The 72,089-nt window shown below is 44.4% G+C and overlaps 2 protein-coding genes across 3 annotated transcripts; one reads left to right on the top strand and one right to left on the bottom strand.

The window, feature by feature from the left end:
- Positions 1-12,346: 12,346 nt before the first annotated feature.
- On the top strand, positions 12,347-47,741 carry klf12b (Kruppel like factor 12b; the record flags this gene model as incomplete). The annotated part of the gene is given in 7 exon segments (XM_079277345.1): positions 12,347-12,378; positions 12,380-12,441; positions 27,335-27,417; positions 34,363-34,897; positions 37,835-37,970; positions 44,754-44,911; positions 47,149-47,741. Coding segments are annotated over 7 exon segments (1,188 nt in total). The 3' UTR covers positions 47,331-47,741.
- A 5,215-nt stretch (positions 47,742-52,956) lies between these two features.
- klf5b (Kruppel like factor 5b) lies at positions 52,957-58,717 on the bottom strand (the record flags this gene model as incomplete). Of its 2 annotated transcripts, none has more annotated exons than XM_079276873.1 (4): positions 52,957-54,649; positions 54,971-55,030; positions 55,115-55,994; positions 58,612-58,717. In XM_079276873.1, 4 exons carry the CDS (start codon positions 58,636-58,638, stop codon positions 54,471-54,473), a joined length of 1,146 nt encoding a protein of 381 aa, XP_079132999.1. In that variant the 3' UTR covers positions 52,957-54,470. The 2 variants fall into 2 exon arrangements, with proteins under 2 accessions (XP_079132999.1, XP_079132998.1); XM_079276872.1 differs by lacking the exon at positions 58,612-58,717 and adding an exon at positions 56,731-56,904.
- Between the last annotated feature and the right edge of the window lie 13,372 nt (positions 58,718-72,089).

The following is a 72,089-nucleotide window of genomic DNA, read 5'->3' on the forward strand; positions in this document are numbered from 1 at the left end:
GCAACACTGTGGGCTCTGGTGGCTGATCAGCCTCTGCTCCACACACACCAGTGTCGATGACAGGTGTGACAGCAATGGGGGGGGGGGGGGGGGGCTGATCTCTCATCCACTGCTCGCTGAGTTCCGGTTGAAACTCGGAGCGACACAGAGTAAAGCAGAAGATTTGATCTATGTCAGGTTTCGCTTCAAGTTGCCGCCACCGTTGCCGCGGCAACCCCTCCCCTGCACACGTGTCAAGGTGTTGGATTTTTTTTCCCGCGCTGATATGTTAATTTGCAACCTTTTTTGCGGTATTCCCTACGACGCTTCCTGTGTGTGTACATAAGTGACTCGGGTATTTCAGCGAGGCAGGCTCCACCCTGGGTCTAGCCACCCGGTAAGCTGATCTACGTAACGGATAGCTACGGAATGGACATAATACGGAGCTAGCAGTTTTTAAAAACACACAGGTCTCCTTGTTACTTCCCTAGCTACCCTTTCATCCTCTTAAGCCCAGGAGCTGTAGTTACTTTGTCAGCGAATCCAAAGAATTTCCGTCAGTTTTTTAAAATCTTATTTGCAGAGTAAAGGCTTGCTGCATGCATGCTATTGCTATGTCCATCAGCGCTTGCTAGTTTGCGACTTATTGCGTGTGTCTGTAGCAGTGTTAAAGTTCATTCTGGGAGTGTGCGTGCGCGTGTTTGTGTGTGTGTGCGTGTGTGGTTGCTATTAGACACAGCGTGCTGCTGAGGCCCCGGTGGTCATGCTGAAGCGTCGCCCTCCCCCGCCCCCGCTCCCCCCCTGGCAGGAGGCTGACCTTGGCAGGGCCTGACAGAGAACTGGCCTGGAGGGGGATCCACGGAGCTCCACGCCAGCCCACTGAGCCAACCCACTCAGTCTGTGCAGGTGTACCGACGCCTGGACAAACACACACGCACACACACACATGCATGCATGCATAGCCACTAGACCAGGGGAGGCCCCTTGAGCGAGCAGATGTCCTAACGCTCCATTTCTCTCTGTACATTTCTTCTGGATTTCTCAAGATCGCTCCGTTTTATTGTCCGTTACAATTTTTTACTCATGGCTGGTTCTCCTTCCTTCTTCTATCTCTCTTTCATTTGTCACTTCTGTTTTCTTGGCTCCTGCTTGCAGCGCCGTCTTCACTTCTTGCAATGGTACAAAGTAGGAAATCGAAGGCAATAGAAACGTGGCTAAATCACACTTTTATTAGTGTGTTTTCTTTTTACGCATACAAGTTATTTTCAGTTTAACGAACCAGCCGATGTCACAGATTACACAGCGCCGCATGCCTGGAATCCAGTTGATGGCAGATGCCCATGAATAAATAGATGTATAAATGTACGTATGAATCAATAATTTACTTCACCAATGTTTATTTCTATACCATCCATGTATCAGAATACTGGAAGACCCAGGAGATGCCCATGCATCTGGGAATGTGGATGCACCTACGAAAACTAAGAAGAGCCACACACTGATGTGGCACAGTAGAGTTATAATGTACGCACTGCATCCACTTCCACATCCGAAACCTTCATTCGCTGTGTCAACCCACAATCAGTCGAAAAATAAATCGTAACGATTACATTGAATTACTTCAAAGTCACCAGAGCATTGCGTCATATAGGAGACGAGGTCCCTCTGAATCAGCTGCAGCATCGGAGAAAACACGACATGAAACACGAATAAAAGGAAGAAGGCAATCCTAATGTTCAATTGAATAAAAGCCATATGCTTGGATTGTGCAACTTTATCAGCATATCAATTCTCAGTGATAGAAAGTATGCTATATACACTGTTTATACAGTCCATTTCCTGCTAATCAAGCTTTGAATACACATTATGAATTGATAGGAAGGTATACGGTCACGGCAATTTCGGGTCAAACAAGAATAATATGGAGGATATGAATGTTTGACGGGAGGTAACAATACAGACTATTAGGCATTGAGTATTATAATGCAACTGACTGATATAAATAATAATACTAACTATTAAAGAATGAAGGCATTTTAGATTGTTTTGCTATGAGTTGTCTAGTGTTGGAGATATCGGCTGAAGAGAGATCTCTCCAGAACTGAGGTCTGTGGATTATCTTGAGAAACATGTTCATGATTTCTGGAAAAATAACATTGCTGTTGAGTTTTTCAAATGTATATTTTTGTCGCTTTGCACACCACAAGCCGAGTACCTTATATTCCCCATTATGTTTGATGATTTTGCGGTGACCTTTCCTTTTAAAAAAGAGTTTTAAGACGCTTTTGTGGATTTTATGACAACACAAATTATTTTTCTTTTTTAGTAAAACAATTCTGTAGGGGATATTTAGAAAATAAATTAGTTAAAAAAAAACCATTATTCCGAAATTAATATCAAGCAATGAACTGGCCATGTAATAAAGACCAGTCCAGGTAAAGCAAAAATAAATATGTTGTATTAACCACCCAGCCAATGACGAAAGCACGCGTTCAACTGCTGCGAGCTCCCATGCGCACACAGAGAGGGCCCGTCAATGACAGACGGGATAAGTAAGTGTTGGTACTCGCAATTGAACTGCAAAACCAAAGCTGCTGTGCGCTCTAGGTGTTATATAGTGTTAAGGGTTAAGCATGGCTCCAGTGCATCATCGAGCCATGATTTCAGCTCAAAATCAAAAACGGTGAACAAAGTCTTTTCACATGTTTTCAGCAATTATTTTCGAACATGTATAATGTCTTTCGGAACAAATCTCAGATTTCCCTTTAACTTTTAGGAGTTGCCTGAGGGAATTGTTGTATATTTTAGAAATAATCCCTTCAACAATCACACCGTTACCTCAAGAAAGCTTTCTTACACGATAACTATCAAGGTTGCTGAACATTTCTGACTGTATTATGTGGCTTTCTTGAGGAACACTGACATGTTTCCATACTGAGTGACCTGTGCTCCAAAAAAAAAAAAAAAAAATTATTTTCTGCTTGAGCAAAGCAGCAGCAAACATAACACCTTGTTGTGAATCAAATGTGTATTGCGAATGGGATTGTACGCAGCTGCGAGATGCGGCATTGGCTAATTTTTCTCAGAATTCAAACAACACTGAGATTCTAAAATTCTGCCCATCCTTAAAAAAAGCAAGTCAAGAACACAAATGTCAGTGCAATTGTACAAAATGCCAGAATAGAGCCTTGCATAAAACATGTGTCATGTGCATGTCCCTTCCTTTGGCAGACCTGTGTCATGACATGCATCATTCCACGAAGTTTTGTCACAAATCGACAAAGATATTGAGCGTGAGAGGAGGGCAGACAGGAGAACGGGCCGGGCCCGATCCATTGTACTTCTCGGATTTCATTCTTGAGGGCAAAAACAACCTTGACTTGTGAAGCTGAGAGCAAGCGCTTCTCATTCTTCTGTGTGCTGCCTTATTATTGTGCTGGCCATTCACAGTGGGAACAGAGTGGGGCTGCGGGGAATAAAGAGAAGCTCCAGAGGTGAGCATTTCATAGAAACCAGGGCTGACAGTGTGAATGCATTCTTGTCCGTCCTACTTTCAAGGTTTCACATTGATTCTTCTTCAGGTGTTCTAGCCGACAATTCACTTTTTTATTTTTTTATTCAAATCCTGTCAATTTCCGTACTCTTTCGTTATTCTATTCAAAGCCTGTGTGCAAAATATTTCAAAGTGAGGTATAAATCACATTCCTCTTCAAAATGGAAAGGAAAGCATGTGTAGTGGCTATGTATTGATTACAGTGACATCCTCCACCTCAAGAGAATGTCCTCCATTTCTTGAGTGTCCCCCCCCCGTTCCCACTCCCTCCCTCCCTCCCTCCCGGCCTAAGCAGTAACAGGTTGTGGTTAGCTTCTCTGCTCCCTCCTCGTCTGGCGTGTCTGTTCTTTCTGTCCACAGTGTAAAGTTCAGCCAGAGACAACAAGAAAGAAGCATCACATCGCTCACGTGCAGCATTTCCCGACACATACACGTATACACACACACACTTTTATTTATTTTTTACACTCTTTACGAAGACACATTTAGGTTTCCTTTGCACAGTATGGATACTCGCCCCCTCGGTGTAGAAATGTAGCGTGTGACCAAACGATGAACGGTGTTACAATCATTTGATGAGATTGGGTTCAGATGATGCAAGGGAGAAGTGTGTGGTGATAATGCTCTTGATGGTGTCTCGCGGCTTATCGTGGTGCTCCACAAATGATGCCCCCAGACACCCACGCCCGTCTTTGAACCGCTCCCACCCCTGGGTGACGCATTAGCAAACCTATGTGCGGAGTGGGCGTAGCCTCGAGAGAGGGTGATTGTGTCTCTAATAAGCCCCACTAGGTGCACCAGGAGCAAGCTCGGAGTCCAGCACCGTGACACCCCCTTCCGGATCCCTCCCCCTATGTCCCTCAGACTGCCTCCCGTCATCCTCTCACCTCAACAGTTCCTCTCTGTAGCTTTCTTCCCCTCTTTTTCCGCTCCTCACTCCACCCTCGGAGTGCCTGTTTGCGCTCCGATGTGCCTGCCTTCCTTCAACACATGCCAGGACTCCCGGTGCACCAGTTACACAGTGAAGGTTTCTTCTTAAAAGAGCTCCTCAGGACGTCATTATAGATCATCAGCGGGCCCTGCGGCTGATGTTACATTCGTGTTCCATCACACACAGGGCCTTCAAAGCGCCTGTTAACTAGCCAGCCCTCTCATCACGCAAATCTGAATTTTTCTCCGAGATTGGTAATGCCGTATTAATATACAATTGACTGTTCTCGTGTATCAGCGCACTCGAGATGAGTGACCTGTAAAACAAATTGTGCGCAGCATTGTGTGGAATCACTGATTGCTTGAAACAACCTGATATTGGATATGTCCGATTATGAAGAGAAGAGACAGACAGTGGAGAAAGTTTTGCAACTGAAACAGCACGATGCATTGGCTTCAATTGCCTTGACTTGATATTCTCACGCAGCTTCAGATGAATGTCCCCTTCTGTTGGTCAGCAAAATGAAGCTTTTTTTCACTATACATCCCAGTGAGTACTAACCCGGATTTCAACGTTGATATCTAGTTGAAAAAGCGTTGAAATGGAGCCTGAACGTCTAAGACCTGTTTTCAACGAGTTTTAAACCGTCTAAATTCTGGTTACAATATCAACGTGTCACAAAACACCAATTTCTTTGAAAATATTGATGGTTTGTTCAGCTGTAGGTTGAAAGAGACGCGATTTTGGTTACTTTAAACGTATTTCTCCAAAATCATATTCCGCTGTCTGTTCATATGTGGTCTACACTGAGACGTGATTTCAACGCATTCAATGTCTCATATAAAACGTCGTAAATATGGAACTATAGACTGTGTGCTGTCAACAAGAAGCTCCCAGGACATCATAATGAGAGCAGAGCACATTATGTCTGTATATGTTCACTAAAATACAACTCTGTGTTTACTGCTGGAATACGCATGCGCACGGACTCTGCATTGTTCTAAGTTAGAGGCTGGAAACACGACATGGTTTGAGCTAGCTAGCTCTTACTGAGTGATGAGGAAGTGAACGAGCTGATGGAATAAACGAGGCTTCACGCTAATGACCTACTCTGTAAGTACTTGAACTACTTTATTCCAGTGTTGCAAACCGAAATATTATTACCATACCATTAATATCATGTTACTCATCATGCGGGCGAGGCTGCTAGCTTGTTAGCATGTAGCGTTAGCAGTTTACGAACAGTAAACAGCAGACATGTGTGTTAGTTAATGTACTGTACTAACGTGAATAGATCATGGTCAAAACATTGTTGTTTGGGTTATGGCAATATATAAACAATATTGTGTAATATCCAGGTCTGCATCGTTCTGTTGAAGACACGTCTATGGTCTCCGGTGTAGAGACGTTCAAAACTGGTCTAACGGAATTGTACCCCAAACCGGACAGTTTTTAGCTAATGTTTCAATACAATTCACTTACAATGTTGATAAAAATGATCGTGTAATGTTTTCAGTTGATTTAATGGTGTTAAACTGAAGTTAAACTTCGTACCTTTCAAACGAAATATTGTTGTAATTATTACAGTTAGCTTTGCCTTTACCAGAGTCGTTAAAACGATGCTAACACGGGTGAATTAGCCGTGCACTGCTCTTGGCCTAATCCGTACAAACACGTTGTAAACACTGGCTGCTGCTGGTTTTTCGGGGATATTCGCTTGTTCCACGGTTGCAAAAATGACCATCAATGCTGTCAACACATCCGGGACCGTAGTTCTGTCCTTCACAATAAGATATCACGCTTCAACAACTCCAAATGATGCAATAAAAGCTCCTTAATTTCCGTTCGAGCTGTTTAAGCGTCGCCCGAGCGTTCTTTCTGCTTTCTCTCATCAAAGTCCATATATATTCATGAAATTTGACACATAGATTATTTGATATGTATGAATTAATATTATTTACGTTTGGTTGGCGATCGCCGAAGAAAATGACAGCGTAATGACCGGAAAGGGCGTCACGACGGAATCGTTCGAGACAGGCCAAGAGCAGCTAGCGCTGACCGAGGCAGGCCATCGTTACGTTAAGTCAATATGTTTTTCTAATACTTGTTTTATTTACAGATGTCCAGCTTGAAAATATGGCAGATCTCCTGAAACAGGCTCCTGTGTGGCTTTGAAAACAACATTTAAAGAAGGAAAAGGAGATTATGTTTTTATATAAAGAACATTGTTATATTTATATTGTGCTTTAATAAATACAAATGAACTGTTGCTGTGTCACTTGGTCTTTTGTCCTGTAAGTGGAAACTGTTGATGTGTTCTATACCCAGAAGCACTGTAAGCATTTCGGCGTTGAATACACGGTTAAAACACGGTGAGGTTGAATACACGGTTAAAACACGGTGAGGTTGAATACACGGTTAAAACACGGTGAGGTTGAATACACGGGTAAAACACGGTGAGGTTGAATACACGGTTAAAACACGGTGAGGTTGAATACACGGTTAAAACACGGTGAGGTTGAATACACGGTTAAAACACGGTGAGGTTGAATACACGGTTAAAACACGGTGAGGTTGAATACACGGTTAAAACACGGTGAGGCTGAATACACGGTTAAAACACGGTGAAAAGTGAAAGGTTTTTAGCCGACTATTTGTAGACGTTGATTCAACGCTCACGTTTAGACCAGATATCACCGTGATGTCCAATACTGGCTTTCAACTGATAAATGTGGATGTGGTTTCTTAGTAAGCCTCTAAATCATGATATATTAGTATTAGCACAATGTAGAGGACGAAAAATTATAGTATTGCAAATCACGCTGGTCTAAGCGTGAACGGCTTTTCAACGTCGGGCATAGACGTCTTTTAAACGTCTTTTGAACCAAAAAATGCTCACTGGGATGTTGGCTGGTCACCTCTTTTTGAGTATCACCTTGCTATGAAAGGATTTGTGTACTGACCATTGAAGCACATCGACTAAAACAAACACACAAAAAATGCAGCAGTTCAATTCTGTGCAAGCTTTTGTGTAATGGGTATTTTTTCCACCCTAAGAGCTGTTCCTATTGTGTGATTGGTCGGTAGGTGGCTGTGCTTATGGGTATTGGAGTGGGTGTCATGGAAACAGACACACATAAAAAAGCCTTTTGGAGGTTTGCTGACAGTAGAAGTTGTAAAAGCCCTATTTCACCGAAATCAATAATACAAAGAAAATATTCAATAAAAATAGGGGTGGAACTGATGTAAAAACATTTGTACTGGTATCAGCTAAAATATAGCTTTTCAAACATATAGTCTTTAGATAATGATATCTAACCACTGGCCATCATAAAACTCCAAATGCACTCGCACACATCTTTATCAAAATGCTTAAAAACAACAACATTTAATTGTAGATCCTCATCATTCTGTCCATCTGTTCATTCAATCAGCCTCTTGTCACGAAGAGTGGAGCAGGTCGACCCAAACGCAGTAGATAGGATCGTAACAGAACAAAACCCAGGACCCAACAGAGACGACTGAAAACCAGGACTTAAGTACAAACTCACAAGAAACACTTGAGGCTCAGGTGATAGGGAATGAGATGATTGGCAGGGGAAAACCTCCTGCGGAGCAAGTGGCCTGGGGCCTGAGCAGGGGTGGAGCAAGAGGCGTGAGGTGGATGGCCGATGGGTGTTACTGACTTGGAGGAATAAACACAGCAATCCAACATGTTGACACTCCCAACTTGTCAAATAGTGATGCTTGGTCAGTGGCCCTAAACCTCAAACTATGACGCCCTAGGTACGCCTCTAGCGTCAGCTTTGGACGTGTCAGGGCCAGTGTGTCAGTTCAAAATAAACAAAACCACTTAGTTAGGTTTAGGCTACATCCACACCAATGCGTTTCCGTTTAAAACCCGGGTTATAAAACTAAAACGATCTACGTCCACACGGGCGTTTCAGCATTGTTTTAGAAATGATTTCCATACATACCAGCAAACCTGAAAACGCATGCTATTCACATAAACTGGGCATGTGGGTGCCAGTGTAAACAGGAAGTAAATGGTTGCTTAGTTACAGACAGAGTATTATCGAACTCTTTAATAATAAAAGGCCGTGCCTGATACTTAAGAGCTTCCTCTATAATCGTCTTTTATAATCTTCCTCTATACTCAAACAGACAAATTAAATTTTTCAAACTTAGTTACAACGCTGCAGGCTCTATCTCTCTCTCTCACACACACACACACACACACACACACAAACAAACAAACAAACAAACAAACAAACAAACACATACATTAAATGTAATTTAAAATGAACACTTAAAATTTAAAGTTTACTAAATTATGGGTCAATAAATTTGGTTAACACACGTCTCTCACTCATTTACCCGGTTTTGTTATTCATAGCTCTGCTGGTGGCTGAAGTCCCTGTCGTACTGGTGAACATTTATGCTTTTGTTCATTTACAGTTTCTTTGTGAACTTCACAATAGTTGTGCAGAACAAAGTAAGCATTAATATGAAAAGGATAGTCCTCCGTTCTGTGTCGATCGCCCTCCTCAAAGCCGAAAACCGTGTCTTCAAACGTCCGGGCTGTCTACGTCCTCGTTTTTCAAAGGTCTATGTTTCCGCCTGTCCAAACTACAAGGTAACCCTCATGGAGTTTTCAAACTAAATTAGTGACAGTCATCATTTCCCTTTATGCCTCTTGGTATGTAGGGCAGCAACAAAAGTCTTCCACTCCTGTCTGTCCTTGGCGAGTCGCTGGATGGTGCCCCATGAGTGGTTTAGGCTCTGCATCTCCTTCTCCACAGTTCTTCTCCATGTGTTTCTTGGTCGGCCTCTTTTTCTTTTCCCTTCTGGTGTCCAATGTAAGGCTGTTCTTGTGATATCAGCAAGATCTTTTCTCAACACATGTCCTATCCATCCCCATCTTCTTCTCATTAGGATGGTCTCCATGCTTTCGTGTTGGCATTTGTCATACAGTTCTTTATTTGAGATGGTGTTTGGCCAGAAAATGTGCAGTATTCGTCTTAAACTCTTGGTATGGAAGGTTGATAGTCTGTCTTACTCCTAGTATGTGTATGTTGTATCTTCTCATCTCATTTGTCACTTGCGCAAGTTTCCCTGACTCATACATTGTACGCACATTCCAATAGCCTATCCTTGTCTTGTGCTTGATATGAAGAACTTCCAACTTCCCATCACATCTAGTTGTTTTTGATACTTTTGTTGCTGTTTCCGTAACAATACTTATTTTACAGGACAGAGCTGTTAACCCTGAGCCCAACCCCCCAGACCAGGTGCCGCCTTTTGTCAGACCCCTCACCCGTAACCTGCCCGGCATGGTTAAACCTGCCAGGGACCTAAGCCCCCGTCGGTATAGCTCACAGGGTCATTGAGGCACGCAAGCCTCCACACCACATCAAGGTAGCAGCAAGGGGGGAGGAAATTAGTGACAGTAGCGTTGCCAAACCCCTCCGTTTTCGGGGGGGGGGGGGGGGCTAAAACTCCGGAGTAGTGTGGACGCTAGGTGTTAACGTAGCAAAAGATATGCGTTTTAAAATGGAAATGTAGTACTCACTATCAAGTGACAAAGGAGTCACGTGACCAGCAAACTGAGATGACAAAATGTCGGCGTCTACTTTTAGTTTCGCACTGGACACGAACGGCGGTCTCCTGGATGAAAGTCCTGTGTTGTCCTTGTTTAACCCGTCCACCTCGTGTCCTGCACCCCCAACCCACACTCTGTGGACTATCCTTCTTTTTATACTAATGCCAAGACCAAGGAGCACTGACCAAGGAGCACTGACCAAGGAGCACTGACCAAGGAGCACTGACCAAGGAGCACTGACCAAGGAGCACTGACCAAGGAGCACTGACCAAGGAGCACTGACCAAGTGACGGTATTTGACGAGCTGGGAATGACAACGGTTGGGCTGTGTGAGTTTGAACCGGTGTTAAAACAAAGACTACATGCAACTTAAATTTATATGATGCCAGATCAGTCTTTTAAAGACTCAGTCCAGTCTTCACAAAAAATCGGAAGCATGCGAACACAGAGCCAGACTGTGACCCTTCTTACTGTCGGACACCCAGAGCCCTTACTATCCAGGCAGCCACAAAATACACTTCTCAATTCTCCGTCATATCAGTCAACCATCCCTTTATCCTGCCCGTCCAACCTCATTAATCTAGTCTTCTATCCCTTTCGTTCCATCCCTTCGTCTCCACCCAACCATTTTATCCTCCATTCATTGCGAACAGAAGACATACATTATCTGAAGTGAAACAGAATGAATAAATAAGTGGGGGGCAGTTGGACCAGGCTCAGTGTACTACTGTAGTGTTTAATTCCACTCTCTCCCTCACTATCATCTCTGGCTTCTCCAGCTCCACAGATAAAGCACCATGTAGAGTGGTAAGAGCTCAATCAGCCATGCAGATGAGCCCCGCTTCCTTTACCTTAATTAGAGCTCCCGGGGGACTGGCTGTGGGCGCCGAGCAGCATCAGCCTCTCAAGCCACAGAGATATACCTTTCATCAATCCGGAGAACACCAGAAGGGAAAACTGACATGGGTACAGCAGCACAGGCACCACACAAAAGAGGTTTTAAAAGCAGTCATTATTGGGAAATGTTCCAGCATGTTATTCAAGGCTGGTCATTTGAACAGCAGGCAGAAATGTGGCTTTTCACTGTCGGAACAGAGACTATAATCTAACCAAGAGGAGAGAAAAATGGCTCTAGCATTCATGCAAACGTATACATCGACATATCTTTGAGAATTTTTGGAGTTCAGCCAGTTGGAGCTGTAACAATTAGTTAATGAACTGATTAGTTGATGAGCAGAAAAGGAATCTGCAACAATTTCAATCATCAATTAAATAGTTTGGGTCATTTCTTTATGCAAAAATTTCCCAAATCCACAGCTTCCAGTTTCTAAAACATGGATATTCGCTGCTTTTCATAGACTTCTATAAAAGCGAATTGAATATCTTAATTTCAATATCTATCTTTTAACTGACTGAAGAATCATCACTGTCAATATTAAGACAAAGAACAATATTTGTACTATTTTCTGACATTTTATTGAGCAAGCGATGAATCAATTATTTTGACTATGAAGTAAATACATAAATAATTGATAGTATGCATAGTGCATTCTTTTTAGTCAATTGTATTTTTCTCAAGGTTTAAAGCTGTGATGTTTCGAAACACAGGTGTAAGAAAAAGAATGAGACCTATTAATGATTAAAAGATAGATATTTGAAAATTAAATTATTTTTCTCCATCAATCAAAATCTCTCTTCTGTGAATATCTGAATTATAAAAAGAAAACCGCGCTGCTTTCACCATCGAATAATCGGCCACATATTTTCAAATGAATCATTTAGTCTATTAAACATAAGTTCAACAGACGTACGTCAATAAATTACTTTTTGGTCCAACTGTCTAAAATACAAAAACAATCAGTTTACGTGAATCACATTTGGAGCATTTTTTATTGATTATCAAACTAATCCAACTAACTTTCTGATCTACAGTTAGACCAACTGTTCAAATATTTACATTCAAATATTTAATACAATTGTATTTCATTTACGACTATCATAACATTTGCAAATTCGCAAAGAAAGAAAAGAAAAGAAAACTGTCACATGACTAAACTTGTAGTCTATAAACCAAACTGTCCCCCCACCCTTTTCTTTCACGTCCGCCTACACCTTCCTCTCCGTCCCCTTTAAACGGGGAGGTGCTCCGGCCGGTGCCCCCCCCCCCCCGGCCCGGGGCTCTCCGCTGCGCTCCGGTAGGGGTAGAGAGTGAAGAACACGGGCTGGCAGAGAGCGGACGCGTCGGAAACCTCCCCGGAGGGGCCCCTGTGTAATTCGATGCATGCTGTTAAAGCTTAGAGTATATTGTCTTCCCCTTCGCTTATGAAGCCTCCACCCACCGGCCCACCCTACATTTAGCGGATCATGTGACTCGGGGTAAGTCGTTTGCAAGTACAACAGTTCTCTGTGCGCTCCCATTCATTTCCTGAGAACTGCCTGAGCCGAGCAGCTGAGAGGCAGAAGGGGAGGGAGCTGCTCACTCACATGCACTCACACTCACTCACTCACTGTCACACACACACACACACACACACGCCTACACACACACACACACACACACACACGCCTACACACCAAGCGGAGTGAGAGGAGAGAAGAGAGGAGAGGGAGAGGAGGAGAGGAGACAGAGGATTGTAGGAAGGGAAAAACTGTCTCCACCGGCTCTGCAGCTTCTGACAAGGTCTGTGCATTTCTTTTCCGTGCTGTTCCTCTGCTGCCTGGCTGTGTGCTGCGTTTGTCACGTCGGCTGGGCTTTGTGCTTGTTGTTCAGTGTGTCTCGTTCAGCTGTCATTTCCCTGTCAAAGCAGACGTGACAGCTCAGATCACCTATGACATTGTGCTTGGTGACATTGTGTCAGTGTGTGTGTGTGTGTGTGTGGGGGGGGGGGGGGGGGTGAGGAAACAAGAGACCCTGCATGGTGCTGGACTGGACCTGAAACACACATTTTTTCCCAACGTAAATGCACAAGCTGTCATGACACAAAAGTGAATACACAGCATCCTGACTTTCTACAGTGTGGGCACACCCGGTTTCGAAACCCTAACCCGTCTCACTTATTTTAGCTCGAGAGAAACTTCTGAACATATCAGGCCGAGCAGTGTAGCAGCGGTGTAGAGCGGTACTGACTGTGGGGGTGGGGGGCTACAAGAGGAGTGCAGTGAGACGGCACCAAAATTCTCAACACTTCTCGCTGGGAAAACAAAAAAAGAAAAGTTTGCTGCTTGTCAGAGTTCCGTGCATGCCTTGAGAAAGTTGTGTGTGTGTGTGAGTGTGTGAGTGTGTGTGTGTGTGAGTGTGTGTGTGTGTGTGTGTGTGTGTGTGTGAAAGAGAGAGAGGCAGGCTTGTTTGCCCACCGTTTCTTACTGTAGCAGCTTAGAGACAGAAACGAGGCTGTTAGCAACGGGTTAAACATTAGGAGGCTCGGGTAGCGGAGGAAGGACACTGGAGGGGTGGGGGGGTGGGGTGTGTGTGTGTGTGTGTGTGTGGGAGTGTTGCAGGGGTGGTGTCTTGGATGTCATCGGCAGCGCTCTCACTTCCAGGGTAATAGTCATTGGTATTGATGGGTGGCTGTCAGAGAGGCAGGGGGGCCACCAGGTTGGGGAGAGTGGCCGGGGGCTGGCCCTTGGCTGTTATTTTCAATTGCAGGGGACCAGGGCAGAGCTGACAGCAAAGGCATTTGTACATGCAGCACGGGGGGGTGGGGGGGGGGGAGTGAGACTCTGGCCTCTGCTCCTGGGTTTGATGTGGAAACTGAGCACTGACCTCTGTGACTTTACCCCCGCGTTGCGGAGAGGCCCAACCTTGCCTTTATCTGTGTGACAGAGGTGTGTTTGTGTGTATGTGTTTCTGTGCATTTAAGTGGGGGTCTCATCCACGCAAAAAAAAAAAATGGAAAAAAAGGAGGGGGCTTGGTCATGTGTGTGTGTGGAAGAGACCCCCTGCAGCTCACGGATGTTCAGCGAGTAAGATTAGAGCCCATTCAAACCCTCACTTAAATCCATTTACAAAGGGCCCTTCTCCCTGTGCATGAATAAGCAGGCTGATATTACCACACATGCGAGCATGAGTGGCGAGGGAGAGTCGTGAGACAGGGTGGTGTCACCTGAAGAAGTAGCATAATTCTGCGGGTATTGGGATTGCGGTACTTACCACGATAAGGTGAAATGCACTTTTATGTTAGTGCTGCGACATTGAACTACGTGGCCGCTGTGTTGAGGTGTCACGGTCACAATTAGATGGTGTAGCTGCCACTAGTGGCGTTCCGTACTTGTACGAAAAAATCGGAACCACCATTGTCACTTAACGAATCGGTGGCTTTTTAGCAGTGGAGCTCCTCTCACTGCAGACTGTCAGCAGCCCAGTCGGGATGCGCAGTATTATTTAAAGCATATCGGAAGACCACAAAAGCCATGGAAACAATCTTTATGTCATAACACACAAATAGAACATATATGAACATATGAATATATGAACATAAACGCTTGAACCGTGGACTGTATATAAGAAGTGGACGAAGTCACCATGTTGACATTTTTATGGCAACCAAAATGTTATAATGAACCCTTATGAAATAAAAACACTGTGAAGGGTTCAAGTTATAGGACAAAAACACAAACAACTCCCAGACGAGACAATGCTTTGGCAGCGACCTGTCAATCACAAAGTAGCCCCGCCCGCCCTAAAGCATACTTCGCTTTATGGTCTATTTGACTCTAAATGGACCATAATTTACTAAACGAACATCATGTTGTATTGAAGAAGACATGAAACTTGAGATTGAGACCATAAACTCATGTTTACAATGTTTACTGAGGTAATAAATCAAGAGAGAAGTAGAGTCACTTTCTCATAGACTTCTATACAACCAGACTTCTGTTTGCCCCCTGATGGCCATTTGAGAGAACGCAAGTTTAGCTTCACTTTTGTGACGTTTCGGAAGTTGCAGCCTTTTCCTGTTGACTTTGGTGATGTTCTGACTTTTTTGCCTAGCACTATATCACGAGGCTCACGTTTGTGGTTTTAAGGGAAACGTCTCAACAGTTTTGAATTGAATGACATGAAACTGGGTAGGCTATAGACTTTGTACTTAATTAACAAAAATGTATGAATTAACAAATGCTAACGCTCTAAACTGAGATTATGAACAAGGTGAACACGATTCCAGCCAAACATCAGTGTGTTAGCATCGTCACTGCGAGCCTGCTATTGTGCTGGCTTTAGCATGTAGCTCAAAGTTTACTGAGGTAATAAATCAAGAGAGAAGTAGAGTAATTTTCCCATAGTGTTCCATACAACCAGAGGAGTCTCCCCCTGATGGCCATTAGAGAGAATGCAGGTTTAAGTCACTTCTCCATTGGCTTTACTTTTCAGCCGTGGAGGTTGCCACCTTGCTCGAACTAGCAACAGCCTGTATGTATCAGTGCGCTGAAAGCTGCAGCGGCATGAACTGTGATGCGTTCACTTACTGATACCTTTACTAAAATTCAGCTGAAGAATGATGTGATTGGTTAGCTTAGAGAAAAAGTCACTACGAATCTTTGAATGAACCGATTTGAATCAGTGATTTGTAATTTCCATGTTTAGCTGCTGTCTTCTCACAGAATTTTCCGCAGAGTTGTGTCCTTTTCAAATTGGTATTGGCTTCCATTGGCATCTTTAGCAACAAAAAAAAAGAATCACTTTGGCAATTTACTTTTTCTGTCTTGTCATTTTGAGTACACTTGGTCAATACTTCAAAACAAAAAAAGATTTTTGTCCATGCTCTCTAGAACAAAAACATATGTATTTTTTTGATCTGACGCCCTGATTGGCATGACTATATCAAGACAATCTTAACGCTATGATTCAGATTTGGTTAGGTTCTGACTTGGTTTGGAATTGGCGAAAGTTCTCGAGTATTAGCTGACTTCTTGTTGGGATGGAGCGATGTCGTTTGTCTGTTTGTTTGGCGCTCTCTGTGTGTTTCCCCCCCCCCCCCCACAGCAGCAGCATCAAGCTGCTATACTGTCACTCTGACTCCTTCATTGAATCAACCCCCCACCTCCACCCCAGCCACGGTCCAAGAGCTTACGATAGAGATCGGTGCAGGTGGGGGGGGGGACTCAATTAAAAAGCCAATCCCCCAACAGATAGACTCTATCTGTCCATCATCACCGCTGTGCCCGGCACACTTAATTGCACGGCGGGATTGCCCCCCACTAAATGCATCATCTGTCCGCCACAGATCACAAACGCACAAATTGGACTCGCGTCGACAGACGGACTCTTTCAGGAGGAAGCGCTGTGCTCTAGTATGTGCGGTCCGAGAACAGAACACGTACGCTCACTGTCTCATCCGGGGAGATGTGACATTCCCGCTATCGCCCCCCCCGAATCAGCCGGGTTAACCGCTGCCATATTGACCGACTGCTGTATCATTGATCCATGTGGGTGTTATGGAGTGTATCGCCATTGATTGTGGATAGACTGCAGTGCGCTGTACAGCTGGACGCCTCATTCGGGGGTCTGCAAAGCCACAAAAGGAGGGAGGCAGGTCATGGAGGTTGGTTGTGCTCAAGGTCCATTCTGGGATATCCTGTGCCCCCCCCCCCCCCCAAATAGTTCAGTAATCAACTTTGTTTATGGATAGATGTACCTGCCCCAAAACATCGACAGCACAAAAACGGTTGAGAGGGTTAAACATCCAAAAGGTTTGCAGGTATTTTTGCTGTTTCCTCCTGAATGGCGAGACGTGCGTCGGTAGTTCCATACGTCGGACTTTCTGCATTCATAGGCAACGACTGTTAGCTGGCCTCCTCCGGGGGCGGGGGGAGGGGGGGGGGGGGCTGTTATTTCACTGTGTCAAGAAGATGACAAAATGTTCTCTCCCTCTGCTATCTCTCTTGTGGATTCAACCTTCGGCCCCGGTGTCCAGCCCACGTTTGTTGACCAAAATTTCAGTTAAGGTTGTACATGGAGTGCCGGAGTGTGTGTGTGTGTGTGTGTGTGTGTGTGTGTGCGTGTGTTTTGTGACAGAGAGAGAGAGAGAGAGAGAGCGAGAGAGAGTACGGAAAGTGTTGTGCAACAGCCAGTGAATCTGAGGTTGACAGTCCAAAAAGTGAACACAGACAGAGAGAACTACAATGTAAAACGGGCGATTTCAGCTTGTCAAACGTCACCGTGAGTATTTTGAATTTCTACTGCGTTGCTCTGTGTAATTCTTTTCACAGTTGGAACCCTCTCTAGAGCGACCCAGCTTATCTTTTGACAGAAAGAAAAACTGCCAACAAAGGAAGGGCAGAATGTAAGATGATGTTGCCTGACCAGCTCAGCGATCCAAGTCTTTTTCCCTCCAGTAATGACACCATCTCTAGAGCAGCACACTCAGTGCTGACTGGAAGTGACTAATTTAGCAGAGCTTTCCCCCCAGACTCTGATTTTAAGTTTGCTCCACATGTTTCCACGGCGCGGATGGAAAGGTATGTCAATGGAAGGGCCAAGTGTGTGTTTCCCCCTTTAGCCTGACACGGCTGGTGGACGGCAGGAAAGAGAAATGGAAGGAAGCCAAGAAAAGAGGATGGAAGAGCGTTCAAAGTCAGCATTGTCAGAGTGTTGGACCCTTCTTTTTTTTTCTTCTTTTTTTTTAGCTGGTTTTAAATTTAGAGTTTCCCCCTTTGCAGAATCTTTGGGGAGCTGCAACCTCTCCAGCCTCAGCACAGATGGTTTCAGCAGACCTGCGTAAAGGATGCTGCAGCAAACGTTGTTTCCAGTTGTGCTGCAAGTCAAGGACATTTTGCAAACAACATGTGGAATCCATTTCGGTAGGGGGGTGCCTGTGGCATTCCACAGACCCTTTTGGCCGTAACTCAACCGAAATGTAGGCTCGAGCCGTGGACCATAACTCCTCTCAATTAGCTGCCGCGACCAGGTATCAGCACAGCACGGATATCTGTCCAACAAGGGAGGGGAAAAACGATGACGGTGAAGGCGTGAGCGCATGAGTAATGGAGGTAAACACAGCTGCCGGCTTTTATTGAGTGCGACCAAGAGAGCTGGAATGGGTCAAACCGAGGGGGGAAAACACGGTGAGCGAGAATAACCGCTCACCGAATAAAAAAGTGTCAGCGCGTTAGGATGTTTTGGTCGGTCCGTTATTGGCCGTTCGGTTGTGTCAGCACAAAGGTTGGGTAGGGGGGGCACATCGAGCCGCTGCACCAAGAGGACCCCTGCAGGACTGTTAAAAGTGGAACGCATGTGCGTTTGTTTGTGTATGCATATAGCTTTGTTTGTATCGCAGGAGATAGTGAGAGAAAAAAGGGCACAGGGAGAAAGGCAGAGAGAGATGTGGGTGGGTGGTGGTTTGGAAGGATGCAGGTTATTGTGAGGACGGATAATCGAATGCATCCCACTTCTCCCTGTTAGGGCCAGAGATAGAGAGAGCAGGGTTCCCCTCTGACCCTCTGCTGCAGCACACTGAATGGCAGCTATAACTTTCGAGAAAGGAGCAACGACTGGGATTCACTGCGTTCCGCTTTCATCTTCGACGTGTTCCTCGTGGGGTTTTATTCTTAATGCCGGCTACAAAATTTGGTATTTCTACTTTTTTTTGGTGTGGTTTCCTCACATAAGACAGTATTCACCGTTTCTTGAAAAAAAAAATTGATTCACTGCGAATTCTGTCCAGGACCGTGCCCACAATGCACCTCTGTCGGTTTCAGATGATCATTAAGCGCTGCAGCGTGGTCAGCTCAACCGAGAACCTGTGCACTGAGAGTAAATAAGGGACTAGAACAGAGTCACAGAGTGCTTTTTTTCCCATTTTGTTTTTATTGATTCACCCGAGACCAGCCTCATTCTCTCTACCTCCCGACGGTTTGTACTGTCATCTTCACCATAAACATGCAGAGAATATCGCAGTGTCTCCCTGAAAAGCCCTGCGTCGACTAACGCGCGTTGATCCTGCTTCACTCGGCTCCACCTCCCCCTCCTTTGGTACAAGTGAGGTTTTTGTGTCAGAGGCTATTTTAGACGCACAGCCACTGACCATACTGCATTTACCAAGGTGTGTGTGTGTGTGAAGGGTGTTCCAGAGAGGTCACCCGGTTACGTTGAAGCGAGACGACCTCGTGGCGTATCGGCTCTTTAAGGAGCTGTTTTGTGCCATTTGTTTGTGGTTTCTTCACCCCCGAAACCAAATCCAGCTCCCTCTTTCTGATCGAGAATGATCTTCAATTGGCCATAAACCGGTCTAGGATTGTGTCACAAATTGCTTTGACTTCTAAGTGGAAGCTCGCTTGCGTAATGCCACCTCCCTTTAGAGCCGTCACGGTCACAGCTTGTTTAGCTGTTTCTCTGCTGCATTTGAGGCAACATGATGCAAGAGGATGTGAGACTCTTCTGTTTACCTCTCTCCGGAGCACTGTGGAGGAGGGTGTATGTATGTGTGTGTGTGTGTGTGATTGTGTGTGTGTGTGTCTTGTTAGCACAGTTTGTGCGCACACTGTAGGTGTGTGTGGGTGGCTGTTTGTGTTGAATGGGCATCTATATTCTTCTTCCACGGGCAGAGCTGAAATATTGAGAGACAGAGTTTGTGTGTGTGTGTGTGCGAGCGCGTGCATGTGTGTGTGCGTCTGTCTCTTAATCGAAGATAAATATGATTTACTGCGGTTGCAGGCAGAGGTCACAAGGTGTGTGTGTGTGTGTGTGTGTGTGCGTGTGTGTGTGTGGGTAGCCAGGTTGTCGAAGGCAGCAGGGACTCAGGAAGTCAGCTCTGTAAGAAGTTGGTTTGTCACACAGACGGAGACAGACAAACCAGACAGTCTGACTCTTCTTTTTCGCTTTGAGTGTTTCCTCTCAGAATAAGCAGCTTCTTCATTTCCCACAGTTTCACAAGGCCTGAGAAGGGACGGAGGTGGTGTTGGCGGAGGTGGGGGAGCTTTTTTTTCTTAGAAGAAAAACAAATCACAAAAGATTTCCCCTTGACCTATTGAGAAAAAAGATTTTTATATACAGGCTAATAGAGAAATTCAAGGTGAGTTTTTTTATCCTAACATTTGACATTTTAAAGAGACACTAGAGACATATCTGGTTGTAAGTGTTATTACGGACACAACTTATATTTAACTGTCATCTGCCTGGTTCATATAAGTGTGTTAGGGCTGATTTTAAAGTGTGTGACAGTGTATGTGAGATTGTTGTCCAGCATGTTTAGCTGCGTTTCTGCCCACTGTTTGAGCACCTTTTATTAAAAAATGGTGGTAAACACACTGACACAGTAGAGATGCTGTATGTAGTGTCCACTCAGACTCCTACAGTTTATTTCCATGTGTATACGTGTGTGTGTGTGTGTGGTAGTGAAGGCAGTGGATTTGAGCTGCATCCGGCGACCTCATCCTGACAGGATTACTGACACAGGATCCCCGTGCCCCTGGCAGAAATAGCAAGGACCCAAGGGCAATCCACCAGAATATGGGAACTTCGGCGGGCCTTGCTGGTGTGGTTTGCTTATGTATGTGTGTGTGTGTGTGTGTGTGTGTGTGTTTTCTGTGCATTTGCATGGTTATCAACTGGTTTGGGCTCAGTTCACTGCTCTTTATCAAACACAGATTTACTTTTTACTAGACTGTGTACCGTAAATGAAGGAACATTTGTTTTGCATGAGCTGTGTTACAGGACCTCACATAATGAGGTCATTGTGCTGGGATAAGAACAAATGTGGCACTCCACCTTGTTGCTGAGCCCATATTTCCACACACAGATACTGCATCAAATCCCTCTGAACACAGGATCTTTGGCTTTACATGGCACCCGATGACTTGCTGTCCACTATGAAATAGATTATCCAAAGCTATGAAAGCAAAGGTGTGTGGTCTTCGGAGACTTCCACACTCTGCCGTTTTTTTTCTAAACTCGGTCACAAATGTGACATTTTTTTCCCCCTCAAAGCTAGTTTTCACCACAATGGAGCTTGATTTGTATTCTGACGTACGGATCAATACTCACCCTTTGCCTTCTCCGTTCAGCCTGCATGTGCATAATGGTTTAGTGTGCATCTTTTGGTCTGTCTCCGTCTGTGTCTTTAGTTTTATTAACACTTACTTCTGTTTTTTAAATCTGTGCATGGCATTTTTTGACAATCATTTTTGCCAATAACATATCCGTACAGTGATGAGTCTTAGCATGCTTTGGTGACGGGCTCTTTAAATACAATCACCCTCTATTATGTGTGTAATCGTGCTTCCCAGCTTTGTGATGTAAAGAGAGGGAACCGTTACATGGTCTTGAATTGCAGGCCGCACGTCTGAGTGCAGTCATTGATGTGCGCCACATCAAATCGGACGACAAGCGAAGCCCGTAAGGCGTCAGGCAGATAGAGGACGACATCCCGTCTAAATTGATGGGACCTGATAAGCTCCCCAAGTTTGGCAGTATGTCCTAGAGATGAAAACATCCAGTACACGAGCAGTGTGCTCTGTCTAATAATAACTGTTTTCGTGAAGAAAGCTGTTCCCAGGGAAAAGGGCAGGGTGTTTTGAGGTAAAGTGCATGAGCTGAGTGCATCTCTAAGGGATTTTTAACCCTAAACAGGTAGTGCATATGAACTACATTTGGTGCCATTGTGCTTGTCGGGGGTTTAGTGAAGTCCACACTTCTATGAGCGGCGGAGGGAGCAGCACTCTGCTCTCTTGAGCCCTATTCAAAAATGTCCCAGAAGCATCCACAAGACTCCGCTCGCTGCTCCTGCCAAGGAAAATACGGCTTATGAAATGGAAATTCTGAGACCATTCACAGAGTGCCAGGAATGACTAGAAGAAAAAATATATATAAATAGATATATATCTACTGTATATACAGACCATGTCCATCACAGTACATCCAGGAGTTGAAGTCTGAGGGAGAAAACACGCACCTTGCTCACACAGACACACACATAAAAACGTCGTCGTCACTGTTTAATCGGTCCGACGAAGGACAAGCGGCTATTTCTCTGGGGTTCCGGTGTGGCCAGGCGATATCCGGGCCAAGACTTCCTTTTCTGTGCACTGATCCTCGTTTACAGTCCGATTAGCAACCTGAGATGTAAGATTTGAGTTTGTATTTGAGAGACGACGTGTGCCACCGGATTGTTTCAGAAGTAGCCGGTTGAAAAGCTCATTTTAAACCAATAAAAAGCAATACATCGACATACGATAGCCGGCAGTTTCCTCGGATTACATTTCGGCCAATGGGTTCTGCCTCTTTCGCTCTCCTTCCGGACTATTTACCTGCAAATCAAAGCCTACCGGAACGTGATTGGCCAAAACTACACAGACAAGAAACCAGAACGCTTACGATGGCAAAATCTTGTCCCGTTGCCTACAGAGTCTACATAAATCTGCAGAATCTGTCGACAGAGATTATGTCTTCCTTGGCTCTGCAGGGAGTTTTGTGTAAAGTAAATGTCCGTGTTTCAAATGTGGTACATCTGAGACGGTCTAATGGGGGGAAAAAAGCATTTGTTGCATTATGGGAAATGTAGGGTCCTGTGTGTTTTTGTTTCGAGAGACTTTGAGCCGTCTCTTGTGAGTGCACAACTCTATATTCTACAACACTAAATTGCTGTTCTACACATTTACACGAAATAAGCTCTCCCATTTAGGTAATTTGAGAGTTCACCTCAAGCTTTGGTGTGAACAGAGGAAGAGAACACAGCGTGGGAGCTTCTTCACTTTGAGCTTTCCACTTGCTCATCTTAAAGAGGGACTCTGCGTTAGATCTCGTGTGGAGGAAAAGCATTGCAGCACTCTGCAGACAGCGGTGACATTTAGAAGGAAGGGTTTGAAGTTTCAAGGCTACTTCGCCAAAGTGTATTATGATGATGACGATGATGACGAAGATGACCATCACCCCCCTGATGTTAGGACAATCTATATTTGGGCAATCCAAATGGCATCTAAGCTTTGTAGCTTTTTCTTTCTTCTGATTACATCCAGCCTCTTATTAATGCGGTGTAAAAAACTAAATTACAAATGTTGAATTTTCAAAATAGATTTTTTTTCCATTCCAGGAAACAAAAATAGTTATATTAGCTTTTGCTGGGCTAGGTAGTTTGTCTTTTTTTACCTCTATTTATACTACACATTTCCATGATGTCTTATCTTTTACACAGTGAAACAGATGTCAAAAAGTCTGATTGTTACTGTTCCTAAATAGGTTCTTTTTGCGTTCTGGCTTCGTAGGGCAGCACTGAACTCTGGGTTTTTAAGGTTCAAGTCTCTTCGACTCTTTCGACCACTCAAACCGCCGTTATTTGCCGAGGTGCAGTTACTCTTTAAGCGTTAGCTCGGCAGGGAGCCGTGTGAATGGGCTCTCAAGACCGGAATGCGGCCAACGAGATGAGGTCATGAGCAGGCACAGCTTAACGTGAAGCAGACTGACGTTAGAAAATCAGCTGGGATTCAGCTGTGGCTCTATTGTGTCTACGCTGCTTGCAAACTAAATTCATCTTTCATTACCAAACATATATTTTATGTTATTTTCAAAACCCTGCAAATAATTATTTTCTCTTAGCATGTCGTGAACATGGTCGTTCCTTTTCTTAAAAGTTGCTGCACTGGGAGAGGAAGTGGAGGAGTGTGCTGGTGGAGCTCGCGGTCGTGGGGCTGCTTATCAGGCCAGTGTGTCACATTGGGGTGTCCAGGGGGCACAGAAGAGGGAAGTGAGCTGCAGCAAAGAGGCCAGTGGCGCACACAGTGAGGGCAAAACACAGGAATTGCTCATCTCAAATCACCTAACAGCTCCGCCCCTTTTCGTGCATTTACACTTGAAGCACAAGTTAATCATTTGTTCTGTGATTTGCAACATTTTTTCCTCTCTGTTTCCTTCCCTTGCGTTCCCTTTTTTTCTTTCCTTCCTCTCCTCTCTTTGGTGGAGGACCGGGTGGGGGTGGGGGGAGGGGGTCTGTTGGCATTCTTGCACCGTGTGCTTTGCGCTCGACCGGGCCTTGGCTCGGGTCCATATCCCCTCTCTACCCTCTCTCGCCTCTCTGACTCCCGCCCCTCCTCCCCGTTAACCCCCTCCCCCCCACCCCTCCCCAACCTCCTCAACTCCCCCCGCTCGCTTCCCTAACCACTGCTCCCTGCCAGCGACTCCAACCAGCCCCCACCCTCACCCACTTCTCTTGCTATCACCTTCCTTAACACTTCCTCATGTTTCTCCCATAATTCACTGAACCCCTTCCTCTTTCTCCTCAACTCTTCCATCACCCTCTCTCCCGACATTGGGAACAAAGCATCGGCGGGGGGGGGGGGGGGTAACCGGCTGTTACACTGCGTTTTCAGGGGCGTGTGTGGCGTTGGAGTGCGTGCAAGAGGGTAGATGAGGGGGAAAGCGGAGATGGTACAAGCAGCCAGATACTAAATCTGGTTTTGCGAGTTTGTTTAAGCTTAACTTTCACTCTAACAGAACATGTCTTCGTCGCGCAGAGCGAACACCCAGAGACGGCGTTAAGCAGGATCCGTCTTCACAGCTCGCGTGTGCTGAGAGAACAAGAACTCACAGCACAAGCGAGATGAAGCCGAACGCGCTCACGCAGATTGGTGTTGTAGGTTTGTTCCACACGTTTCCTGTTGAAATGTGTTCATGGGTTTATACAGCTGCACATGTAGGCATGAATGATGTCACCGGTGTACGAGGTCATCATTCGGTCTCAGCGTTGCAGTCGTTTGCCACCTCTCATTGATCCAGCTAGTCTGTTCAGGGTTGGCCTTTATCCTTCCACTCCAGCTCGTCGCTAACGCCTCCATCAGCACGAGGCCATCGGCCAACTTGTAAATAGCTGGACCTGAGGTCATGGATGCGGCTATGCGGTGGGAGTTTCAGTTCAACCTTTGAAATGCAGCAGACGCACAAACAAGCACAAACAGAAAAAAAGCGAAGAGAGCAGCAGACCCTGAAATATGAATGTATATATCCGAGTCCGAGCAGCAGAAAAAAAAAATATATCAATATATATATATATATATATATATATATTTTTCCTGCTGCTCGGACTGGCCTCAATCTTCACCTGCTCCCTTTACCTTTTTTTTTCATTGGAGGGATTTCGATGGGGACGGGAGGGCGCGTATAGGAGAGAGAGAGAGAGAAATGAGATGCCTCAACACTCCACTGCCCTCCTCCTCTCCGTCTAACTCCCCCACACACCTGGGAAGGCCATTTCATTTCAGCAAATGGAAAGGTGATCTTAATCTACCCTGTTTCCCTCTAACCCCCCCTCGCTCTCTCCATCTCCCACACACAGAGCCTCATACCGCTGATGGACAGCACACTGCTGGTTGCCTAAGCCGTCCGCACAGCAGACCAAATGTAGTGACAGAGAACACGAGATGCACTTCGGTTTATTACCGCGAACAAATTCTCCTCATTTCAAGCTCAATCACTGTTTAAAAAAAAAAAAAATCTCTTTTGGTTTGTGATCCTGAGGCGCTGGCCCACGCGCTCCTTCCACGGGAGCGAAAGCAGTTGACTTCGGTCAAAGTGTTCTTCAATGACCAGAGCCCCCCCTGTTAGCTCATTACTCAGTGTTGGGCTCTCTCCCACCGCTGTTAGCTCTTTGGTCATTACAGTCACGAGCAGACGTATGCAACGGCCATTGATTTTCCTATGAACAGCCCGCTGCAGGCCAGTTCATTAGGCAGGTGATCTCACACACCACTGGATTAGCTGGGCTGTGGGCACATTGGAGAAAAAAAAAGGTGGTTGCTCTCGAGAAATGTGCAACTTTGACTGTGCAAAGGTGTTTTTTTTATTTTTTTTTACTCACAGTAACAGGAGTGCATGCTTTAAGCATAGAGAACAAATAAGTTTGGATGAGGTAAAACTTTTTTGAGGCTCAGAAAAAGAACCTGTTGAAAAAGTGAAATGCGCCCCCTGAGAAAATCTCCTTCCTCAAAACATATCGAGTTATTTTCTCTGGGAAGGAGAAAAAGCCTCTACCACAATGGTGGTCATCTTTGAGGAGAAACAAAACCTCCCTTTCTGCCTCCTCTCTCTTCCTCTCCTCACATGGCTCGAGGCTGGACCGAGGCTGCACCCGCCCGGCCGTTGCCATGGCAACGCTATCTGGGCCTACCAAGACCTGAAGCCGAAGGACATCCTGGACAACAATACAATAGCAGCATAGCCAGGGTACCTGGGGGACTTAGACCTGAGAGGCGAGATTTGGGGGGGGGGGGGGGGGGTGTTGCAGATTGAGAGAGCAAATCCTCCTTCTTTGGAAAAGCTCCCTTGCACACGAACGCAGTCAGGATGAGCCTTTCGCTTCAGAGTCTAGGAGCTGCTGGAACAATACCTGGCTTTAAATGATCTATTTCTTTTGCAGTTCTTATTGAAATCAGTAAAAAGACATGTTTTTCATAACTATCTTGAGTGGATCTTCTGGTGAGTAAAAAAAAACATTAAATCTTGATTACTGGACGAGCCACATGGATGTTAGAGCTGAGGTGGTCAGAATAGTTTGCAAGGACCGGGCCACACATCCTGCTGCCGCTGCCAGCCGTGGAGAGCAATAGAGATGTTTGGAGTCGATTTGCCTTGCTTGCATTCCTCCATGCACTGCTGCTAAAATAATAAGAGGAAGGGTTACCTCAGGTCGGCCCCGACTGGGGGGGGATACGGAACATGCATTGTTGTCATTGGCTCGGTCTGAGTATCCCCTCTTAAAGCCACAGCACGGAGCTGAGGAGCCGACACCACTGCCCGCTTTGCAGAGGCACAGTGCTCCGAGGCAGTGAAGGGGGGGGGGGGGGGGGGGATACGTACAAGTGTGTGTGTTTGCATGTGTGCCAGTGCGATCATATTAATATCACACGTATTATCATAAGTATGAAATATTGTTGTTCTATTTCCGAGTATCGGTTATTTAACTTGTTGTCAGTGGTTGGAGAGGACACGTTGTGTGGCTGACTAACAGTACATCAAAGCAAGTATTTGTATTCCATTGAAGCCTTAAGAGGATTTTTAGTCAGTGTTATTACAGCGTAGTAGCCCTGCAGCAGCCCACCAGGCAATTGAAAATCGTCATCACGGAGAGGAGGGAGTCACGCTGTGCACTGGCTGAGTTCACACAGTTCGTGTGCACCTTTTGTCTGTCAGCTTCTGATGGCTTTTACATGAATTTGTGTCTATTTAAAGTGTGTTTATCTCCCAGTGGGTGCAGGTACAGCACCGTGGATGTCCATGTGTGAACAACAAGACCTGCTTAGTCATGCTAAAACACCCGTCTTACACCTCCTCTGTTTCCTTTTGCAGACAGCCTAAGAAACAGGATGTTAATGCTTGACGGAATGCCTGCAGTCCGAGTCAAAGCTGAGCCCCTGGAATCGGAACAAGGGGTAAGAGAGCAGTTGTTTTCCAGACAATTCTCCTTTTTCTTTCTTTTTTCCTGCTTTCCTTTCCGCCTTTCCTCCTCCTGGCAATGGGCTTCGTAATTACTCCCAGGCCTACACGAGTGAGTGAGTGAGAGAGTGAGTGTTGGGGGGACTAAGAGGAGTGGTCGGAGAGCATGATGGTAGTAAGCAGGAAGGGGAGAGGGACCGAGGAGAAGAGGAGAGCCACAGCTGGAGCAGGAATGCATCGGGGGGGAGGGGGGGTCTGTTCTGGCTGGGGGGATGATTGCGCAGATGTAGCCTCTGCTCCGGGGAGGAGGGTCACACGGGAAAATCTAAATCTTATCTATCGCAGTCCGTCCCTGCCCCTTCACGTCCCTCAACTTCCCTTCGTCCTCCCCATACCCTTCTTCTTCTTCTTCTTCTTCTTCTTCTTCTTCTTCTTCTTCTTCTTCTTCTTCTTCTTCTTCTTCTTCTTCTTCTTCACAAACACCTGAGGAATCTCTCTCTCTCTCTCTCTCTCTCTCTCTCTCTTGTGTGCACGGAGAAACACAACTGTGCTCTTCCTCCGCAAAACGCTTATCACAGCTCCATCTCTTCCTCCGCCGTTTCTCTCGCAGTGCTCTCTGTCACCTCTGTGTCGGCTCTGTCACTCAACATGAATTTATCACACAGAAGAAGTTAATTATCCCTACAAGGGATTCTGAGTTTTTAAATTTGCGTTGGCTTTGCTGAAAACGCACAATTCTATTTTTGAGTTTTCTGTTGAAATGGACTGTGCTTGTGTTGACCATGTTGGGAGTAATGGAGGTTTTTCACGGCCCACGTACAGTATCGGTGCTCTCTGGTGACATACCTAGAAATAAAGTGGTCTTGTTATGGAGAAGCTGTTGCTAGGCTACAAGGGCTTTTTGTGTGGCTGCCACAGCTGTGTGTGCAGCGGGTGCCGGCCACTTAATATTTGTAATCTTGATGAATTAGTGTTCGGTTATCATTGATTTCCATTCATAGCATATCAATAATATCCCGGCCCCTAACACATCAGCGAGGGCACTCCGTGGGAGAGCAGCTAAATAGTTTCCGTCGAGACGGAGAAACCGAGAGCATTAGCTTGTGATGAATGATGAAAATAGCAGCCGCTGATAACCCATCGGGCAGCGTCAGTCGTAGGTGCTTAGTATTGAAAAGAATCAAATCTGTCTCTCCACATCTGAGGGCTCGACAGAGAGGCAGCAGGTGGCCGGCCTTGTGGGTGTCCTCGCACTCGGCTGCGGCTCAAGTGTTTGAGTGCCGTGCTCCCGAGCTGCTACCTGTTACCTGGGGTTTTGAAGCCATCCTCCATGTGTTGCAGTGATGTCAGTCACAGACAGGATGTGAGCACTGCAGCCCACACAGCTCTTTCTGAAGTGCGCCGAGATCCAAATCTTCGCTCCTAAACAGACTGTGCTTCCCTTTCTAGACGGCAGATGCAGACAGACAGTTTAGCGCTGCTTCAGAAATGTGGTCTTCATTTGGGTGGCGGGGGGCCAAGGGCTTGCTGGAAATGGTCTGCCTTGATAGACCATTCGCCCGCAAGGGGCTGGAAAATCTGCCCCGCTCCTCAGTATCCCCTAATAAAGACAATGGCATGAGGACAGATGCAGGCAGGCTGGTCGAGCATATCGCTGTGTGTGTGTGTGTGTGTGTGTCGGAGAGTGTGAGTATGTGTAGGATTGGGCGCATACATGTGTTTATAACTGTCAAAATGAGAGCAGTGGGTGGCTTAAGTTTTTTTCCATTTGTGCAGGTTGAGATGCGTCTGAGAACCTAACCTGTTTTCACTTTAGTGTAACACTACGCGCTCTGTTGTTTTGACCTTTTCGCACAGGAGCCACAGCAGGATTGGCCAATTTTTGAACAGGTTGTCAGTAACAGACTGTATTCCCAACCGTCTTGATCACTCCTCCAACAAACAAGAGAGGCTAAAATGAAAGTGAGTCAGAGAGCACATTCCCTTTCTTTAAATACAGATGAAAAGTGGAATCCATCATACTTGGTCGGATATTGGGGCTGTCACTTTTCACAAATAACAAATTTGAACGAGGCTACTAACTTCAAATTCACATAAAAAGACTTTGCTTGAAATGAACTAAAATGTTGAGAATAAACATTTCGATGAGCCTCCGCTGCATCACTTGATTGACAAGCTAGCGTTATGGTAACGTTAGTTGCATTTGCGTTAGCTAAAAGAACAGCCGTAACCTACATTATTGAAATGGCAGCAGGACATGCAGCGAGTACAGTAAGAGGAATTTTTGAATTTGAGCCGACAATTTGAGCTCAAACATAACAAATTTCCCCCAAATTAGAATGGTTGAAAAGTTAGCTAATGTTAGCTTGCTGGATGTTGTTGTTTAACAGTTAGTTAGCTGAGGAGTCCTCTTATACCTTTAATCAAATCACAGGTAAAGATTTTCGTGATTTAATCACAAGTAACACTGCATTACTTACAGTAAGGACACATTTGATGTCGTGTGCTCGACTAAGGTCTCGTCAGGTCTGCTGAAGATAACATCCGGAGAACAATGTTGGGAAATTCAATATGCTATGATTTTGTTCGTCGCTAAGCTAAAAATGTAGCGTTTGTCGTGTCAGGTAGTACAATCACATGCTGCACGTAACATTTCTGTGTGGCTCGTTGCTGTTATGAAAGTTCTAGACACAAAAGACACCTACATTCAGCAAATCATAGATGTTCAGAGTGTTCCAAATACTATGTCGGTATTAGACTGCTAACCAAATTTAGACTGTAACTTATATATTTGAGATATTTGAGAGTGTAAAAAAAAATCTGATAACTCTAGGCCAGTATTTCCAGATTAAAACAACAGACTTAAAGATAGATTAAAGAACTTTGTGTTTTTGAGGAAAACATGTCTACAGTTAAAAAATATTCAATTGCATGAACGGATGTGTGTAGTTTTGCCACAACAGCTTTGAACGTGGCGCAGCCAATCAGAACAACTGTTTTGTTCATCACAAAATATTACTGAACAGCATTCCGATTCCACTCGTGGTTGGCACAAATACATTATCTTCAGCTTCCTCCCTTCCCTCTGACTCCTTTCAGACGTAGGGAGAGCTGGCGATACTGCGGAACTTCCGCAGCCAACTAGACACTCTCTGAGAGCACTCACTGAGAAAGACAAGATTTCTACACAGAGATCAGCCTCAATGGGTCTAATGACTTCAAAGCCTCGAGGCAGTATAGCTCCAGGCGGTCCGTGACACTCGCATCCTATACAGAACATGCAAACACGGAGAGATCCCGCGCAAAAGCAGCTGGATGCCTGAGGGTCTGTCAAGAAAGGCTGCATGGAGCTGATGTGGGAGTTGATGCAAGAGAAGCACTGAGGACATTTGACACCACAAACATGCATATTATACACCAAGTGATATTTCATTGGAAATGTTTCTGAAGGTAAAGCCGTGGAGTGGCACATTGGATAGATAGTTAAATGGCAGGTTTACTAGCTGGAATAAAATCAAATGAAAACTTAGATAGCCCACGGGAGGGATCCTTTGGTGGAGAGAGACTAAACTTCGAGCGTTTTACATTACATGCCGTATAACCGCAGTGTCCTAGGTTTGATTCCGTCCATGGGGCCTTTGTTGCGTGCCACACCTCTCTCCCCCTTTTCTACATTCTCGTCCCTCAAATGAAGGAGAAAATAGCAACAAAGAGAGAGAGACTAGACTAGACAAGATAACTTTGCTGTGACACGTTACTTTATATTTATTTATTGGTTGATTTGTTTATACGGGACAGTGCACATTAATAAAAACATTTCTGCAAATGCGCCAGAGTTAGCCAAAAGGCTATTTTTAATCTGTAGTCCCGAAAAATGTTTTATAATGGTTATAAATCATTCAATAAAGGTGCAGTGTGTAAGATTTGGCAGCATCTAGCGGGGAGGTTCAACTTCAACTCCTCCCGTGTGCCAAGCGTGTAGGAGGACTGAGGTGGCCCACGTTTCTAGAGCCAGTGTTAGGTTTGTCCGGTTTGGGCTACTGTAGAAACATGGCCAACGGCCCCATGAAGAGGTCCTGTTTCGTATGTAGATATAAACCGCTCATTCTAAGGCAAAGAACATTTTCAGGTGGATATATGCAAAAGAAATATACTTATTAATATCATATTCCATTTCTGCCAATAGTTTCCCCTCAATGCTACACACTGTTCCTTTAAATGCTGCTGTACTTCTCATAGATGCTAAATAGAGGAGCTTAAAGTGAAGTGTTCTCTGCTGACGAGGGTCAGCTGTGACTGAAATGTTTGTGTTTTTGAGCTGATGAATATTGTAAGCATAACAACAATGAGCACAACTAATTCTTTCTCTGCAAACTCAGTCACCTGATTCTCCACCCATCAGAGTGATAACTTCACAATCCCCCCAGGAATATATGAGCATTATGAGTGGGCAAAACAACCCCACAGCCGACATTTGCAACTGGAATGTGGAGCATGGCGTTAGGAATAATAAAGAAGAGCTTGCATCAGCTGATTGGCATCATCTACTTCATTCCTGCTTCACCATCAGTGGCGCATTCATTAGCTCCACGACAGCAGCTTTTAGTGTTCTGATTTACAAATACTATAGTGTTGTCTTTATACAAGGAGGTTAGGTCTCCCAGAAGAAATCTCATTCTATTTTTTTCAGCCAACTATAACTATTGAACTATTAGTTATACATTGTTTTAAAGGAATTGTACTGCTCGAAGTTTTTGCAAAGCAAGCATGATGATTTCAACTCATTCAATTTGTCCAGCTGGTGTCATCCAGTGTTCTTAGCAATACCTCCAAAAAATATGCAGATATCCCACAGAAATAGTTTGTGATCCACGTAATCAGGATTGCAGAAGTATAAAGACCGCAAAAGAAACCCATGCGGGGTGGCAGGGAGTGGAGGTGGATGGGTCCAATAGACACCGATCATTCACCCAGGAGACCGCTGTTCGCTCCCTGTCGGCAATGAGAAGTATTTATCACGTAGGTAATATGTTTCAGTAACCGCACTTCCGTAGTAATTAACCAAAACAACAATCTTTTACTTGACGAAGTAGCTTTGTTGCCTCAACCTAACCAAGTATTTCATGATATTGTCCTAAACCTAACCGAGTAGTATTGTTGCCTAAACCCTGCTGAGTTGTTTCCTGTGAAGACGTAAGTTTACGCATGCATGTAACAAGCGTAAAGTGACACGCGTTGCTGTCTTTCGTGGGAAAACGCATAAAAAATGAGCGTTAACTTTTCATGAGAAATCATACAAACTGCTGTAAACACTTGGTAATAAGCGTATTTCAGTTGTCATGCCTATGGCTGTTTATATTCACATGATATGTCAAAAAAAGCCTCAATATAATGCCCCCCCCCCCCCCCCCCCCAAAAGAAAACCCCAGAAACATATTTTTTTTATTGTAAAAACACAGTAAATGGCTTGGTGGGTGGTATTATGATGCGGGCCATAATGTGCTGTGAACCCTGACCTTGACAGCACTGACCCTGAGCTGAACCCCTACAGGGTCCAGAGGTCATCAGAGGTCATCAGAGGCCATTCATGGGGTGGGCTTTGTTTTCCAACTGAGGAGGAGTTACACAGGGAGAAGTGCTTCTTAATTCATGGGGTCGTAACACCGACTGTAGGCCGAAGACGAGTATACAAGTCTGGAGTAAAAATAGCAGGCTACTACATAAAGGAACACACACACACACACACACACACACACACACCACTCAGAAGAATTCATAATTCACCACACATCCACTCTCAGCCAGCATTACATAAGGGGAAAGAAATGTCAGTCTCCAAAACAAAAGTGAGGATGAGAATCCACAGCACAGAGTGTTTTTCATATCTGCGGCAGCTGCGATTGGAGCTCGAGTTTCTAAGTTTTCCCCTCTACTTCAACGAGCTTTTTCCTGTATGATTAGTAAAACAATCCTGAATGTACTCACTCCCTGATGGCCCTAAATGTGACTCATCCTCTGAAAGGCCCCAGTTTGAGGATCAACACCACACGCTCGAGCACCCCTCCCACACTCGAACACAGCGAGTCTACATTCTGCTACATCACATTTTAACAAAAGACGCGAGGAGCCCGGAGAAACTAATAACCTTCAGCAAAGTGAGTGTCTCCCTCTCCACCGCACATCTTCGTCATTGTCTTTTTTTCTCAAAGTAAACAGGTTCCCTACAACTCGCCCGGACAGACAGAGCGCTCGTGTTACAGTCTGCTCCGGTGTTAGGTGAGCGATGTGGATGCGCTGAGCCACCAGCGTTTGGCCTTAGAAGGCCGATCGCTGAGAGACGGAGACAGAGAGACGGTCAGGAAATTGAGCCCATATGAATGTTTTTCCACCGTCACAAAGGAGATTTAGGAGAGATACGATGGGAGCCAAGAGAGCTGCTTTTCTGTGGGAGTGATGGAAAACAGGAGGAAGAGAGAGAGAGGGGGAGAGAGACAGAGAGACAGAGGGAGAGGCGCCCACACCAAGAGAGAAGAAAGACAGAGAAGTAGAGGAGGTGAGTGTGAGAGACACTATCTGCTCCTGCGTTTCATCTGTCTATGACATCATGTCAACCAAGGAGGAGTTGAATGCTTGAATGAACAGGAGGAAATGAATCGCTCCTTTCCCAGTAACTGTCACTGCGTATACCTTGCTGACACGTCTCCATCATGCTGTGTTGTTGCTGAGCACAGAAACAATCACCTGAACTCATTTTGTGGCTCGGCCGATTGTAGACGGAATAATAATGACGGGAGTAGTGATATGAAATGTGGTGCCATGAGTACATTAATTGATGACAGATTGTTTCACGTCTTTCTTTCTTCATGGTTGTGTGTGTGGCATTAAAAATACCAGGAATGAATCAAAACAATCTAACATCCCTGCTTCTTCTGCTCCCACAGTCACCGAAAGTGCGGCCGTACTCTGCGATGGACGGCGTGCCCTTCTTCCTCAGCAGAGTCAAAGCGGAGCCGCCAGAAGACCTGCTCGCCCACGACCTGCACTTCCACACGCAGACCGAGCCCGTCGACCTGTCTATCAACAAGCCCCGCCCCTCCTCTTTGTCCACCACCCCTACCACCGCCTCGTCATCCTCCCCCCTCCGATACGCCTTCTCGCCGTCATCTTTATCGTCGTCATCCTCCTCCTCCTCCTCTTCGCCATCGGTCATCACCTCAGCCTCATCGGTGCTCACGCCGGGCCCCGGAGGCGGGGTGAGAGGTCAGCCGTATTTGCACATCCTGCACTCTGTGCCGCCGCCTCTGTCCAGCCCCATGAGCCTGCATGGAGCAGGGAAGCTGGGCAGCCATGTCCACCGCATCCCGGTCGTGGTGCAGTCGCTGCCCCTCATGTACACCACCGCCGTTCGATCACCCTCCAGCCTCAACAACGCCATCATGCTACCTCTGCTGGACGAGGTGAAAAGCCAGGGCAAAGGTGAGGGAGACCACGCTCTCGGAATTTACTCCATATTCATACGGCTGACTGTGGTCGTTTGGGATTTCGATGAAACCTCTTTACTCATCCAGTTAAATGCTGTAATGTCATAGGTGCCTCAGCAACTGCAAGGAAATGATGCATTAGGATCGAGGCTTTGAGCTTTTTGCCTCGTGATTATATTAGTTTCACATAGTAAGTCTCCAACTTTAATGGACAAGTTTTTCTCCACCAACTGAGAAATTAGACAAATATTATTCACCTAAATCAATACGGTTGAATACTTATAATGCTCAATTATCAACCTTTGCAATACACTTCAACTATATTCTTGCTACGGGTAAATTAACATCCTCCCAAGGTCATGAAACACCCCCGAAAATACACTGGAAACCGTTTTAAAGGTGGAATAAAACATAGGCCAGCTCAAAAACAAGGGAGGACAAAGACAGCATGCTGGCATCAGGCTTGTAAAGAAGCGGTGATGTGATGGAAGCCTAAGATTTCCCAATGACAGGAGTTTTACATTTGTCTGCCCAGACCTCCTTAGTCAAAGAACTTGCACACACACCTCTGTGAAGCAGACTGTGTGTACATTCTTTGAGAGGCGGCCCCTCAGGCGCTGATGTAGGTTTACAGGCTGAGAAGACTCTCCCATCTTTATCTTTGTGCCTCTGGTGCAGGTAACCAGGGCCACGCCGGCCGGTTGCCTTTCTTTCATTCTGTCGATCGAAACGCAAACATCCTACAGATTGAGCCTGACCGTAGACCCACGCCGGCCTGGCCTCGACCGTGTTATTGCTTTTCTCTCTGGGTGTGGTTTTACTGCCAACCACTGGGAGTGAGCCCACAGTGGGTGTTTCTGTCCAACTCTGAGCTGCACACAGGCCAACTGTTGGTTGTAAAGCAAAAAAGAGGTCGCTTCATGTCACTCCCTGCAGGATGGACGGACACACTCGGACTCAGACTTGTGTGTGTGTGTGTGTGTGTGTACTGTACGTACAAGCAGCAAACATGTGTAATTAGAGCGTGAAGTCAGAGAGACACTTGGTTGGACTGGGTGGGGTGGTCCCCTTAGAGACGAGGCGTTTCGTGTCTGCTCCCGAGGAGAGAAGAGGGAAGAAGGACGGACAGGAAAAACAAGGCTTGCATAAGAGGGTGTGGATGGATATTGAAGATGGGTGGCACCTACGCAAACACACGCAAACACACGCACACACACAGTCCGACATCAGCTCTGCCCGCCTCTGAAAGCTCAAAGCACGGAGGAAACGGGCTGAACACTCCGTTTGAATGATGGGTGTGGTGGATACAGTCACTTTTAATGAGATCGCAACCAGTAGACAAACAGAGCATTTGGCTATTTATTGCACTTAATCGGACTTAATGAGACCATAGGAATTCCCACAGCCATGAGTCAATGCAGTCCAATGAAAAATGTGCCACGAGACATCATATTCTGGTTTGTATGTGAGTGGATTTTTTTTGTGGGGGGTCTGGAGTTTTCTTTTTTAGGTTTCACTATTGTTTGGTGGCTTGGAGGGGAAAATGAGTTGTTGACATCAGGAGGGTCTCTATCTAAAGCCCACTCCCCCTCCATATGAAGTCAGACGTGAGGGTCAAGAGCCCATCTTGTTCACCTTGATACAAACTGAACAATCATGTGCACTGAAGCAAGTCTCAATCATGAAGCTTTCAACATGGATACTAAAACACTCGCACACACACACACACACTCCCACTCACCCACATGCACACACAGGTTTGGCCATCCTCTTTAAGAGAGGGCGGGTACCCTTCCTTTCACTGCTGTCTCCGGCAGGAGGTTGCCATGGAAACAGGGCTTGACTGGATACAACAGGAGAGAAAGAAAGAAATCCGGTGCTCTGCCCACCTCTCCTCCTTTGTGTCCCTCGCTCAAAATACCCCCCTTTTCCATCGCACGATGCATTTCTGACTAATTACAGGTTTTCCATAGAGCAGGCGAGTCTGGGGTGACCGCTCTGCATGTCTTAGTCAACACCCCCCCCACACACACACACACACCCACCCCCACACCCCCAGTAATAACACCGTGTCTGCACCAAACTCTAGACCCTCATTATGGGCCATTATGGCCCCAGTCTCGGCTGAGAGGGCAGGGGAGGTGAAGTCCTGATAGCTTTTATAAAAGCGCTGGGCTTACAGTGAGCGGGGATGTTGGAAAAAGGTATCACAATGTATATTCAGCGTTTGTGAGGATGACAGCAAGAATAGTTATTAGTAACATCTTGCAGTTGCAGTTCCCAAATTTAATCTAGTGGATTTCCAGCAACTTTTCCTTGACTTTCTGCGACAGGTTTTTGTTTTTTTACATTCATCTCTTGAGTTCTCCTGTGTCCATGGAGACGGAGAGGACAGTGGCCCGCGGGCTCTGGCAATATATCCACTGAGTTGTCCAGGGGAGAAGTTGTCACAATTTGCGGAATAGATGTTACTTTGTCATGCGGCTCAAGAGATAGACACCCCCAGCGCTCAGAGGCTCACGGCTAATAGCATGCTAGCCAGTCAAATGTTGCATGTTTTTTTCTTTATTTTTCCCTCCGTGGTCACTGCGCAAAAGAGAAGAATCAGAGCTCGCTAATCAGCAGGATGTTCTGTGAAGAAGGGTGCAGCAGCCAACGGGTGCATTCAGACTTGTGTCGTCTCCGGGCCTTTTATGTGAAAGTTTGTCATTAACACGAATACCATTCTCTTGTCAGTCGCACATGTAGGGGGAACAGAGAGCGGAGTGGCACTCACACAACCACACACACACACACACACACACGTGGCACTCACACAACCACACACACACACACACACACACACACACACACACACACACACACACACACACACACACTCAATAACACATGTAGAGCTGTACCCACTGACTCCTGTGTCCCGTCCTCGCAGCATACACGGACCACAGCGGCCTGTCGCCAAGGCAGATCAAGAGCGACAGCGACGATGACGACCTGCCAAACGTGACCTTGGACAGTGTTAATGAGACCGGCTCCACTGCGCTGTCTATAGCCCGCGCCGTACAAGAGTGAGTATCAGGACCTGTGCACCTGTGTGTGTGTGTGTGTTTTTGTGACATGTCGAGTCACTGTGCTGACCTTTCTCCTCTACTGACCCTCACAGCTCTAGAAATCCTCATGTCTCTGTTATTTCTGTTCTGTGTTGTCATGGGAACATGTTTGGGAAGTATAGTCTTGATCCCAACACTCCTTACAGTTGGCAGCTGTTTGGTGGGAGTTTGAATTTGGTCGACTGTTACTGTTTTGTTAGTGCTGTTAGTGTTGTTTCCTACACACTATCACTTACCCAAGTCGTAAAAAAAACTTGTTTGAACTTAACAATCTGAAGGTTTTAGAAAGTTTGTATAAAATGTGAGGATTGAACGAGTACAATGGTCATTTAGTTAAAGGTTGCAGATTGCATCCAACTCAACACCCCTCCGCTCACCCCTCCCTTTCCAAGCATGTAGAGAACTATGGTGGCCTTCAGGTAACATAAAAACAAGTCTCTCTCTAGAGCCAGTGATTGGTTTGTCCCGACTGTAGAAACATGACGGTGCAACATGGCAGATATTAGGGGTTCATTTTAAGCCAACAAAAACTCTAATCTTTTTATATTCCATTTCTGCCAAGATCGCCCCCCAATCCCACACACTGGCCCTTTAAATAGTCAGAGTTCAGAGTACAGAGGTTTAAAATGGTTTCCTTTACATTTCCCACGATTAGTCACCGTGGATGACAGCATCGTGTGCATACAGACCCAGTATGAAACCTGGCGTTATGCATTTCTGTGTGCACCAATGTTTTGGGTGTGTATCTGTGCGTGGGAGTGCATCTATATGCCTGAATGCATATGGCTCAGACACACTTAATGCCCAGACATCGCAACTCCTGCGGTGCCAGTCCATCTGTGTCCTCTCCAGTGGACGGCAGCTTAAACTATCCTGATGAGGAACAGGATATCTGACGCGTGGAGAAGCGCTTGGCTTGGTCCTGTGCCCTCCTCCTTCCCCTGCCGCCCATAAAACCCGCAACAGTCACTGCCATTAGCCTGGCCAGACTCAAGTTAATGCCCGTAGGACTGATATTTAGACTAACTCGCGAGGAAAGTCTTCCAGGACTCCCGGAGGATCCTGCTAATGATGCAGCAACATTAACAAGGCCGAGGCCCCAACCGGTCCAACTCACGAGGCTTAACGTTGTGTACAAGACGTTGCATTGTTTGTTTGTGTATTGCTGGCCGTGTGAACAGCTACAGTAATGAAACTAAATGAGCTATTGTGGTTTCACTGTGCAACACACTGTGGTGAAGACTCTTGTCTCAGGCTGCGCTTGTTCAGTGGAAGTACAAGTAGAAGTTGCTGTGTTCCAGGGAAGACACACACACACACACACAGTAAGAGGGACTCAGTGGAGGATTCGGGTTTCAGTGCAGGTTATTGAAAGGGACAGGCATGCCCCTGAGTGCCACACGTGGGCAACGGGTGGTCAGAGGAGAACAGAGGTTGGCAGGGCCCAACCTTTCACTGCCCAAGCTTTCACCAGCCGGGGCTTCAGCAATGCCCTGCCAGGGCCTGCCCCACGCACTCACCTCTCCGTGTGCAAAAGTGCAGACTTTGCTGGGTGGTAACTGCTCTCGTGTGCGTGTGAAAAACAACAAAAAAGCATGTGTGCACGTCAGTGAGTATTAATCCTTCCGCCGCGTGTTTGTTCTGTATGCACGCACGTGTTTTCTGCACAGTGGACAGAACAGCTGGTTCCAGAAGGGAGGGTCGGGCCATTGTCAACAGGAACACAGACTTGCATGTTTGTCTGTGAAAAACAAAGACAGTCTGTAGTCTTCTTGAGTTACACGCCGGGTTTTTTGGCCGCGTTCAGGAAGAATGTGCATTCTGTATTGGCACAACACACACACGCTCGCTGTGTGGACATCTGCAGCGCAACAGAAGCCGGCGACGCTGCTCCGAAACATATCAGTCCATTGTGTCGCCCCCCGTGTTTTGTTTTTTTTGCTTTTTCTTTTGCTCTCCAACGTGTGGCGAGGTTTGCTTTGCGTAATTTAGTGTCCACATTTGCACAAGCAGTCATCCAGAGAGCATCGGAGGACAGGAGTGTAAGGGGGCGGAGGATGGGAGTGCCGGCAGCCTCCAATCCAGGTATCCATGTATAAATAAATGAGTGAAAGGGGAGAGTGAGATATAGAGTGTGTGTGTGTGTGTGTGTGTGCGTGTGAGTGTGTGTCATGTGCTTCTTGGGCAGCCTCCTCCATATTCATGCGTTTCCCTGGGGACGGGTGGATAGGCTATTGTGGGAGAGCGAGAGTGAAAGGGAGGAAGACAGTTAGAGAGGAGAAGGTGTGTGTGTGTGTGTGTGTGTGTGTGTGTTGAGGTTTAGGGGCTTGTGTTGGAAGGGGTTGTCTTTGTCGAAGTCTGGCCGGTCCCCAAGGACCCGGGGGCCACGGAGCAGAGCAGGTGGAGGGAGGATAGGGGGAGGGGTGGCGGCAAGGGGTTGTATCCTCAGACAGGTACAGGAATGCCCAGTGAGCACACACACACACACACACAGGGGCGCAGACACACGCTCTCTTTCCTGTTTTCTCGATACATACACCATTACCGTGGGTCTGTTTGAGAACCGTTGTCGTGACCTTGTTTCCTGTGAGAAGTTCGGAAAAAACTCATGTATTGTGTTTGCATTGTGGGAAACCCCTGTTGCAGGTGACAAACATACTCTCTCTCCAACGCAGTTACAGAGAGCAGCGGATGAAGACGAGGAGGGGGGGAGGGGGGGGGACAAAGGAAGTGAAAACAGAGGTCGGCTCTGTTTCAAATCGTTCTCAGCTGTACTTCCTATTTCTCTCTGCTGCCTCGGGAGACACAAGCAGACGCATTCACGCGGCCGTGATGCTGTGGTGACACGCGGAGTTCAAGGCAGTGTGAGCTTGCCCCCCTGGGCTCACATGAGAACATACAACCAATCAATTTCTCACTGAACAGCCATGGCCGGAAATGTGCTGTTGAAGACATAAAGATGTGTTGTTTAGAACAATACATACGCCCCACTCGCTACTTTGAGTTATTCAGCCGGGCCCGAGATTAAAAGATAACCTCTGAACATAACTTCTCCATGTTATAATTACACATACGAATACCTTTCACTTGAAATGTGAACCAGTCGATCTCGAGTCGCTGGTTTTAAACGCACCAGTTGAACCAGTGTGAGCACATTGATTTTGACGATATTCTTACACATGCAGTAAGCCTGCTGGTAAAAACAGCAACTGAAACACCACAGCAGTATCTTTCAGAAGCAGTGGAGTATAGTGGCGGAAGTTTCTCAACACACGGTATGAAAATCCTTCAGCTGCAGTTAAATCACGCTGAACAATGAGGTTTCTTATTGTTTACATGACAAGAGCAACACGGTAAATCTTGAAATTGATGTTTGCATTTAAGGCAAAAATATTATTTCCGCTGCGGATGATAGAGGGAATTATCTTTTCCATTATTCGTTTGGTAAGAAATGTACATGGCAGTTTCCCAGGGTCAAAAAAACGATGTCTTTACATTTCAAATTTTATCACACCAACCATTTAAAACCAGGCAGTAACCTCCTGGTCTGAAAAGTGAAGCCAATTAATAAGTCCTTTAAAATCTGCATTCTCTCTAATGGCCATTCAGGAGCGACTCCTCTGGTTGGTAAAATAAGTCTGATTGTATAGAAGTCGATGAGAAAATGACTCTACTTCTCTCTTGATTTATTACCTCAGTAAACATGAGTTTATGGTCTCAATCTCCAGTTTCAAATCTTCTTCAATACAGCATGATGTTCATTTAGTACATGATGGTCCATTTAGAGTCAAACAGACCATAAAGCAGGGGATGTCATGAAAAAACATTCGTCAGTGTTCAGTAGTACTTGGCTCCATCCTCTCATGTCACTTCTGGTTGCAAAATACCAAGATAGATGTGGAACTAGAGGCTTCAAACAGCAGTATTGAGACCACTGTGACTACATCCACTTCTTATATACAGTCTATTTTGAAAACCCAGAATTTCAGTTGACTTTTTTTAATGCTGACGTTTTATTTTCTCTCACTGAATTCTGGTACTTTTCTGCCCTGACTTGACTTCCTCACAAGGATCGTTAAATCTGGTCGAAGCGGATTTGGAAGTTTGGTTACCTCTGTTTTGTTGGCGAGCGCTTGTAACGTCTGTGTTTCTGTGAGTGATGAAGATCACTAATCAGCAGCATGTGCCACAGTGGGGAATTTCAACAATGACCCAAAATGGATTAAACCAGAAATCTGTCACCGAGCTCTGGGAATGGAGCAGTGCTGATGACAGAATTATCACCAGCAGCAGAGAAACAGTTGTTGCACATCAAATGAATTAGCAATGAGTCGTTGCTTGTTCTTTGTTTTGGAACCTGTTGGACTTCCCAAATTATATCATCATCCGGGAATCACTTCATGGATGAAGTCAGAATGTAAACATCTGCCTCATCTGCTAGATGTCTGAGCTCAGAGTGTTTCCACTGTAAATCCTGTCTCTGTCCACACACACACACACACACACACACACACACACACACACACAGTACCTCATATTCCAGTCTGGAAAACAGCAACACTTTGTCACGCCTCTCTGCGTCTGATATCGACGCACAAAGCATCCATTAGCGTCTGTGCGAGACGAACCGGGCCTTCAAGTAACTACAATGTAAACCCATCCGCGTCATTATTAGAGAGGCTCAGAAGAAATGCTCTGGGAGTGTGATGATGTACTGTAAAGACTGAAAAAACCCACTCAGGGCTTGTGTGTCAAACAAACACAGGACTTTCAATCAGGAGACCGGTGTTCGTGTCCCAAAGTTATGTTAGACGATCTCATGAGACGTGTTTGCTGTACTTATGTTACTTTCTTTACGTCTTACTTTCGGTAGTTATTCTAAGACAAATCTTGATGATTCACTTGATGTGTGTGGTGGATATACTGATATAGGTTCGATACTTACCCAAATAATCGGGCATCGCTGATCAGACACCATGATTTTTATAGGTAACAATTCAGTACATTTCTATCTGTGTATCCATTTGTTACATTTCGTTTTGCAAAGTTAGAAAAGTAACGTGTCAAGATTGATTGTTTCCTTACACATAAAATAATGATTCCACACAGTGAGACACACAGCTTACTAATGAAACACTGTTATCAGATCAGTGTTGGGTATCGGCCGATACCCTAAGATCAGGTATCGCTATGGGGACTGAAAAAGTTTGATCGGTGCATCCCTGGTCGGCATGCGACACGTTCCAATGAGAACACGTTGGTCTCAGATGCTTGTCTACATTTCTCTGTTGGATCAGGGCATGATAATGATGATAATCTCATCAATCATTTCTATTAGAGAGAGAGAGAGAGAGAGAGAGAGAGAGAGAGAGAGAGAGAGAGAGAGAGAGAGAGAGAGAGAGAGAGAGAGAGAGAGAGAGAGAGAGAGAGAGAGAGAGAGAGAGAGATTCATATCTGACCCGTGTGCTCATTTCCTGTACAGCTTCAGATTGGCCGTATGCCAAGAGCAACAGGTGATCTGTGTGTGTGTGAGTTTTTTTCTGTGAAGCATAAGCGCGCATCTCAATCGCATGCACACACATTCAGAATCGGCATTTGACGAATCGGGCTTCGGTGGGACAGGAAGTGGGTTGTGTGTGTGTGCATTGGAGACGGTTCACTGGAGGGCCTGCCTGGAGCCCCCCCCTCCTCTTTCTTGTCCATCCGTAGTGTGTGTGTGTGTGTGTGTGTGTGTGCAGCAGTCATGTGTTTACCGCTGTGTTGAAGGACATGAACTACTCACCATCTACCACAACCCTACTTTCCTTTTTGTGCGTGCATGTTCAACATTGTATTCTGAGAAGTGGCGCACATTTCAGATGTGCCTCAGATATGACACTGCACTCCACTGCATGTGCTCAAAGGTCCACGTGCACGCCTTGCTACAGGGGCTTCACAGTTGGAAGTGACAAACGACACAATCCCCGGTGATACGGAGTGGTTGGTTAATGGAGAGGAAACGTTGCGGGGAAAGGTATCGATGACAGGAATAACTCAGGAGTCATTAAACTCCTCCATCCCTCCGTCTATGACTGATGAAAGTGGAAGAGCAGCGAGAATACCAGCCTTCTTACCTCATCCGTTCCCTCGCAGTTACTGACCGGCGGTGCTGCACTGCCACCTGCTGGTTACGCTGCTGCTCCACAACCTTTTATTGTGTTACATACACTTAGTGTACAGGAAGTGTTGAACGTACTTGACTTATTTTATACCAATAAAAAAATAAACTCTTACCACAACACTGACATTTGTGTTCCAACCAAAAAATCAAACCCATTTGTTTAAATTTTAAGTACAGTATCGCTTTTGTCTTTGAAGTACTTTGTGTATTGTATTCTTTGCATATTGTTGCCTTGTTATGCCTTGCAGTATATGTCACAAAACAATATGTTTCATCGCTTTATTGCCCTAAACAGTGATTCTTAAAGGAACCCTGCCGACTAAACTTCACAAAGACAAAACGTAACAGTCTCTGAGCTGTTCCATCACATCCACAAGTACTTTTATTTCTGCAGCGTTGTGCAGCTCATTCCCTCTTTTGCATTACAATGTGGGAGAGTAGTGTCCATCAACGGCAGTCTGCTTTTATTCATTTCCTGTATGAATACACTACTTACTCCAAACCCGATTGGGATCAGTACGACATGTCATCTTCACGGTCTGACGGTGCTTTCCTGTCGACCCTTTGCTCTCCCGTTGCAGCTCCATGTCCCCGTTCAGCATCGACAGCATACGGCGCCCCCGGAGGTCAGAGTCACCCGATTCCAAAAAGAGGAGGATTCACAGATGTGACTTCGAGGGCTGCAATAAGGTGTACACCAAAAGCTCCCATTTAAAAGCACACCGGAGGACGCACACAGGTCAGTAGGTCTCAGTGTGAACGCTTTGACGCTGTGATTATCCAACAGCAATGACATTTAAATGTTCAGACGGTCACTCTGGTATTTGAGTCAGTGCCTTTAGGACCATGGAACACGACATCGTGCTGAGGTTGCACTGAAAACCATTTTGGAGTATATGTCGTTTTGAAGGACTGATAAAGTTCCATTTGAATCTGGAACGGGTCAAAGGGCATAATTCATTCTAAATGTAGGAATGAATAATTAAACATCTAATTTATCATACGGTAGGCGTGAACCTATATTGTAAATGTTCTATGCCTACATCCATCAGCATTCTGCTAATCAGTAGCTGTGAAATGGCTGATCTGTGCATGTAAACATTTTCACACATTGGTTTGAACAGGACCAAACATATATTCATTATAAAATGCCATTGATTGCATGCAGCTTGAGTGAAAGACAAAGGGGCAATCATGAAAATAAAAAAACAACAACAAATAGCCAGACCTGCATCCAAATAGGCACATCAACCTAAACAAGTCCACGGTATCCATGAAGCTTTTGTCAGGCTCAGATCTGAGACCGTGATCATGAGAAACCCATGACAGTGGCCCGACCTACGCTGAGCTCCTTTTTGTTTTTGACACTCCGATTCGCACATCGGAACATTTTGATGCCATGTTGGAAGGAAGGAAGAATTGTGCTTTGTTGTTTGTCAGGAATGCTTAAAAAATAAATCGTCATTAGTTCCCTCACGCTTGGCTTCCTCAAAGTTTCTGTGTGATGCAATGTGCAGCCTCACCACTAGATGTCACCAAATCCTACACGCTGGCCCTTTAAGTCTGTGTGTGTAGTCCTTAGCTACAGTATAAAACACATTAAAACACACATACGACGCTGCATTAGTGTTGCTGAGCAGATCAAATAATGCATCGTGATGTCTTATAACAGCAGACATAAGGCAGTCGGTGTGGTCATGATACTTTCAAAAGTTTCTGGTAATCACTTCCTGTCTTATGGAGGGACTCTAAAGAGATTAACGCTTGACATTATAGTAGTTTATCGGTCTACCCATATTATACAAAAACATGTCTATCTGCTGCTCTTCAATGTTATTCAAATGAATTCAATACTTTAAAATTCGAATGCAGCGCATGGGTCAAAGTGTCCACTCAAAAAGATTAGGATGTTTTGTGTAAATCTGTAAATGAGTTCAAACACGCAGAAGTTGATTTCTGCTCATGACCCTCAGCTCCCACTTTAAAAGTTACGATGCGAATGTCAACGCAACATGTAAATCTCATATTAAGATGTAACAATCTTGATGTTATATCTTAATATGAGATGTAACAAACACAACAGATAGAAATGATAGAAATGGTCAAATATTGGTTTGAGTGCCAAGAGGTGGAGACAGAAATATTACACTAACTTTAGTCATCCAGTGTTTTAACCGGGATTCAATGCAATGTACAATTAACGCAATTCATTAGAAATATGCTCAAGACATATTCCACTTAATTTCCAAAAATTCACCGCGGGCCATTTAAAAATTGAGCAGCTTAGCCAGCCCAGATGTAGACAATACAGCTAACCCAGATGTGAACTGATTTTCAAACAATTTAAAAATCTACGAGCTTTAGTCTCTTGAAACTTGCCTGAGTTGTGTGATCCATAAGAGTGAACATCAATCTGACTGGAAAGAACGAGGACTTGATGTTCACTGTGATGGATTACACAACTCAGGCAAGTTTCTACACCGCATAAGAATGATAAGAAAGCGAATTGAATTTTTTTGTTTATTTTTAAATGGATGGAAACTACTGGATACCTAAAAAAATGCATCTAAAATAAAATAAAAAAACAATCTGTAGCATGAATTTAATAAATGCCCGCAAAATAATGTTGGAGTTTCAGCTCCAAGCTTTCCTAACGAGTGTGGAAATAAGGAGGGAAAAACTTGCACACACACTGGTGTGGTCTTTAAGCGAACAATGGGAAAACACCACAATGTTCACAAGCAATGATTTCTGTGCAAACAATTGTGATTATTTGACCTCGTGAATTATTCAGACCATGCAACACCTTTATGATTGTTCAATGAGATATTATGACGTCATAGATAGAAAGTTACCAGCTTTCTGGGAGACACGTCATCATTAATAAAGCATCGGGCGTGGCCACCAGCTTAGTAACAGTACTGAACATGTGACGTACCAGCTCCTGAGCGCTGCGTTTCCTGTCTCCCTCTGCAGGGGAAAAGCCATACAAATGCACCTGGGACGGCTGCACGTGGAAGTTCGCCCGCTCCGACGAGCTGACGAGGCATTACAGGAAACACACGGGGGTGAAGCCCTTCAAGTGCGCAGACTGTGACCGCAGCTTCTCCAGATCCGACCACTTGGCCTTGCACCGACGGAGACACATGCTGGTGTGAATCGGGAACGGACAGAGAGAGAAATCAAGAAAGAGAGACGGAGAGAAAGAAAGAGAGAGATCAATGAAACACACACACACACACACACACACAGACACACAGGCAGTCGAGGGAGCGGGATCTCCCTATGAATGTTTTTCAGCTGGCCTGGACGCACACACCTACATACACACACATACACACACATGCACACACACGCACACACACTCTCATCCGTCATGAGGAAAGGAGATGGACGTGTGCACAGGGCTTGTGGAGCACAAAACAGGGTCACTTCTGGATCCCCTTTGGGTTGGAAGGAATGGACGGCAGGTTATTGTTATTCTTTGGAGTATAATAGGGAACTGTCTTTTACAGCACTGTTTTTAAATGTTTCACCTTGATTTTTAAAGATGAACTCGCACTCTTTATTCGGACAAAAAAAAAAATATATATATATATATATATATATATATATATATAAATATATACATATATATATATATATAATGCAATGGCAACGGTCTCTTTTTTTTTGTTCTTTTCTTTATTGCTGCTTTTTCCAGCACTCATAATGTGAAAGACCCCAAAGTGTGGACTGGATTTCCTGCGAGAGCAGAAAGAAGAGAGGCCCGGCCTGGATCACAGGGGAGGACTCGGGCCTGGTTGGAGTTACAGGCAGTATTGTTGCGTTGTTACCAGCAGAGGGCGCCATTTCACCATGGATGGTTTTCCTTTGCCTGCTGGAGCCTTCTGTTTCTCTCGAGGCGTCCCCTGTATAGAAGCTCAAAGAGGGCCAGCAAACGGCCATCACAGCTACAATCTGAACCGATCAACCTCATCAACCACTTTTACAGACATTCATTGCTTTATTTCCAAAATGATGGAAACCGGACACGCGTATCATCGCACCAGCAATGGCCCCGCTGACAGGGCCGGGCAACTCCCCAAATCTCATCAGTGCTATTCTTTATGTTGAGCCTCTTGAAAGCATTTCCTTAACAAAAAAAAAAAAGAACAAAAAAAATCTTTGGTGGAATTTGTGCTGTGATTAGCAATCAGTTAAGTGCAATCTAAAAGGATAAATATACTTTCAGTATGACAACGTTCCATTTATTGAATCTTGCTTTTTTAGTTTTTTAAATGCCTGCTTATTGCTTATGTTCGACTGAGAAAAAACACAACCCCTCATGTACAGTGAACTTTGAAAACAATCAGAGGAGATTTACAGTATGTGAAGAAAAGAAAATAGAGGCACCTTACTCTCTTTCATCCTGTCCCGATCGATCACTTTCTTATCCTTCAGCTTTGTTTTCTCTGCCGGGTTTGACAGCGAAAGGAACTTTGCGTTGTGGTTTTTGCACAGCGGCTCTTGACCGGTAAGCTGAAACCGAAATCGGCAGCGGTGTTACAGGGAACGTTCGCTACCTGATGTACAATACAGAAGAGCAATACATACCTAGCAAAGTGACCAGAACGAACCTCCACCACTTTGCCCTGTTTGCTGATGTCAAAATCGCAGGAGACGTTTCTAACTCGGGCCGACCTCCTCACTCTATGATTGGTTTTCATAGCTCCAGCACGAGGTTTTAATCTGATCTTTTCATTTTTTTGTTTTATTTAGTTTGTCCTAAATACAGAAAGTCACTTGAAATGTTCTCACCTCAGACCAGAATTGTGTTATCTGATTCACCTGAGATTTGGCTGCAGAAAATGCTGGAAAATGCAGGAATAGCATATGCATACATGCATAATACATACACACATACATATATATATATATATATATATATTAAAATGCACATGCAGGAATACATTATGTATGGCCATTAAGACTACATTTTAGATGCAGTCACTGGCACGATCGCTCTAACACCTCTTGACCTTAGTCAGGAAATGTAATTTAAAAAGTGCATTTTTAGTCATAACAACAGATATTGTTTAAGGTATTTCCGATACTCCTCAGGCTGTTTAAGACCTGCAGCCATAAGCTCAGAGCATCAGGCCATCCCATAATATTCAATAGTGCTGCTAAATGCATTTATTGGATGGAAGCCAGTAAAAAGAAATGGATTCATGGATGAAGTCAGAATGTAAACATCTGCCTCATCTGCTAGATGTCTGAGCTCAGAGTGTTTCCACTGTAAATCCTGTCTCTGTCCACACACACACACACACACACACACACACACACACACACACACACACACACACACACACACACACACACACACACACACACACACACACACGTCCTCACTTCTCAGCCAAGTAGCCAAAGCCAGGAAGCCTCCACACATGCACCCGACGTATGTGACACCCACTCGATGTAACGGAGAATGGTAATGTGTGGTATCATAATTTATGCACATTGTTTGCGCACATGTCATTATGCCCAGTTGTATTATCATTTTGGCAAAAGCATATCAGCACCTTGTTTGTCTATTAGTTCGATTTTCAAATGATTATTTTATTTCAGATGTCAATTTATAAGCGAAATAATCTTCGTCCTATTTTATCCTCCATATGATGTATAACAACATTTTATTACTGAGGGGCCCTTCATCCTTTTGCATATAACTCTTCTTTTGTTTTTCTTCTTCTGTAAAAAGGATCTTTTGAAATGTTGTAATATATGTGACGGTGAAGATGAAACTTATTACAAAGTTCTACAGCCTGTATATACGTTGGAAAAATAGGGCTTTTGATTAGTACCGGTAGATGCAGGAAATACATTTATACGTGTAAAGTCTTTTTTTCCAGAGACTGTAATTTATCTAATTTGATATACAGTGAAATGGGGCTAATGGTGTCCGTCTTGTAAATTACCACATGTGACGCCACAGAGCGGTTTGCTTTCTTCGGTTTGTGGTTCAATAAGTTCAAGATCAAATCATTTGTACTCCCAAAAGGCTGAACCAGTGTTTGCTATAATCAACAAATTATTTATATACACATTGACCGTATTTAAGGTACTCTATTCCCTGTGTTTGCTATTTTGCTATACCCGGACAAGAAATGATATCGATCAAGCACATATCAACGACACGCGTACCCTGGTATTCAGTGTACGACGTTGCATGCCTTAACGCGCCAGTTTTTTTTGTTTTTTTTGCACGATTCGATTGGACTTGAACTCGGCGTCTCCGCGGGACAGGGTGTGTGCTATATTCCCCTCCAGCATCCCTCTCCTCATTTAAAAGCATAATTTTGTAATGGTAACCAGGGTCAAAGTTATGCAATAATAATGAATAGTGCCTCATATTGCACAACTTGTAATATTAGCTGCTCTGTGCAGTTTGGATTTTTTTTTTCAACGCACGTGCTCAAATTAATAAACATCCAATGGGGAAAGCATGAATTTTGGACAATAAAAAAAACAAAAAACACTGACGACATTATGCAAGTGGGACCTTTAATGTTGAACTTTGTCCTCGCACTGAGCCTTACGCCATTGTGTCAAACGCAGCATCCTCCCATAACACTCACAGGACGCGTTATTGCTTTGCTGGCAATAAGTCACTTCCTCTTCGGGTAACAGATCCGAGTGGCGAAGGCCTCTTGATGCCTCAGCTCCATCCCATGAATTCAACATGGAGGACGAGGAAGTCTGCAGAGCGGCGCCTTCGTTCACGAACACACACTTCTTCTCTGTCGGTTCAATATCTAGTTTGACTTTCTGTTGTAACATCTGCTTCTGATTTTCTGGTTTTGAAGATTTAAGTCGTGGAGCCTATGTTTTTTCAAGTTTTCTGATGTTACGTACAGTAATCGTTGTTCCTGTATTTATGTAAAGTGAGTGTAGTGTAAATATATTCAGATCTTTTCATTCTTACCGGGAAAAAAAAAACATTAAAAAAAATGAATTAAAAAAAAGTGATAATGCTCAGCGTCACTTCAAAAAGGAGATTCTGCTCACGGAATTCCACGTCTGTAAAATAAATTTTGAATCCTGATATTTTTCAAAACTTCAAGAACAGGTGTCCTTATTTACGCTTTTCTTTTCATTTTTTTCTCCAAGAGTTGTTGAAGTATCCAGTCAGTGTTTTGCCTTTTTTCTCTCTGTATTTTTTCATATGGATGGAGCTGTGAAATTAAAATAAGTTCAAACATATACATGTTATTAATATGAATGGAGGCATGAAGGTTAATAAAGTTGCATTTTGTATGTAACACACTGGCGTGGGAGCTGGCTGCTGTCTGTGACTGAGATGGATGGTATGCGGGTTCCGTGTCACAGATGACATCTGAGTCCTGTACTCACGTTCTCCGGCATTCAGGAAGCTAATCTTGGTATTAGGGGAGACATTTGAAGTTCTGTATGATATATACGGTACAGTAGCTCGTACACAGAGTACAGTACTTCCCGTCGCTACTTATTTTTTAATTCACAGTATCCACGCAAAACCTGAAAATCCTCAATCGCACACATTAAAACGTTCTGTTCCTCTGTGTAACATCGCATTGCTTTGTTATCATCTGCGCCGCATCGCATTGCTTTGTTATCATCTGCGCCGAGTGGTATTCTAAGAGCCGGTATGTTTTAGGAGTTTAAGCGCACATCCTGTACGGCGCTCTGTAATATCTGGATCTGGATGAATGTCTCTGTCAGACGGCAAAAGGATTCCAATGATTACAATAACAAGGTTTCAATTCCCACCCCGCTTCGCATATTCGATGTGCACTACTTCACAAGAGTGATTTATGGCTCACGGGAGCCTGTGTACTGTGTCGGCTTGTACTGTAGGAGCAAAGCGAAGCACGTTAGTGGATAAGAGTGATGCTGTAACGTCTCCACGGGGGAACGTCCTCCGCGCTCAGGAAAAGCTCAGACAACTCCGCTGCTTTGAGCCGTAACTCATGTCAGGGACAATTTCCAGCAATTAGGGGGAGAAAAGATGAAGTCACTGTGTTTTGTTTGGATTGCACAGAATTGTCGAGGACAAGAAGAAGCGCACAAAGTTCCTGAGAACAGATCACGTGTCGCTGTCCCACAAAGAACAAACAAAAAGAATTGGAGCAGACATCTATTTATCAGGTGGTGACGGGTGCGTCGGATAATACCTAGGGTAGACAATATCGAAGAAAAAAAGTCCCGCACACGGTCTACTTCACTTGATATTTAGATATTTAGACGTACCGAGATGTCACTAAATATCTCTGAATGCAAGAAGACGACAGTGTGCGAGTTTGTTGGACATTTTCCATATCAATTTCTGTTCCGTTCGGTTGTTTCCTCTTTACAAGTGGTCTACTAGTCCTCCTTCAGAACAGTCTTTAATAAATTTACAACTTGTAGCTTTTAACTAACTTTTAAAAATATTGCATAATTCATACATAGATGCTACTTTCATACAAAATGCAAAAACTGTTCAGAAAAAACGACAAACAATGCCAAATCTATTTTCCATATCCTTACTGATAACTGATCCACATCAGTGGCCTAATGGTTGACTTTAACAATAAGCTGTTGCAGCAGGTGTTCAGAAACACCTGAAAATAACTTTTACAAACAGGAGATAAAGATTACTGTAGTCTCTTACGATCTAAAAGTGAGCAAATGTAATATGGGAACACAGTAATAATGTAGAGAAAAAATATTTAACAATATATATATATTTTTCAAAACAGACATTCAAAAGCCATATTCAACACAAAACTTTTATTTGTACTGTAAGGGTCGCATTGGCTTCATAGCACATTTTGCTCAATTCACGCTAGATCTTATGAAGCTCGGACACAACGTTCATCTTCATGCCAAAATACGTGTACATACTGGCTCTATTTTTAAAAGTATTGCAACACTTCTCTGGCACATCCTCCCACTGAGCTAGAGAAAGTGATGACAGTGTAGACCATAACAATATTCTAAAATTTGATCCTTCTTCTGCAAAAATATGAAACGGTCCCTGCTATTAAAAAAAAAAAAAATTGAAAATCTTTATACACCCGAAGACAATCAATGGATTGTATCCTTAAACAGCAGATACTATATATATATATATACACACACATACATGTATACATCTTAACAAATTATAGAGATTTTGTTCAACCTGAATCAAATTTTAAAGAAAGTTGGTCATAAATAGAGATTGCTATGTGTGGATAATATGGAGGGGCAGCCAACACACACTCGTTTAAGCATGGGGACGCTCGGTTTTTCATTCGTCCCCCCCCTCAAAAAAAAGAAGAAACAATCACTTAAAGGCACTTAAAAGGTTGTTTGGGAAACATGGATCGCAGTCAAAGAAACCAAAAGCTAAACACAGATGTTCAGACTGGCAGGTGCTCAGTCTAAGACGTCGCTTTGAAGACAAATCATCAGTAACATGATAATCCTGTTGTGAAGATACCGACAGTTTGCAGCGTGACAGCTGCTGCTGGCATGCACGCTGCACTCAGAGCTGCTCCTCCACCATCTTTCAGTGTACAACATGGCTGAAGTCAACATGGGACCCGTTGGAAAAAAAACTACCTCTTCGACAATTAAATAAAAACACGCCGCGTACCATTGAAAGTCCTGAAACCCAAAATGCACCATTTATTATTCATCTCTGCGCCCGCCTGAAAGATATTTAACACTTTCTGTTATGACGGTGTCTACGTTGCAATGTAGTGGGAGCATAGATACAGAACATTCATAATTCTGTCCAAAACGAATAGGATCTAACATTCTCCTACTGCGTCTTTAAATAATCCACACATGACTGCTGTTACTTCCTATATTACACACATACACACACAGTCTACCCTTTGCTGACTAAAACATGCTCTCTGGACCTTCCAGTGATCCTACATCTGCACTTACAGGATTGTAGTTTGCTATTTTTACGTGAATTAAATAGTTGACACCGTGTTGATATGATATGTGATAAAACTTGAAAAATAAAATGCTGACATTTGAAGTTGTCCGCGTACTTTGCAGTGCATGAATATAATTTCGTCGTTACATCTGGCGATTGTAACGGGGTTTTTTTTACAATAAATGAAACAATTATGTGCGGGCCAGCACTACTACCAATGTCTCGCCACTGGGGGAGTGAGTGAATTAATCCACAGTTTTGAATTTGTTTGATTTCTGATATGCCTGCTCTTGAGAAATATAAGAAAAAAGAAAAAAAAAAGAAGATCAGCGGTGCTTTTGCTGGAGCAGGGTTTCTAGCTCTGGTGTCTCTTCATGTGTAGGGCCAGGTGATCGGAGCGGGAGAAGCAGCGGGTGCACGCGGTGCACTGGAAAGGCTTCACCCCGGTGTGTTTCCTGAAGTGGCGAGTCAGCTCGTCGGAGCGGGCGAAGCGCCACTCGCATCCCTCCCAGGAGCACTGGTACGGTTTCTCTCCTTCAGCAGACGATGGGGGAAATAAAGAGAGAAGCTAAATGAAGCTACGGCAGACAACATCATATTTATATATGCTTCCCTTAATAAATAACATCACTTAAAAAGTACCGAACACTCGCAGATGTGTCGGACGACCGACAAATGAGTTTTTCATCTGCGCGCGTCACACTGTGAGTCATTAATCACAGCGGGCCAGCGGTGAGATGTGGGCCAGGTCTGTCAGCACACAGAATGCGTCCGCATGCCAAGAGCAGATCTTTCTGCCCGGCAACAACGCCGCTTTCACCCCCGAAATAAGAAGTGCAACTCCGAACATTTTACCTGTGTGGGTCCGCAGATGGGCTTTCAGATGAGAAGACTTGGTGTATACTTTCTTGCATCCTAAAAAGGAAGAAAAGAAAGATCGGTGTACTGTCCTACTTGAATTTGAGTTTTAGTGTTGTAAATTGAACCCAAACATCTCACCTGGAACATCACAGTGGTGAATCCGCCTTCTGTCCAGATCCGGATTATTCCTTCTGTTGTACTTAGCGCAAGCCGCCTGGGCCAACACCGGGGACTGCGGGCCGGGCGTCAGGCTTGAGAGATGGACTGGCTTGGGACCGGGGCTTTGGACTGATCTGATGCTGGAACTCTGGTCTGGGTTTTGGATTGGAGCTGCGCCAGGTGCGCGTCTTGTATCGGCGGGATTACGACGGGACTGAAAAGTTAACTTGGAGGCGACGCTGGCTTCGTAGGAGGGAGGTGGGGACAGATTGTGAAGGGGCTCCTTGCCCCCTCCTGGACTCGGGGGGTCCGAGTTTGGCGGGGAGGGCGGCAGATAGGTCCGTCTCCGCTGATGGCCCGGGTGCAGGTTAAATGGCAAACACCGACGCTGAGGGCTGCTTGTGGGTTTGGCGGAACTCTGCGCGGGGACCGCATGGCCGTTTGGAAGACTCAAAGGGGCCCTGGGGACGGACCTCAGCTGGGACCCATGAACGAGCTGGTCCACGTCAGAGTTTAGAAGCTGAAACAGGGGCACATCCTGAAAATCTGTCACTTCCTGTTTGATAAAAGATCTACCCGGGTACCCTGGGAGTGGCGGTGCTCTGTCGCCCTGACAGCTGGGCTGCATCTCAGGGTGTGACGGCTCCGTTTTGATCGGTCTCATGGCCCTACAGAGACCCGAGTGCAGGTACGTGATGTCAGGAAGGAGCAGGCTCATGTTGACGCTGTACGGGGAACCAAGGTCCTCGGTGAAAGACGGCTCCGGTGCGGTAAGGGTCCCCGTGTTCCTGCACAGCGTTTTGGAGTTGGCTGCGTACTGCTGGTGCGGGGACAGGTAGCTGTCCATCTCTGATTTAAACTGAAAAACAAGAGCAGGACATTTGTAAAGTTGTGTTAACCCACAAAACTGTTATCTGTTTGATTGAGGGTGTCACGTGTGTTAGAAATGCACAAGTTTCCTTTAACACTGGGCCCTGAACGCCTCATCTGTCTCAAAGTGTTCTTCTAAGATAAAAAAAAAAAATTGCCCCAAAAAAACAGAACCAGAACTACCTGCTGGTAGACTTACAAACAACTAAAACGAACTGGTGTGAATCCATGTGGGGATGCATCCAGGGGCCTGCACTTGTGTACACACGCGCTGCCACATTAAAAGACGCAACCCCTCCCTTTTCTTTTTAACTAGCAGAGGAGCAGACGCCCTTCTACTGAAACGCTCCAGCCATGAGCTGTTTGGAAGAAGAAAACAAACGCGGCTGAAATGATCCCATCCAGCTGCTCTCTGCAGCGCAGTGAGCAGCATCTCCTCCCTCGCAAGTTTCAGGAGCGGTGTTCCTGTCCCGCTTGTGATCACAAGCCAATAAAGAATCAATAAAGAAAGAAAACAAAAACAATTTGCAGTCACGTGCTGGGACGCTAGATGTGGACATTACAACGCGTGCACAAACGCGCGGGCCTGCCTCTGATACAGTCTCGCATGTTTGCGTGAAACAAGTCTTTCTGCGTCAAAATCATCCGGGCATCAGCAAACATTGTGACGCTCGGTCAGATGCAGATGCAGAAGCAGAAGTAGCAGTGCAAACAGATGCCCCTACCAGATTATAATCGTGGAAAGAGGAAGTTCCCGGGACGACATCCCTCGTGCGACAGACCGCTTGCCCGGGATCTTCTCTCACGCAGTCGGCTGGCAGCGGTGCGACGCTGCTGTGGAGAAACTGCGCGTCCTGCCCCGGAGCGACCCAAACGTGACTCCTCACGGCGGCGGCCATTAGAAATCGGCGGTGCTATCCGAAATCTCACTCGCAAATAAATCGAGCATATGTGTTTTCTTTTTATTGTTTCGACACGATCCGCGCGAGCAAAAGAGCCGGCTGTCAAGCGTTCATTCTCCCCTATTTTTTTTGTTGCGCTGCCTTCGTCAGATTACGCAACTGCGTGATATCGGTGCGTCTGCAGGGGCGGAGCCGAACGTGTACAAAATAAACAGGATCAGTCGTAGTATGATGAACAAAAAATGTCTGAAGTATAAATAAATAAATGCATTAATAAATGTATAAATAAATACAGGAATAAATAGATAAATGCATAAATAAATGTATAAATACAGAAATTAATAAATAAATGCTGAAATTAATAAATAAAAGAATAAATAAATGCTGAAATATTTAAATGCTGAAATAAATGCCGAAATTAATAAATAAAAGAATAAATAAATGCAGAATTAAATAGAGAAATAAATAAGTGCTGAAATGAATAAATAAAAGTTGATACCTAAACAGGACATACATAAATGTATTCCTTCATTTATTTATTTTTGTGGTGGTCCGAACCTCATTCTTAAGCAGGATTGGTCAAGTAGGGGCGCAAGACAGAAGGAACCGATTCCTAGCAAATCATCCCTGTAGACGACATCAGAAAACTAGGTAGCAGCACTAATGGTTTCCACAGTCTGCAGCTGGGACTGCTGCACGAGGCTACTGTGAGACTGACCGCCTGTGAGTGCTTTGGGACGGCGGAGGGGCTCACGGCAGCACCCGCTGCTCGATAAGTGCTTTCACGTCAGAGTCTCCAAAGCACAAGAAAAGTCTTCAACATCACCAGAAAAAGTGGCTAGAATTGTCGCTAGTCGCTTTTGACAAAAAAAGTGTAATTTGTTTTAATTGGTGTTTTTCATTGATCAGGTTTAACAGGCTGAGTGGCTTCTTCAACTGCCGCAAGTGAGTCATAATATGGCAGAGGGCCAGCAGCCTGGAGGGTTTGAAAAGTTGAAGCGGAATAAAGTGCAAATTGTATTTAAAAGGGTTGATTCCGTCTTTCTATTTTGTTACCTTTTAGACCAAGCACCCCTATACACACACACACACACACACATTGAAATGCTCTGGTGCTGGTCTGGCACGTTAAAAACGCCACCGCGGTGCAGCTGTCTGTCAGGACTGCGTGGAATTGATGTCTAGCATTCCAGAAGCCTAAACACGCACGCACGCGCACACACAGACACACACACATACGCACAAGGCACTGGATGTTTCCATCAAAATAGCTCAACATTTCACTTAAACACACTCTAAACACAATGATAATAATAATAATAACTTTATTTATGTAGCACCTTTAAAAACTGTTTACAAAGTGCTTTGACAGACAAAGCAGCAAGAGCAAGGCAATAATAACAACAGGACGCTCAGTGAGACAGTTGATACGATAAAAATAAACAAAGTAAATAAAATAAAATATATAGTATGTACCTATATATATATATATATATATATATATATATATATATATATATATATATATGTATATATATATATATTTGGTAAAGTAATTCAACAAATAAAATTTAAATTCAACAAATAAAAATAACACAGAAAAGCGACGACGTCACATGATGATGTGTTGGCTACTGAACCTGCATGCAACTTTTCCCAATCATAACCGAACCAAAATGGTGCATTCACCTACTCTTTACGTACCTTTTTGTTGTGACTGTGTGGGAGCATTGAAGTAAGCCGTTTGTGTTTTGCTCTTTACATCCTCGGTTGATATACTCTCGACATGTGCTCAGCGATGAAGAAGAATCGGTAATCTGACTTCCTGACAGTAGCTTTCTACCTGCTGCTTAACACAACTGACGGGTTTGTTTGATTGTATTACTCACATCGATGACAGTGCAACGGCAACATGCTTGAACTGGAAATACAGGTATGTCGCAACGACGAGGCTCAGCGTTTCATTATGAGAAGATATTTTTTTTTCAACGCGACATTGACTGCCACTCCCATGTTATTGCTCCAGGCAGTTTTTGTCCTCTTATTAAAACACCCGCTGCAGTCTTGACTGAACACGTCCAATGCTCGAATCTGATGCGTGAATCAAATAAGACTATGGTCTTTGTATGAGCAACATTATTATTTGTACATAAAAAGCAATAAATGCAAGTAAAGTCAACCTAAGTTCATCAGATGGAGCCAAACTAGTATTTTACAATGATATTAGGCCATGTGATATTTGTGAAGGTATTGCTTGAGAACAGAATTGTTTCAAAGCACACAAACCAGAGAGCAAGTGCTTTTTTAACATTAGGACAGTTACGATTACAGAACTTTCTATTCAACTACCTAAATACATCGCGCCAAGAAAGAAATGCACATTTTCTTGTGTTTTTAACAAATGCCAAATGACAAAAAACATGATTTTCAGATTTACTTATTTTAATTAGTATCTCCGAGGCTAGATAGGTTCATGTGTGAAACCTAAACATATTGCTTTTTTAAAATCTAATCTGTTGTATAGACTTTTTTTTCCTACCAATCCATACTCTGACAAATCCTATTCACCCACTGCTTTTCATAAAAGGGACAGGTCGTAGCTGAGGGGCCTCAGCTGGGAACCTGCATGACAAGAGTCATATATGGGTGGCACCAAGGCGCGTGCACGTTTACTGAACAAGTTTGCATGTGCTTGTGTACGTGTGCACGTTTTTTCCTGAATTTGCATCATCATCTGAAGACGGACTGTTTTTACGCGTGCATGAGAGTGCATGTGTCCGTAGAGGTGTGTATAGGGGCGTATACAGGGGTGTGTGTTATTTGAAGGGTATTGTATATATACACAGCGTAGACTATTGCATTTCAAACACTTTGGCTCTGGAGGTTTGTAAGATATGATCACATACTATCTCAGTTCAACCACGTCGGCGTCGGATCTTTTTTGTGGGTGTGCTCCAACCAGCTTGTCTACCTATCAAGCATGTCCTAAGGTGTCATCCCCTGTGATGCTATCAAATACTGTGAGGAGTGTGCTGAAACATACAAGGCTGGTAAAAAGACACAAATGCGCACCCACTGTTTGTTCACACTGTGGTGAGCGGCAGCTGGAGAGTGATGAAGACAATGAAGAAGAAGTGTTTTATTCAGCCCCTGGAGAAAAAAGAAGTGCAAACTAATGACATATTGTTTGATTTTGAGACTCGGTATCATAACGGCAAGCATGAAGCAAATGCTGTATGTGTACATTGAGGGAAACAAATTTTGCATTCACCACACTGGCATGTAGTTGTATGGGCGTGTTCAAAACACTTGTTTCTCCCCGTAGGCACTGTGGCGCTAACGTATGAAGGTGCATACACAGCGCAGAACAATGCATACTCAGATGTCTCAATACAGTGACTTGAATATGTGGCGCACACAGAGAAAATCGAGATCAGACATGCATGCGCTCATTCATGGTGAGCAGCTGTTTCCCCCTTTCTATGACGACGGCATTAATACAGCTGCAGACACCTGCTACGAATTTGCCGGGTGTTTTTTCCACGGGTGTGTCAGATGTCACGTACAGTCTGATTTGAATCCTGTTACCAAAGTCATCTATGGCAGGCAGTATAGAGTGTTCATGGACAAATGATACGCCTTGCAAAATCAACATGGTCTGCGTGTTGTTGTGGTGTGGGAGTGTGAGGGCACCATTAAAGAAATCCAGCCTGGCTGTACAGACATTTATGGCTACGTACAAAAAGAACGCCTCGACCATAGAAATACTCTCTTTGGCGGGGGTACAAATGCCATGAAGCTACACCACAAGGTTGTTGATGATGACGAAAAAGTCAGATATTATGACTTTACAAGTCTGTATCCGACTGTTCAGGCAACAAAACAAAACAGTACCCCGTTGGACATCCGCAGATTATCTTTAAGAATTCAATTCTATCGATAATTATTTTGGGTTTGTAAAGTGTACTGTGCTCCCCCCAAAAGGAGTGTACCATCCTGTCCTACCCTACAGATGTCACAATAAACTCATGTTCCCTCTGTGCAGCAAGTGTGCTGAAGATAGTGCATGTACACACCGTGACAGAGACATACAGCTGTCGGGTGTGTGGGTGTCTTTCGAGCTTCAGAAGGCGGTTGAAAAGGGTTATCAGATTGTGTCCATTGATGAAGTGTGGCATTTCGCCAACACAACAGATACCTTGTTTCGGGATTATGTCAAGACATTTCTGAAGTGTCAACAGGAGGCATCGGGCTATACCCGGGGCATGACCAAACACCGGCAGATCAGGAGAAATATGTCAGTGATCAGTTCACAGGAGGGCATATTGGTCCGCATGCTAAATCGGCCCCATAAAGAGTTTTGGAGAAGTTTATTACAACTTCTCATCGCTTCGTTGACCATGATTTTGCTGGGATCAAGTTTAATGACCTCCTTTTCGGAAAAAACGCTGACGCATTAGGCAACTTCTCCCACGAGCACGCACAAACATGTTCAGTAAACGTGCAGGCGCCTTGGTGCCACCCATATACTACTGACAAGGACCTCTTAACAACATTTCAACCTGTGACCTGCTGCTACAGTAACTCACTGTAATTTGTTGTATTTATGTCAATATTTACATCATTTTACGTCTTTATTATTTGTTTTACCCCTCTGTTACTGTGGTATTGTGGCTTTGCCAGACTTCAGAGCAGGTTCTTTAATCCGGCTGCCAGTCTCCTAAATTCCTAATTCACCCTCTACAGCACGTGTCAAACTCAATCCGAACGAATCCGCCAGCAAAAAATAAATAAAAATACAAAGTTCTTTTTTTTTGTTGTTTTTTTTGGAAAAATAATTAAAAGTTAGACTTGAAAATGAAAGTATCCCCATGGTCGAAGTTATGAGATAGAAAGTTGAAATTATGAGATAGAAAGTTGAAATTGTGAGATAGAAAGTTGAAGTTATGAGATAGCATGTTGTCTGTACCGACATTAAAACTATCACAACAGGTGGACAGGAGAGGCAACGGCCCGAAAAGCGGTTTTCCAACGATTGAAAAAGATCGACAAATAATCCCAAAATGTCCACGAAGAGAAAAATTGATGCAGAGGGAAGAAAATGTAATGAAAGATGGGAAAGCGCATACATGTTTGTGCTTCAAGGAGAACGTGTCTGTCTTCTGTGTTATGAGGCGTGTCGGTGATGAAGGATACAATTCACGTCGGCATTTTGACACCAAACACGGAGCTAAATTTAGCCCCAAGAAAAACATCAAATTGTCCAAGAATTAAAAGGCAGACTGCAATCACAGCAGAATATATTTACACAGCTACAGCCCAGTGCATGCTGAAGGTATGTGAGCAGTGCTCCGACCAGATACAGACTTTTACAAGGCAAGGCAAGTTTATTTGTATAGCACATTTCAACAACAAGGTAATTCAAAGTGCTTCACATAAAACCATTAAAAGCATCAAAACATAAGGCAAAAGAAAAGGAGATTTAAAAACAATTAAGAACATTCATTCACTCAAAACAGTGCAAGAAATAAAATGCAGTAGTAAAATGCAGAAATGCAGGAAATTGATTAATATATGAATTGAATGTGGTTCAATTAAAGGCAGCAGCAAACAGAAAAGTCTTCAATCTTGATTTAAATGAGCTGAGGGTCTCAGCAGACCTGCAGCTTTCTGGGACTTTGTTCCAGATATGTGGAGCAGAAAAACTGAACGCTGCTTCTCCATGTTTAGTTATGGGAACAGAAAGTAGACCGGTCCCAGACGACCTGAGGGGTCGGGATGGTTCATAAGGTAGCAGCAGATCGGAGATGTATTTTGGCCCTAAACCATTCAGTGCTTTGTAAACCAACAGCAGGATTTTAAAGTCAATTCTTTGTTTGACAGGAAGCCAGTGCAAATACCTCAGAACTGGAGTGATGTGATCCACCCTCCTGGTCTTAGTGAGGACTCGAGCTGCAGCGTTCTGAATCAGCTGCAGCTTTCTGATGGACTTTTACAGAGACCTGTAAACACACCGTTACAGTAGTCCAGTCTGCTGAAGATAAATGCATGGACAAGTTTTTCCAAATCCTGTTGAGACATAAGTCCTCTAATCCTTGATATATTCTTCAGGTGATAGGAGGCTGATTTTGTAATTGTCTTGATATGGCTGTTCAGGTTGAGATCTGAATCCATAACTACACCTAGATTTCTGGCTTGGTTTGTGGGTTTTAACATCAGTGACTGAAGCTGAGTGGTGATTTTCAATTGTTCGTCCTTGGTACCGAAAACAATTACTTCTGTTTTATCTTTGTTTAATTGAAGAAAATTCTGGCACATCCAGTTGTTGATTTGTTCAATGCAGTTACCCAGCCCTTGTATGGGATTATAGTCCCCTGGTGACATAGTTATGTAGATTTGTGTGTCGTCTGCATAATTATGATAACACACTTTGTTGTTTTCCATAATCTGAGCTCGTGGAAGCATGTAGATGTTGAACAGAAGAGGCCCCAGTATTGAACCTTGGGGAACACCACATGTCATTTTAGTCAGCTCTGATGTGAGGAAACGAGGGAGGTAGCTGGAGCTATATTGAAACGGCTAGTCAGGACAAATGTCAGTTTGTGAAGAAACACCATCGCAGACCGAGTTCATGAACTACTGCTAGTTCAATCTAACAACACAGCTAGCTAAGAGACGAGCAAGTACTCGTTTTCTTCATTAGCTGTTGATGAAAGCACAGACAACACGGATACAGAGCATCTATCCGTGTTTATAAGACCTGACTCTCAGTGAGGAGCTCTCAGATGTAGCTGCCATGCACAGGACGACGACAGGGAGGAACATCAGTGATGCAGAGAGGTGACACAAACAGCTTTGAACAAAGTTAATGTCATAACTTGTGTTTGATATTTGTCTTTGTTATTTTCTTTAACAGTTTGATCTTTGATAGAGTCATGTGGGTTTCTTAACCCTCAATTAAAATGATTTATGTTATATTAACAGAAATGTCTTTAAATATCATTTTTCATTTTTATAACTGCATGTACAATATTTGTACACTTGAATAAACAATAATCAAATGCAGAGAGAGTTATTTAACAATATGTTAGGATAAGTTAGTTGTACAGTCTTACATTTACAACCGGCCCTTTGAGGGCGACTGTGATGCTGATGTGGCCCGGAGTGAAGATGAGTGTGTGTGTGTATTTTCTCATGAAGCAAAATTGGACGACAAACTGCATTTTTGTTGCACAACCCACTTGTACAATGCTATCAAATGCACCTTGTAACTTGTAAACTTATGAAGCACTTTATAATGTTGTTTTTTGAAACATGCATTACAAACAAAGCTTATATTGTCACTATTATCACATACTGCTTTGCTTTATTTATTTTGATCAATGGATGACGTATTAAGGATGCCACACAATCAAAACCTCTTCGAAAGCACTTATATCATCAGAATGAGAAAAAATGAAGTGCTCTCATATTCATATTTCCTTTATGATGACGTAAACAAAAAAAAAGACAAATCCGAAACACATTCAAATGACTGCTGATCATCCAATTAGGGGCTGATTGATTGCTTGTCATGCGCTGACCTTTCGGAGTGCAATTTAAATCCGTGGACGTCTCGGCTCCAAGAGGAGCAACTGTCATTCTTGGCCGCCGCTCTTCCTGCTCGGACGAATGTGAGCCGAGCCCCCCCCATTAAAAAACTTCACAATATGCCCAACAACTGCACAGCGGAGGAGAGGGAATGCCCGGTATGTGCTTACAGCATCACAGCTCCTCTCACCATGGACTAATATGGCCAGGCCAAGAGGGCGACAGGACAATAAAGCCATGCAGCACATTGCCACTGTGAGCAGCACAGTGTGGGGTGTTTTTCTATTTTCAAAGGGGGAAATAACTTTCAGCGTGTGGATCATTGGAGTGTTTTTGGTGAACATGATCAAAGACTAATAGTGTGCAGATTGGTTTGACCGTGAACTTGTTGTGGCGTTCAGTGGAACATCAGAAATACAAACAGATCTCAGGCTCTATCGTCCACCTTCAAGCAGGTGCTTGGCACTCCCACCAGAGGGCAATGGTCAGCTGCAGTGGAACTTCATTTGTGCATTAATGTTCTGTCGCTTTGTACTGCTGAACCATCAAATTAACACTGCTAATGCATCCCAGTCTTATATTGGGTATAATTACCTTCAGTGGAGGGAAACAGCAAAGGGAATCTTTCTTTTATTTCTCCTTTTCACGCAATCAATTGACACTTTCATTTAGTGAGATTAACATTATTCTAAATGTCTGAATGGGTTTTTGATGACACAAACAACTTCATTATGTTCTTAAGTAAATGACATATGTATTAATACAAGAAGGATCGTTTCAAAAAGCTTGCTTTGCACACATCTTGTTTGACTCTCTATATATTCTCCATAAAAATCAGAGTAGGCTCTCAGAATTGTAATTCATTTGATGTCAGCTTTACAAAGCCTGCCCTTGAAAAAAGAAAAAACTACAATCAATAATTTCTTCTTTGGCTTTATTAGTTCGTCTCAAAGTTTGGCCGTGTTACAAGCCGGGCTTGTTGACTCCGTACAGCATTTATCTGATCTGACACAGTTTCATTAGGCATTGGTAATCATTTCCATAGCACACAACATTAGAGCACTCCTGTTTGTAAAACAGCAGATGAGGCTAATGCCGTCCTCTGGGGAGAAATTCAATATAATTCCTTAATTAAATGGAATAATTTAATTACAGTAACTTTCGAAAGCATTCATCAACATAATTGTTTCTGGAGCCACCATTATAATTGAGGTTTAAGTGAAAACAAGTCCGTTTCTAATGTTGGTAATGTGCTGACATAGTTCTCCCGCCCCTCCATTTGTTCCTCTCTCTGATCTTCCACCGTGCCGTTTTTTCCTCCACACTGCTTTCGTTTGATGGCCGGCCATACCGACATCAGCGAGACCAAAACATTTATTACAGCCATTTAATTTAACCTCTCTACAGGCACGGACAAGAAGGCAGAGACGATAGCGGCGGCGCTGAAAGACTCTCGCTGTTCGGCTCCTAATCTGATCCTCTCTGCTGCCCTTTCATAAAGACACCAGAGTATTAGCCCCGACTCCAAAAACATACCTCTGCCATTTAAACTGTCTTGGATTTCACCACAAAGGGCGACCAAATAAGAGTCCGATTCATTCGTCGGGGGGCCAAATAATAAAACATAATTTCCAGTCTAATCTGCCGAAGGAATGTCCTCTGTTTGAAGTTGACAGTGCTCTATCTTCTGGGAGGAATAATTGCCTTTTGAGTACAGCAGGAGAGGCCACTGAGGTAAGCCTGTGGAGGGGCCTGCACCTTACAGGTGTGCCCTTGGACAGACAACCTGCTCGTTGTTCTGGAGAGAGAGAGAGAGAGAGAGAGGGGGGGAGAGAGACGGGGAGACAGGGATACTGAAGGAATTCATCTGCCAGTTGAAACTTTACATGGCAGCGCCGCTCTGCATTCTCCAAACCGCCGTGTGGCCTAAAAGCGGAGCGAACAAAGGCAACACTGATCTCCAGAGTTGTATCATTCTGCTGGGCAGGTTTCGTGAAATTGACCTGGTTGTAATCTGTTTGATTTGGACAACTGCATTCGCGACGAAGTTACTGACAGTTATTGTCCGGAAACGTATCAACACACTCCCCTCGTAGTGCAGGCTCTGTGTGCTTACAGAAGCAGATTCCAAAAGTCAGAGACTTTGTTTACATGCACCAAATATTCAGTTTGATGTTCCTGTTCCGAAAAAGACGATATTATTGCGATTGCATGTTCCGATTATCGTAAAACGACCCATTTGTGGGATATGCTGATATTATTCGGGTTTTAGGAGCATTCTTTGGACAGTGCACTGGTAATGTGAGTCTCAATAGGAGCACTTTGCAATATGTGCGACACGCTCTGTGCGTTGAACAGAAACCAACCACCCAATAGTTGGCAAAGCTCGAGAGAAGCAGAAACACACCTACTTTTAAACATGATAAAGGACTTCATATATCTGTCAACAGGTTGTGATATGCTCAAATATCGCAACACCGACCTTCTCAAGAAGGTGTTTGAAGGAATGAAAGTGGGAGGCCGTGTTCAGCAAGCTCTAACAAGTGGAAAACTTAAATAAACAACATATTTTGACGCAAAGAAGCAAAATGTCACGAGCGGTTCCTGCCGTTCCACTTTTCCACATTTCGTAGCGATAAACGGCAAGTCAGGGCGTCGACCCCTGTCGAACACAGCTGAGAATGGCATCGACGGGGGATTGGCCGATGCACAGCGGTTAGGATGAGGCGAGCTCCTCAAATGGACGAGATGACGCAGGTAAATGGTAAATGGACGTGTACTTGTACAGCGACTTTCTAGTCCTCTGACCACTTAAAGCGCTCTAACACCACATGTCATTCACCCATTCACGCCCATTCATACACTGGTGCCATCTGTCCATTAGGTCTAACAAACAGCATTCACACCACACATTCACCGATAGCACAGCCGTCATGAGCAAATTGGGGTTAAGTGTCTTGCCCAAGGACACATCGACAAGGGCTGGAGGAGCCGGGGATCGATCCGCCAATCCTCTGATTGGAAGAGGACCCGCTCTACCTCTGAGCCTCTTGTTTAGCTTCATGGGTTCAACGTTAATCGGAACATACACGGGTGTGTCAACGAGATCATTAGTAGGAATATTGTCTTTTACAGAATAATGTTTAATGCATGTAAACCCCGCGTAGCCATTGATTTGGATGTTGAACATCATTTTCTGAATCAGTTTATTGTTAGATTGTAGCTGTACGCGTCAGCTGTATACGACACAGTTATTGCGAAGCCTTCTGTCTAAGACAAACTGAGTCTCTGCTTCATTCGTCAAACTTCTCCCCCTGCTTTTTAATGGGGCCTATTAATTGAGCGGAGAAATCTGTCCCCTTCCCCGAAACATGGCGTCGAAAGCTGCTGAACAGCTGTCCCGGCTCCGGAGAATCATATGGAAGAATGCATTATCGGCCTTGTTTGAATATTCCCTTAGATTTGGAATAATCAGGCAGCTATTCAGCAGCGAGATGGCCACGCGCAGATGCCAAAGCACAGCTGAGGGGAGCACAACGGTGTAATGCCGCTCAAACACACACACACACATACACGAAACCGACGGCGTGAAAAAAAAGAGAGGGCGAATAATGCAGGTGTGCTTTATTTCTGTGGAGTGTGCTCAACACACATGATGGCTGAGACACTTTCTCTCAGTCCTTTTATCTCCCCCCCCTCCTCCTTCTTTCTCTTGTTCAAGGTGATCCTAGCTTTGCATATGGCTGATTAATCTTATTGCACAGCAGCTAGCATTGATCACAGAAATGATTAGAAATGCATTAGTCAGCAGACTGTTTTGGAGTGCTCGAGGTTTAAGTGCTAGTGCCAAGCCATTTTCCATAGGTGTCCGTGTTTTTAATTTTGTTATATAGAATTTTGCAAATGGATGCATGCGCACCGCCCAAATATGGCATCAAAGCTTTAATGCCTACGGACGTAATTTAATCTCCGAGATGGCAGGCCTGATGGGCTGTGTAGAGAAGGCATCCCCGCTAAATTCATTATGCTAAAAGTTGCTAGATCTGGAGAGCCGATGAGAGAGAGATGGAACGGCACAACCCGTGTTTGCTTGGTAGTCCCGGCTCGGCATTATATTGTTGACGACAGCAGGCTCTTCTCTTTCAGAGCGTTTGCACTTGTTAACCATGAGAGCTTTCACCGAATTAAAAAAAGAAGAAGAAAAGTGAGTGGCACCAGCTTCTAGCAGCCGGGACCAGAAATACAATGTGATATGTTGTTTTAATGTCAAATGTCTCTTTGTTTCAACACAAATAAGTTGAATTTCCAAAAATGCACTTTTGGAAGACATTCTTCATTTCCCCCCTGACCTCACTGACTGCAGCCCCTCCTCCTTCACTCGTGGCTCGGATGCCTCCTTTAACCATGAAACAAAGTCTCTCTTTATCCACAAAATCTCTTTTCTTCTCCTGATTTCAGAGGTAATGGCAGTTCAAGTAGACTCTAAATGCCTATTTTAGCTTTCATATGTAACACCCACTCCAAATCTGCCCTGAGTTGGGTTCGTTATGATGACATACTTTGCAGAGATCATAAACGTGAGGGAATGCGAGCAGGAAATAAATGATTATAATACCATTGTTTTACAGTTACAAAAGAGGACACGGCAAAAAGAACTGACTGACATAACATGGCGTGTTAGAGGTGACATTAGAATTTAAAAAAATAGTCAATCACTGCTTTAATAAAACAAAATAACTACATTTTCCAGACAATAAAATGTGCTCGATTACTTAGCAAAAGGGACGTCTTCGCAATCAGAAAGGCATGGCGTCCCTTCAGCAGCGGGGGGCAACTCATGAGCGTCCCGCCAAGACAACTCCTGCCACATGTTCAGCACTCCCCATTAAAAACCTGGGGAAATTAATGAGCTTCCATTGGCACCCTCACAACAAAGGGATCTATAAAGCAGCCTTAATGTTCTCGGGGAAACTTTACTCTTCAGTAGTTCCCAATCAACCGGTAGCAGCAGATTTGGTTTTATTTCCCTTGTAACCTACAACAGGGGCTAAAAAAAAAAAAAAAACGCTACTCACTGCAACTTTACATAAATGTTGTCCCTGATTGAAATCGCTGAAAGCTCATTCTTAATCAAAGAATTGTCGATATTTAACCATGTCGGGTTGTCACAATCTAATTGTGTGTAAATATACAGTCGAGCTTTAACTAAAGGCTGAGCGGTGGGCTTTCAAAAATCTATACATGTGTAAAATATTGCCGGACAACATTTATTTGTTTTACATTCACAAACGGTTGTACACAGAGAACACGGAGAACAAAGCCCTCTCATGCTGCGAGCGTTGATTCCTACCTGCTTGTACACAATTACCAACACTTAGGAATCAAAGAGCGCGGCGGTTTGCAGAAAGGTATTAATTAGAACTTTATTTATGCAGATGCTTTGTAAATTTGCATAAAAAGCAATTCCACAGATGGGTTTATGGCAGTAATGACTGTTCCAGTCCACAATAAAACATCTGCTTAATCACAACAGAGACAGTCAATGGCTGCCGAGAAAACAGGCTGTCCAAGTACATCTCAAAGAAAGTGGCGGGGGTGAGAGCCGGCGTGGACAGGTATGGTAAAAAAAGAAAAGAAAAAAATAGTAAAGAGAATTAGGGGGAGAAGAAAAAGCTGTTCAAAAGCAGTGTTAGTTAAAAAGAGACACACTTCTCCCAAACATTTTGCTGGTGGTACTTTGAGTGCTCTGATGTTGAGAAAAATACCCTTATCGTGTTGGCAGAACAATCCACTTACTGTGTCTAAGAGAGGAGAGAATTCTGTTCCAAGTCCAGCCAAGTCTTTGTCTGTGTGTGCCAACTATTTTGAAAATATTCCACTTTGTGTCTTTTTAATCTGCCAGAGCCACACGCACGCACGCACACACACTCTCTCCATCAAACACACACACACACACACACACACACACACACACATATACGTGCACGCAGCAGTGTGGCTGCAAGGTCACTCCAAGTATTGATAAATCACCCAGCTGTGATTCCCTCCTGACAGCTCAAACTAACATCAAGCTGGATGGGGGAGAACAAAAGACCATCAAGCGGCCCTTTTCCTGACACTTTTATTCAATCACGGCCAGATTGCTTACGACAGCACCAGCAGCTGTTTCGTCTTCATCTTTCCCCATTTGATAAAGCGTGTCAAGTCATATTTCTGTAAGTACTTCACCTCAAACCCCATACTGTGCCGAACCGCGCGATTCGGCATATGCACATTCCACATGAGGGGATCGTCAAATGGGTCAGGGAGTAATGACACCCCTCTGAAGGTCGCAGCACACTGGCGTGGGGTGGGGGTGGAGAGCAGGTATGGTGGGTGGAGAGGGTGGGTGGGGGGTGACGACAAAGCAACAAGCTGAAGGTCAAAGATAAGAACAGCCGCAGAGATATCTAAGATAGCCGGCAGAAATTAAACAATGAGGGAGAGGCAGAGTCGGGCTTTGATTGCGTGATTGTGTTGTTTAAGAGAGAAGAGGGAATGGGATGGGGGGCGGGGGGGGAGATTGTTATTTTGGGATCAGCGTCCTATTCAGAGCTCGTTCCTCGCAAGGGGGGGGGGGGGGGGCACGGAGGAGGTCTGCAGCAGGACACATCCAAAATATCGCACACACGTCCATTGTTTGTTTGCGACCGCAACGTCGGCCCACGCAGAAATTAGATTTCCATTTCGCTAAGCGCCCTTTTTCTTCATGTGTATGTATTACAGCCCCCCCGGGTTTCCTGTGCAAGTGTCTGATAACAATCACAGGTGTCTGAGTTTATCGCAGCGAGGATGAATGCCATATTTATAAAAGTACGAGTAGTTCTCAGGCCTGGCTCGGATTCTTTTTCATGCGATCATTTGAGGTCATGAAGTTGTGCAAGTGTTAAAGCTACAGAGCGGCATTCCTCTGTCACGTGTTAACCTGGAGAAATGCTCTGAAAGGAATGAATAAAGCATATTAACACAGCAGTTTATATCTGCTTTTACGAGCTGCAAACAGAAACAGCCTTCCCCGACTGGACAATCTAGCGGCTCAGGGGTGTCAAACATATGGCCCACAGGCGTAGCCGGCCCGCCACGTCATTTTATGTGGCCCGCGAATCCGCCAGCCAGATGATTAAAAAAATATATTTTAAGTTAGATTTGATAAAAAAAATATCCTTTTTAAAAGCCCCCCTAAAATGTTCTTCAGCCCCCCCCCAAATAATTTGGCATTATTGGCTTTAAAAAAAAAAATTAAAAAGAAAATTGTTTTATTTTTATTTTGGTGATGTCATTAAATTAAACTGTTGTTTCTCACATGGACAAGTTATTTATAACTCGAACATGCTACATATGTGTGTGTGTTCTGGTTTATATGTTTTCTCACCCTTCAAATTACAATCCTGCTCATAATAAAACAAGTAAACAACTCAAAAGTTGACACTGTCAGGTCCATTCTCCATCCATTATGTGCGGTCCCTTTAAGAATTAGGATTTGGGAGTGACGCGGATATGAAAGCTAGTTTATCCGTCTTCCCTTTACAAGCAGGAAAATTATTTCTCTCTTT

Source organism: Melanostigma gelatinosum, assembly GCF_949748355.1.
Source record: "Melanostigma gelatinosum genome assembly, chromosome: 10".
Taxonomy (NCBI): domain Eukaryota; kingdom Metazoa; phylum Chordata; class Actinopteri; order Perciformes; family Zoarcidae; genus Melanostigma; species Melanostigma gelatinosum.